This window comes from Manis pentadactyla, chromosome 12 (assembly GCF_030020395.1).
Source record: "Manis pentadactyla isolate mManPen7 chromosome 12, mManPen7.hap1, whole genome shotgun sequence".
NCBI lineage: Eukaryota > Metazoa > Chordata > Mammalia > Pholidota > Manidae > Manis > Manis pentadactyla.
In genome coordinates, this window is record NC_080030.1 from 10,634,094 (window position 1) to 10,706,182 (window position 72,089).

Here is a 72,089-nt window from a genome sequence, read left to right on the forward strand (position 1 = left end):
GACAGGGATGCCCGCTCTCCCCACTGTTATTCAACATAGTACTGGAGGTCCTAGCCACGGCAATCACACAAAACGAAGAAATACAAGGCATCCAGATTGGTAAAGAACAAGTCAAACCATCACTATTTGCAGATGACATGATATTGTGCATTAAGAAACCCTAAAGACTCCACTCCAAAACTACTAGAACTGATATCTGAATTCAGCGGAGTTGCAGGATACAAAATTAATACACAGACACCTGTTGCTTTCCTATACACTAATGATGAACTAGCAGAAACAGAAATCAGGAAAACAATTCCATTCACAATCGCATCAACAAGAATAAAATACCTAGGAATAAACCTAACCAAGGAACTGAAAGACCTACCATACCCTGAAAACTACAAGACACTCTTAACAGAAGGTAAAGAGGACACTAACAAACGGAAACTCATCCCATGCTCCTGGCTAAAAGGAATTAATATTATCAAAATGGCCATCCTGCCTAAAGCAATCTACAGATTCGATGCAATCCCCATCAAAATACCAACAGCATTCTTCAACGAACCAGACACATGTTTATGAGATAAAAAGTACAGCATTTCGTCAGGAATAAGAGTGAAGCGTGGATCTCCTACCTTGCGGTGCTGAGCATCCGGGGTCCGTGGCACTGACGGAGTTAGAGGCACACATCGAGCGAGTAAAGGAAGTAAAGAGCACCCTTGCCTCACCCAGAGGCTGGGGCGGCCCGGAGAAGCAGGCTGGAAGTCAGGCAGACAGAAAGAGAGACACTCCTCATGGATACCCAGTCGGGCTCTCGGGGTCTGATTCCAGACACGCGGGCCTTTGGGAAGCCGCTGAAGCGCATCCTCAGCCTAGACTCTCGCAGGTGCCCACGGCCTTCCTCAGTCCCTGGTGTCCAAGGAGATGCCTCTGAAGGGGAATCCTGGCCTCCACTCAGGTGACTTTCCCGGCTCCCAAGGGAGACGGGGGATCCACTGAGGGAGACGCAGGGGAACCTGGCGCTCGAGACTTTGAGATCGGCAGCCGGGCTAGTCCCATTTAAGTGGCTGACGAGCGCCCGATGTTGTGTGCCATAGACGGCTTCCTTCTATAAGGACAGTGAAGGAAAAGGCAGGCTCGGATGCCTATACTCACCTCCGAAGTTATCCCGGACGAGCCCCCAAAAACGACGCGGCTTCTCACACCACAAGGGTATGAAACTAGAAATAAATTACGCAAATAAAATGAAAAAGCCTACCACCGCGTGGCGGATTAACAACATGCTCCTCAACAACCAACGATTCAATGACCAAATAAAAGCAGAGATCAAGCAAGCAATATATGGAGACAAATGACTACAATAAAAATTGAACAAGGCAAAATTTGTGGGACACAGACACGGCGGTGCTAAGAGGGAAGTATATCGCAATACAGGCCTCCCTCAGGAGAGAAGAACAATCCCATATGAACAGTCTAAGCTGAAAACTATCACAACAAGAGAAAGAAGAACAAATGCGGCGCACAGTCAGCAGGAGGAGGAACACAATACAGATTGGAGCAGAAATAAATAAAACCGAGAAGAATGAAACAATACAAAGAATCGATGAAAGCAGGAGCTGATTCTTCGAGAAAACAAACAAAATGGATAAACCCCTAGCCAGACTAATCAAGAGAAAAAGAGAGCCTGCACACACAAACAGAATCAGAAATGAGAAAGGAAAAATCACTACGGAAACACAAAGAATTAGGAGAGAATGCCATGAAAAATTATATGCCAACACACTGGATAACCTACAAGAAATGGACAACTTTCTAGAAAAATGCAACCCTCCAAGGCTAACCGAGAAAGAACAGAAAATCTGAACAGACCAATTACTAGGAACAAAATTGAACTGGTAATCAAAAAACTACCTAAGAACAAAACACCTGAACCAGATGGCTGCACCGCTGACTTTAATCAAACATGTACCGAAGACCTAATAGTCATCCCCCTTAAACTTTTCCAAAAAGTAGAAGAAGAAGGAATACTTCCAAACTCATTCTACGAGGCCAGCATCACCTTAATACCAAAACCAGGCAAAGACACCACAAAAAAAGAAAGTTACAGACCAATATCGCTGACAAACATACATGCATAAATACTCAACAATCCACTTCTAGGAATTTACCCAAAGAATGCAGCAGCCCGGTTTGAAAAAGACAGATGCACCTCTATGTTTATCGCAGCACTATTTACAACAGCCAAGAAATGGAAGCAACCTAAGTGTCCATCAGTAGATGAATGGCTAAAGAACATGTGGTACATATACACAATGGAATATGATCCAGCCATGAGAAGAAAAGAAATCCTGCCATTTGCAACAACATGCATGGAGCTAGAGGGTATTATGCTCAGTGAAATAAGCCAGTCGGAGAGAGACAAGCACCAAATGATTTCACTCACATGTGAAGTATGAGAACAAAGAAAAACTGAAGGCACAAAACAGCAGCACAATCACAGAACCCAAGAATGGACTAACAGTTACCAAAGGAAAATGGACTAGGGAGGATGGGTGGGAAGGGAGGGATAAGGGGGTAAAAGAAAGGGGGCATTACGATTAGCATGGATAATGTGGGGGGGGGACGACATGGGAAGGGCTGGGCAACACAGAGAAGACAAGTAGTGATATTCTACAACATCTTTCAATGCTGATGGACAGTGACTGTAATGTGGTTTGCAGGGGGGACTTGGTGAAGGGGGGAGGGTAGTAAACATAATGTTCTTCATGTAATCGCAGATTAATGATAACAATTAAAAATGAATAAATAAATGAAGGAAGGAAGGAAGAGCATCAGAGTTAATACCATTACCTTTGTGGTAAGATACAGCTAAATTTAACATAGTGCTCCACTTACTGTTATAAGGCCACAGATTAACTGTTGAATAGCCTTAGTTTCTTCACTTCTAATATAGGGAAGGATAACTGAGCCAACCTCATAGTATACAATTTAACATGATTAGCACAATTCCCACTGCACAGCAAATACACAACAAGCATTATTAGCATGTATCTATCATAAGTTCTTCCTATCAAACATGAACTCATGAAGGTAAGTTTTCAATGGAGGTTATAGGACCAACCTTAGATAGACTGGTGAAGACCAGACTCTTACTCAATGCCCCAGAGATGTTACTTTTGCAAAGGCAACGTGCTACAAAGAATTTTCTTCCTTCTCTTTATTTTTCCAGTCAGCTCACACAATACACTTCTTGTTACTGAGAGCCATCAGCAGATTAGCTCACTGGAATTAAAAAGATCCATCTTCTGGAAACAATGCTTAAGAACAGGCACAGAGAAGCGTGAGTAATTCTGCATTTTCAAACACTGTCCTCAAGTTAATTTAACCTGAGCTGTTTGTGAACCACCTAGAAAGTCTAGAATCAGTACGTACAGGCTGAAATCAATGGACCAGAGAGAAGAGGAGACAAACTCCAATTGGCCACTTCACTGAGACCAGGGGAGCCTTGTGAAAAAAAAAACCAGGTGAACACACATTTTATATGCTCCAGATGCTAACAGTTCAGATTTGCAATGGCAATTTTTAGTTTTCCTGTGTTCTTTAGAGGAAAATTCTATCTTTATGCATACATATATGTGTGTGTGTGTGTGTGTGCGTGCGTGTGTGTGCTGCATGTATAGTGTGGAAAACACTTTGTATATTGAAAAGACTAAAAATAAAAGTAGTTCTGAGCAAAAAAAAAAAAATACTGAACAACATATCAGCACACCAAATTCAAAAATACATAAAAAAGATCATCCATCACGATCAAGTAGACTTATTCCAGGGATGCAAGGATGGCACAGTATTAGAAAATCCATGATCATCATCCACCAACTCAGCAAAATGGAGGAAAAAAACCACATGATCACGTCCACAGATGCTGAAAAAACAGTTGAAAAAATTCAACATCCATACATGATAAAAACTCTCAACAAAATGGGTATACAGGGCAAGTACCTCAACATAATAAAGGCCATATATGACAAGCCCACAGGCAACATCATACTTAACAGCGAGAAGCTGAAAGGTTTTCCTCTGACATCGGGAACGAGACAGGGATGCCCGCTCTCCCCACTGTTATTCAACATAGTACTGGAGGTCCTAGCCACGGCAATCACACAAAACGAAGAAATACAAGGCATCCAGATTGGTAAAGAACAAGTCAAACCATCACTATTTGCAGATGACATGATATTGTGCATTAAGAAACCCTAAAGACTCCACTCCAAAACTACTAGAACTGATATCTGAATTCAGCGGAGTTGCAGGATACAAAATTAATACACAGACACCTGTTGCTTTCCTATACACTAATGATGAACTAGCAGAAACAGAAATCAGGAAAACAATTCCATTCACAATCGCATCAACAAGAATAAAATACCTAGGAATAAACCTAACCAAGGAACTGAAAGACCTACCATACCCTGAAAACTACAAGACACTCTTAACAGAAGGTAAAGAGGACACTAACAAACGGAAACTCATCCCATGCTCCTGGCTAAAAGGAATTAATATTATCAAAATGGCCATCCTGCCTAAAGCAATCTACAGATTCGATGCAATCCCCATCAAAATACCAACAGCATTCTTCAACGAACCAGACACATGTTTATGAGATAAAAAGTACAGCATTTCGTCAGGAATAAGAGTGAAGCGTGGATCTCCTACCTTGCGGTGCTGAGCATCCGGGGTCCGTGGCACTGACGGAGTTAGAGGCACACATCGAGCGAGTAAAGGAAGTAAAGAGCACCCTTGCCTCACCCAGAGGCTGGGGCGGCCCGGAGAAGCAGGCTGGAAGTCAGGCAGACAGAAAGAGAGACACTCCTCATGGATACCCAGTCGGGCTCTCGGGGTCTGATTCCAGACACGCGGGCCTTTGGGAAGCCGCTGAAGCGCATCCTCAGCCTAGACTCTCGCAGGTGCCCACGGCCTTCCTCAGTCCCTGGCGTCCAAGGAGATGCCTCTGAAGGGGAATCCTGGCCTCCACTCAGGTGACTTTCCCGGCTCCCAAGGGAGACGGGGGATCCACTGAGGGAGACGCAGGGGAACCTGGCGCTCGAGACTTTGAGATCGGCAGCCGGGCTAGTCCCATTTAAGTGGCTGACGAGCGCCCGATGTTGTGTGCCATAGACGGCTTCCTTCTATAAGGACAGTGAAGGAAAAGGCAGGCTCGGATGCCTATACTCACCTCCGAAGTTATCCCGGACGAGCCCCCAAAAACGACACGGCTTCTCACACCACAAGGGTATGAAACTAGAAATAAATTACGCAAATAAAATGAAAAAGCCTACCACCGCGTGGCGGATTAACAACATGCTCCTCAACAACCAACGATTCAATGACCAAATAAAAGCAGAGATCAAGCAAGCAATATATGGAGACAAATGACTACAATAAAAATTGAACAAGGCAAAATCTGTGGGACACAGACACGGCGGTGCTAAGAGGGAAGTATATCGCAATACAGGCCTCCCTCAGGAGAGAAGAACAATCCCATATGAACAGTCTAAGCTGAAAACTATCACAACAAGAGAAAGAAGAACAAATGCGGCGCACAGTCAGCAGGAGGAGGAACACAATACAGATTGGAGCAGAAATAAATAAAACCGAGAAGAATGAAACAATACAAAGAATCGATGAAAGCAGGAGCTGATTCTTCGAGAAAACAAACAAAATGGATAAACCCCTAGCCAGACTAATCAAGAGAAAAAGAGAGCCTGCACACACAAACAGAATCAGAAATGAGAAAGGAAAAATCACTACGGAAACACAAAGAATTAGGAGAGAATGCCATGAAAAATTATATGCCAACACACTGGATAACCTACAAGAAATGGACAACTTTCTAGAAAAATGCAACCCTCCAAGGCTAACCGAGAAAGAACAGAAAATCTGAACAGACCAATTACTAGGAACAAAATTGAACTGGTAATCAAAAAACTACCTAAGAACAAAACACCTGAACCAGATGGCTGCACCGCTGACTTTAATCAAACATGTACCGAAGACCTAATAGTCATCCCCCTTAAACTTTTCCAAAAAGTAGAAGAAGAAGTAATACTTCCAAACTCATTCTACGAGGCCAGCATCACCTTAATACCAAAACCAGGCAAAGACACCACAAAAAAAGAAAGTTACAGACCAATATCGCTGACAAACATACATGCATAAATACTCAACAATCCACTTCTAGGAATTTACCCAAAGAATGCAGCAGCCCGGTTTGAAAAAGACAGATGCACCTCTATGTTTATCGCAGCACTATTTACAACAGCCAAGAAATGGAAGCAACCTAAGTGTCCATCAGTAGATGAATGGCTAAAGAACATGTGGTACATATACACAATGGAATATGATCCAGCCATGAGAAGAAAAGAAATCCTGCCATTTGCAACAACATGCATGGAGCTAGAGGGTATTATGCTCAGTGAAATAAGCCAGTCGGAGAGAGACAAGCACCAAATGATTTCACTCACATGTGAAGTATGAGAACAAAGAAAAACTGAAGGCACAAAACAGCAGCACAATCACAGAACCCAAGAATGGACTAACAGTTACCAAAGGAAAATGGACTAGGGAGGATGGGTGGGAAGGGAGGGATAAGGGGGTAAAAGAAAGGGGGCATTACGATTAGCATGGATAATGTGGGGGGGGGGACGACATGGGAAGGGCTGGGCAACACAGAGAAGACAAGTAGTGATATTCTACAACATCTTTCAATGCTGATGGACAGTGACTGTAATGTGGTTTGCAGGGGGGACTTGGTGAAGGGGGGAGGGTAGTAAACATAATGTTCTTCATGTAATCGCAGATTAATGATAACAATTAAAAATGAATAAATAAATGAAGGAAGGAAGGAAGAGCATCAGAGTTAATACCATTACCTTTGTGGTAAGATACAGCTAAATTTAACATAGTGCTCCACTTACTGTTATAAGGCCACAGATTAACTGTTGAATAGCCTTAGTTTCTTCACTTCTAATATAGGGAAGGATAACTGAGCCAACCTCATAGTATACAATTTAACATGATTAGCACAATTCCCACTGCACAGCAAATACACAACAAGCATTATTAGCATGTATCTATCATAAGTTCTTCCTATCAAACATGAACTCATGAAGGTACGTTTTCAATGGAGGTTATAGGACCAACCTTAGATAGACTGGTGAAGACCAGACTCTTACTCAATGCCCCAGAGATGTTACTTTTGCAAAGGCAACGTGCTACAAAGAATTTTCTTCCTTCTCTTTATTTTTCCAGTCAGCTCACACAATACACTTCTTGTTACTGAGAGCCATCAGCAGATTAGCTCACTGGAATTAAAAAGATCCATCTTCTGGAAACAATGCTTAAGAACAGGCACAGAGAAGCGTGAGTAATTCTGCATTTTCAAACACTGTCCTCAAGTTAATTTAACCTGAGCTGTTTGTGAACCACCTAGAAAGTCTAGAATCAGTACGTACAGGCTGAAATCAATGGACCAGAGAGAAGAGGAGACAAACTCCAATTGGCCACTTCACTGAGACCAGGGGAGCCTTGTGAAAAAAAAAACCAGGTGAACACACATTTTATATGCTCCAGATGCTAACAGTTCAGATTTGCAATGGCAATTTTTAGTTTTCCTGTGTTCTTTAGAGGAAAATTCTATCTTTATGCATACATATATGTGTGTGTGTGTGTGTGTGCGTGCGTGTGTGTGCTGCATGTATAGTGTGGAAAACACTTTGTATATTGAAAAGACTAAAAATAAAAGTAGTTCTGAGCAAAAAAAAAAAAATACTGAACAACATATTAGCACACCAAATTCAAAAATACATAAAAAAGATCATCCATCACGATCAAGTAGACTTATTCCAGGGATGCAAGGATGGCACAGTATTAGAAAATCCATGATCATCATCCACCAACTCAGCAAAATGGAGGAAAAAAACCACATGATCACGTCCACAGATGCTGAAAAAACAGTTGAAAAAATTCAACATCCATACATGATAAAAACTCTCAACAAAATGGGTATACAGGGCAAGTACCTCAACATAATAAAGGCCATATATGACAAGCCCACAGGCAACATCATACTTAACAGCGAGAAGCTGAAAGGTTTTCCTCTGACATCGGGAACGAGACAGGGATGCCCGCTCTCCCCACTGTTATTCAACATAGTACTGGAGGTCCTAGCCACGGCAATCACACAAAACGAAGAAATACAAGGCATCCAGATTGGTAAAGAACAAGTCAAACCATCACTATTTGCAGATGACATGATATTGTGCATTAAGAAACCCTAAAGACTCCACTCCAAAACTACTAGAACTGATATCTGAATTCAGCGGAGTTGCAGGATACAAAATTAATACACAGACACCTGTTGCTTTCCTATACACTAATGATGAACTAGCAGAAACAGAAATCAGGAAAACAATTCCATTCACAATCGCATCAACAAGAATAAAATACCTAGGAATAAACCTAACCAAGGAACTGAAAGACCTACCATACCCTGAAAACTACAAGACACTCTTAACAGAAGGTAAAGAGGACACTAACAAACGGAAACTCATCCCATGCTCCTGGCTAAAAGGAATTAATATTATCAAAATGGCCATCCTGCCTAAAGCAATCTACAGATTCGATGCAATCCCCATCAAAATACCAACAGCATTCTTCAACGAACCAGACACATGTTTATGAGATAAAAAGTACAGCATTTCGTCAGGAATAAGAGTGAAGCGTGGATCTCCTACCTTGCGGTGCTGAGCATCCGGGGTCCGTGGCACTGACGGAGTTAGAGGCACACATCGAGCGAGTAAAGGAAGTAAAGAGCACCCTTGCCTCACCCAGAGGCTGGGGCGGCCCGGAGAAGCAGGCTGGAAGTCAGGCAGACAGAAAGAGAGACACTCCTCATGGATACCCAGTCGGGCTCTCGGGGTCTGATTCCAGACACGCGGGCCTTTGGGAAGCCGCTGAAGCGCATCCTCAGCCTAGACTCTCGCAGGTGCCCACGGCCTTCCTCAGTCCCTGGCGTCCAAGGAGATGCCTCTGAAGGGGAATCCTGGCCTCCACTCAGGTGACTTTCCCGGCTCCCAAGGGAGACGGGGGATCCACTGAGGGAGACGCAGGGGAACCTGGCGCTCGAGACTTTGAGATCGGCAGCCGGGCTAGTCCCATTTAAGTGGCTGACGAGCGCCCGATGTTGTGTGCCATAGACGGCTTCCTTCTATAAGGACAGTGAAGGAAAAGGCAGGCTCGGATGCCTATACTCACCTCCGAAGTTATCCCGGACGAGCCCCCAAAAACGACGCGGCTTCTCACACCACAAGGGTATGAAACTAGAAATAAATTACGCAAATAAAATGAAAAAGCCTACCACCGCGTGGCGGATTAACAACATGCTCCTCAACAACCAACGATTCAATGACCAAATAAAAGCAGAGATCAAGCAAGCAATATATGGAGACAAATGACTACAATAAAAATTGAACAAGGCAAAATCTGTGGGACACAGACACGGCGGTGCTAAGAGGGAAGTATATCGCAATACAGGCCTCCCTCAGGAGAGAAGAACAATCCCATATGAACAGTCTAAGCTGAAAACTATCACAACAAGAGAAAGAAGAACAAATGCGGCGCACAGTCAGCAGGAGGAGGAACACAATACAGATTGGAGCAGAAATAAATAAAACCGAGAAGAATGAAACAATACAAAGAATCGATGAAAGCAGGAGCTGATTCTTCGAGAAAACAAACAAAATGGATAAACCCCTAGCCAGACTAATCAAGAGAAAAAGAGAGCCTGCACACACAAACAGAATCAGAAATGAGAAAGGAAAAATCACTACGGAAACACAAAGAATTAGGAGAGAATGCCATGAAAAATTATATGCCAACACACTGGATAACCTACAAGAAATGGACAACTTTCTAGAAAAATGCAACCCTCCAAGGCTAACCGAGAAAGAACAGAAAATCTGAACAGACCAATTACTAGGAACAAAATTGAACTGGTAATCAAAAAACTACCTAAGAACAAAACACCTGAACCAGATGGCTGCACCGCTGACTTTAATCAAACATGTACCGAAGACCTAATAGTCATCCTCCTTAAACTTTTCCAAAAAGTAGAAGAAGAAGGAATACTTCCAAACTCATTCTACGAGGCCAGCATCACCTTAATACCAAAACCAGGCAAAGACACCACAAAAAAAGAAAGTTACAGACCAATATCGCTGACAAACATACATGCATAAATACTCAACAATCCACTTCTAGGAATTTACCCAAAGAATGCAGCAGCCCGGTTTGAAAAAGACAGATGCACCTCTATGTTTATCGCAGCACTATTTACAACAGCCAAGAAATGGAAGCAACCTAAGTGTCCATCAGTAGATGAATGGCTAAAGAACATGTGGTACATATACACAATGGAATATGATCCAGCCATGAGAAGAAAAGAAATCCTGCCATTTGCAACAACATGCATGGAGCTAGAGGGTATTATGCTCAGTGAAATAAGCCAGTCGGAGAGAGACAAGCACCAAATGATTTCACTCACATGTGGAGTATGAGAACAAAGAAAAACTGAAGGCACAAAACAGCAGCACAATCACAGAACCCAAGAATGGACTAACAGTTACCAAAGGAAAATGGACTAGGGAGGATGGGTGGGAAGGGAGGGATAAGGGGGTAAAAGAAAGGGGGCATTACGATTAGCATGGATAATGTGGGGGGGGGACGACATGGGAAGGGCTGGGCAACACAGAGAAGACAAGTAGTGATATTCTACAACATCTTTCAATGCTGATGGACAGTGACTGTAATGTGGTTTGCAGGGGGGACTTGGTGAAGGGGGGAGGGTAGTAAACATAATGTTCTTCATGTAATCGCAGATTAATGATAACAATTAAAAATGAATAAATAAATGAAGGAAGGAAGGAAGAGCATCAGAGTTAATACCATTACCTTTGTGGTAAGATACAGCTAAATTTAACATAGTGCTCCACTTACTGTTATAAGGCCACAGATTAACTGTTGAATAGCCTTAGTTTCTTCACTTCTAATATAGGGAAGGATAACTGAGCCAACCTCATAGTATACAATTTAACATGATTAGCACAATTCCCACTGCACAGCAAATACACAACAAGCATTATTAGCATGTATCTATCATAAGTTCTTCCTATCAAACATGAACTCATGAAGGTACGTTTTCAATGGAGGTTATAGGACCAACCTTAGATAGACTGGTGAAGACCAGACTCTTACTCAATGCCCCAGAGATGTTACTTTTGCAAAGGCAACGTGCTACAAAGAATTTTCTTCCTTCTCTTTATTTTTCCAGTCAGCTCACACAATACACTTCTTGTTACTGAGAGCCATCAGCAGATTAGCTCACTGGAATTAAAAAGATCCATCTTCTGGAAACAATGCTTAAGAACAGGCACAGAGAAGCGTGAGTAATTCTGCATTTTCAAACACTGTCCTCAAGTTAATTTAACCTGAGCTGTTTGTGAACCACCTAGAAAGTCTAGAATCAGTACGTACAGGCTGAAATCAATGGACCAGAGAGAAGAGGAGACAAACTCCAATTGGCCACTTCACTGAGACCAGGGGAGCCTTGTGAAAAAAAAAACCAGGTGAACACACATTTTATATGCTCCAGATGCTAACAGTTCAGATTTGCAATGGCAATTTTTAGTTTTCCTGTGTTCTTTAGAGGAAAATTCTATCTTTATGCATACATATATGTATGTGTGTGTGTGTGTGTGTGCGTGCGTGTGTGTGCTGCATGTATAGTGTGGAAAACACTTTGTATATTGAAAAGACAAAAAATAAAAGTAGTTCTGAGCAAAAAAAAAAAATACTGAACAACATATCAGCACACCAAATTCAAAAATACATAAAAAAGATCATCCATCACGATCAAGTAGACTTATTCCAGGGATGCAAGGATGGCACAGTATTAGAAAATCCATGATCATCATCCACCAACTCAGCAAAAAGGAGGAAAAAAACCACATGATCACGTCCACAGATGCTGAAAAAACAGTTGAAAAAATTCAACATCCATACATGATAAAAACTCTCAACAAAATGGGTATACAGGGCAAGTACCTCAACATAATAAAGGCCATATATGACAAGCCCACAGGCAACATCATACTTAACAGCGAGAAGCTGAAAGGTTTTCCTCTGACATCGGGAACGAGACAGGGATGCCCGCTCTCCCCACTGTTATTCAACATAGTACTGGAGGTCCTAGCCACGGCAATCACACAAAACGAAGAAATACAAGGCATCCAGATTGGTAAAGAACAAGTCAAACCATCACTATTTGCAGATGACATGATATTGTGCATTAAGAAACCCTAAAGACTCCACTCCAAAACTACTAGAACTGATATCTGAATTCAGCGGAGTTGCAGGATACAAAATTAATACACAGACACCTGTTGCTTTCCTATACACTAATGATGAACTAGCAGAAACAGAAATCAGGAAAACAATTCCATTCACAATCGCATCAACAAGAATAAAATACCTAGGAATAAACCTAACCAAGGAACTGAAAGACCTACCATACCCTGAAAACTACAAGACACTCTTAACAGAAGGTAAAGAGGACACTAACAAACAGAAACTCATCCCATGCTCCTGGCTAAAAGGAATTAATATTATCAAAATGGCCATCCTGCCTAAAGCAATCTACAGATTCGATGCAATCCCCATCAAAATACCAACAGCATTCTTCAACGAACCAGACACATGTTTATGAGATAAAAAGTACAGCATTTCGTCAGGAATAAGAGTGAAGCGTGGATCTCCTACCTTGCGGTGCTGAGCATCCGGGGTCCGTGGCACTGACGGAGTTAGAGGCACACATCGAGCGAGTAAAGGAAGTAAAGAGCACCCTTGCCTCACCCAGAGGCTGGGGCGGCCCGGAGAAGCAGGCTGGAAGTCAGGCAGACAGAAAGAGAGACACTCCTCATGGATACCCAGTCGGGCTCTCGGGGTCTGATTCCAGACACGCGGGCCTTTGGGAAGCCGCTGAAGCGCATCCTCAGCCTAGACTCTCGCAGGTGCCCACGGCCTTCCTCAGTCCCTGGCGTCCAAGGAGATGCCTCTGAAGGGGAATCCTGGCCTCCACTCAGGTGACTTTCCCGGCTCCCAAGGGAGACGGGGGATCCACTGAGGGAGACGCAGGGGAACCTGGCGCTCGAGACTTTGAGATCGGCAGCCGGGCTAGTCCCATTTAAGTGGCTGACGAGCGCCCGATGTTGTGTGCCAGAGACGGCTTCCTTCTATAAGGACAGTGAAGGAAAAGGCAGGCTCGGATGCCTATACTCACCTCCGAAGTTATCCCGGACGAGCCCCCAAAAACGACGCGGCTTCTCACACCACAAGGGTATGAAACTAGAAATAAATTACGCAAATAAAATGAAAAAGCCTACCACCGCGTGGCGGATTAACAACATGCTCCTCAACAACCAACGATTCAATGACCAAATAAAAGCAGAGATCAAGCAAGCAATATATGGAGACAAATGACTACAATAAAAATTGAACAAGGCAAAATCTGTGGGACACAGACACGGCGGTGCTAAGAGGGAAGTATATCGCAATACAGGCCTCCCTCAGGAGAGAAGAACAATCCCATATGAAGAGTCTAAGCTGAAAACTATCACAACAAGAGAAAGAAGAACAAATGCGGCGCACAGTCAGCAGGAGGAGGAACACAATACAGATTGGAGCAGAAATAAATAAAACCGAGAAGAATGAAACAATACAAAGAATCGATGAAAGCAGGAGCTGATTCTTCGAGAAAACAAACAAAATGGATAAACCCCTAGCCAGACTAATCAAGAGAAAAAGAGAGCCTGCACACACAAACAGAATCAGAAATGAGAAAGGAAAAATCACTACGGAAACACAAAGAATTAGGAGAGAATACCATGAAAAATTATATGCCAACACACTGGATAACCTACAAGAAATGGACAACTTTCTAGAAAAATGCAACCCTCCAAGGCTAACCGAGAAAGAACAGAAAATCTGAACAGACCAATTACTAGGAACAAAATTGAACTGGTAATCAAAAAACTACCTAAGAACAAAACACCTGAACCAGATGGCTGCACCGCTGACTTTAATCAAACATGTACCGAAGACCTAATAGTCATCCCCCTTAAACTTTTCCAAAAAGTGGAAGAAGAAGGAATACTTCCAAACTCATTCTACGAGGCCAGCATCACCTTAATACCAAAACCAGGCAAAGACACCACAAAAAAAGAAAGTTACAGACCAATATCGCTGACAAACATACATGCATAAATACTCAACAATCCACTTCTAGGAATTTACCCAAAGAATGCAGCAGCCCGGTTTGAAAAAGACAGATGCACCTCTATGTTTATCGCAGCACTATTTACAACAGCCAAGAAATGGAAGCAACCTAAGTGTCCATCAGTAGATGAATGGCTAAAGAACATGTGGTACATATACACAATGGAATATGATCCAGCCATGAGAAGAAAAGAAATCCTGCCATTTGCAACAACATGCATGGAGCTAGAGGGTATTATGCTCAGTGAAATAAGCCAGTCGGAGAGAGACAAGCACCAAATGATTTCACTCACATGTGGAGTATGAGAACAAAGAAAAACTGAAGGCACAAAACAGCAGCACAATCACAGAACCCAAGAATGGACTAACAGTTACCAAAGGAAAATGGACTAGGGAGGATGGGTGGGAAGGGAGGGATAAGGGGGTAAAAGAAAGGGGGCATTACGATTAGCATGTATAATGTGGGGGGGGGGGACGACATGGGAAGGGCTGGGCAACACAGAGAAGACAAGTAGTGATATTCTACAACATCTTTCAATGCTGATGGACAGTGACTGTAATGTGGTTTGCAGGGGGGACTTGGTGAAGGGGGGAGGGTAGTAAACATAATGTTCTTCATGTAATCGCAGATTAATGATAACAATTAAAAATGAATAAATAAATGAAGGAAGGAAGGAAGAGCATCAGAGTTAATACCATTACCTTTGTGGTAAGATACAGCTAAATTTAACATAGTGCTCCACTTACTGTTATAAGGCCACAGATTAACTGTTGAATAGCCTTAGTTTCTTCACTTCTAATATAGGGAAGGATAACTGAGCCAACCTCATAGTATACAATTTAACATGATTAGCACAATTCCCACTGCACAGCAAATACACAACAAGCATTATTAGCATGTATCTATCATAAGTTCTTCCTATCAAACATGAACTCATGAAGGTAAGTTTTCAATGGAGGTTATAGGACCAACCTTAGATAGACTGGTGAAGACCAGACTCTTACTCAATGCCCCAGAGATGTTACTTTTGCAAAGGCAACGTGCTACAAAGAATTTTCTTCCTTCTCTTTATTTTTCCAGTCAGCTCACACAATACACTTCTTGTTACTGAGAGCCATCAGCAGATTAGCTCACTGGAATTAAAAAGATCCATCTTCTGGAAACAATGCTTAAGAACAGGCACAGAGAAGCGTGAGTAATTCTGCATTTTCAAACACTGTCCTCAAGTTAATTTAACCTGAGCTGTTTGTGAACCACCTAGAAAGTCTAGAATCAGTACGTACAGGCTGAAATCAATGGACCAGAGAGAAGAGGAGACAAACTCCAATTGGCCACTTCACTGAGACCAGGGGAGCCTTGTGAAAAAAAAAACCAGGTGAACACACATTTTATATGCTCCAGATGCTAACAGTTCAGATTTGCAATGGCAATTTTTAGTTTTCCTGTGTTCTTTAGAGGAAAATTCTATCTTTATGCATACATATATGTGTGTGTGTGTGTGTGTGTGCGTGCGTGTGTGTGCTGCATGTATAGTGTGGAAAACACTTTGTATATTGAAAAGACTAAAAATAAAAGTAGTTCTGAGCAAAAAAAAAAAATACTGAACAACATATCAGCACACCAAATTCAAAAATACATAAAAAAGATCATCCATCACGATCAAGTAGACTTATTCCAGGGATGCAAGGATGGCACAGTATTAGAAAATCCATGATCATCATCCACCAACTCAGCAAAATGGAGGAAAAAAACCACATGATCACGTCCACAGATGCTGAAAAAACAGTTGAAAAAATTCAACATCCATACATGATAAAAACTCTCAACAAAATGGGTATACAGGGCAAGTACCTCAACATAATAAAGGCCATATATGACAAGCCCACAGGCAACATCATACTTAACAGCGAGAAGCTGAAAGGTTTTCCTCTGACATCGGGAACGAGACAGGGATGCCCGCTCTCCCCACTGTTATTCAACATAGTACTGGAGGTCCTAGCCACGGCAATCACACAAAACGAAGAAATACAAGGCATCCAGATTGGTAAAGAACAAGTCAAACCATCACTATTTGCAGATGACATGATATTGTGCATTAAGAAACCCTAAAGACTCCACTCCAAAACTACTAGAACTGATATCTGAATTCAGCGGAGTTGCAGGATACAAAATTAATACACAGACACCTGTTGCTTTCCTATACACTAATGATGAACTAGCAGAAACAGAAATCAGGAAAACAATTCCATTCACAATCGCATCAACAAGAATAAAATACCTAGGAATAAACCTAACCAAGGAACTGAAAGACCTACCATACCCTGAAAACTACAAGACACTCTTAACAGAAGGTAAAGAGGACACTAACAAACGGAAACTCATCCCATGCTCCTGGCTAAAAGGAATTAATATTATCAAAATGGCCATCCTGCCTAAAGCAATCTACAGATTCGATGCAATCCCCATCAAAATACCAACAGCATTCTTCAACGAACCAGACACATGTTTATGAGATAAAAAGTACAGCATTTCGTCAGGAATAAGAGTGAAGCGTGGATCTCCTACCTTGCGGTGCTGAGCATCCGGGGTCCGTGGCACTGACGGAGTTAGAGGCACACATCGAGCGAGTAAAGGAAGTAAAGAGCACCCTTGCCTCACCCAGAGGCTGGGGCGGCCCGGAGAAGCAGGCTGGAAGTCAGGCAGACAGAAAGAGAGACACTCCTCATGGATACCCAGTCGGGCTCTCGGGGTCTGATTCCAGACACGCGGGCCTTTGGGAAGCCGCTGAAGCGCATCCTCAGCCTAGACTCTCGCAGGTGCCCACGGCCTTCCTCAGTCCCTGGCGTCCAAGGAGATGCCTCTGAAGGGGAATCCTGGCCTCCACTCAGGTGACTTTCCCGGCTCCCAAGGGAGACGGGGGATCCACTGAGGGAGACGCAGGGGAACCTGGCGCTCGAGACTTTGAGATCGGCAGCCGGGCTAGTCCCATTTAAGTGGCTGACGAGCGCCCGATGTTGTGTGCCAGAGACGGCTTCCTTCTATAAGGACAGTGAAGGAAAAGGCAGGCTCGGATGCCTATACTCACCTCCGAAGTTATCCCGGACGAGCCCCCAAAAACGACGCGGCTTCTCACACCACAAGGGTATGAAACTAGAAATAAATTACGCAAATAAAATGAAAAAGCCTACCACCGCGTGGCGGATTAACAACATGCTCCTCAACAACCAACGATTCAATGACCAAATAAAAGCAGAGATCAAGCAAGCAATATATGGAGACAAATGACTACAATAAAAATTGAACAAGGCAAAATCTGTGGGACACAGACACGGCGGTGCTAAGAGGGAAGTATATCGCAATACAGGCCTCCCTCAGGAGAGAAGAACAATCCCATATGAACAGTCTAAGCTGAAAACTATCACAACAAGAGAAAGAAGAACAAATGCGGCGCACAGTCAGCAGGAGGAGGAACACAATACAGATTGGAGCAGAAATAAATAAAACCGAGAAGAATGAAACAATACAAAGAATCGATGAAAGCAGGAGCTGATTCTTCGAGAAAACAAACAAAATGGATAAACCCCTAGCCAGACTAATCAAGAGAAAAAGAGAGCCTGCACACACAAACAGAATCAGAAATGAGAAAGGAAAAATCACTACGGAAACACAAAGAATTAGGAGAGAATGCCATGAAAAATTATATGCCAACACACTGGATAACCTACAAGAAATGGACAACTTTCTAGAAAAATGCAACCCTCCAAGGCTAACCGAGAAAGAACAGAAAATCTGAACAGACCAATTACTAGGAACAAAATTGAACTGGTAATCAAAAAACTACCTAAGAACAAAACACCTGAACCAGATGGCTGCACCGCTGACTTTAATCAAACATGTACCGAAGACCTAATAGTCATCCTCCTTAAACTTTTCCAAAAAGTAGAAGAAGAAGGAATACTTCCAAACTCATTCTACGAGGCCAGCATCACCTTAATACCAAAACCAGGCAAAGACACCACAAAAAAAGAAAGTTACAGACCAATATCGCTGACAAACATACATGCATAAATACTCAACAATCCACTTCTAGGAATTTACCCAAAGAATGCAGCAGCCCGGTTTGAAAAAGACAGATGCACCTCTATGTTTATCGCAGCACTATTTACAACAGCCAAGAAATGGAAGCAACCTAAGTGTCCATCAGTAGATGAATGGCTAAAGAACATGTGGTACATATACACAATGGAATATGATCCAGCCATGAGAAGAAAAGAAATCCTGCCATTTGCAACAACATGCATGGAGCTAGAGGGTATTATGCTCAGTGAAATAAGCCAGTCGGAGAGAGACAAGCACCAAATGATTTCACTCACATGTGGAGTATGAGAACAAAGAAAAACTGAAGGCACAAAACAGCAGCACAATCACAGAACCCAAGAATGGACTAACAGTTACCAAAGGAAAATGGACTAGGGAGGATGGGTGGGAAGGGAGGGATAAGGGGGTAAAAGAAAGGGGGCATTACGATTAGCATGGATAATGTGGGGGGGGGATGACATGGGAAGGGCTGGGCAACACAGAGAAGACAAGTAGTGATATTCTACAACATCTTTCAATGCTGATGGACAGTGACTGTAATGTGGTTTGCAGGGGGGACTTGGTGAAGGGGGGAGGGTAGTAAACATAATGTTCTTCATGTAATCGCAGATTAATGATAACAATTAAAAATGAATAAATAAATGAAGGAAGGAAGGAAGAGCATCAGAGTTAATACCATTACCTTTGTGGTAAGATACAGCTAAATTTAACATAGTGCTCCACTTACTGTTATAAGGCCACAGATTAACTGTTGAATAGCCTTAGTTTCTTCACTTCTAATATAGGGAAGGATAACTGAGCCAACCTCATAGTATACAATTTAACATGATTAGCACAATTCCCACTGCACAGCAAATACACAACAAGCATTATTAGCATGTATCTATCATAAGTTCTTCCTATCAAACATGAACTCATGAAGGTAAGTTTTCAATGGAGGTTATAGGACCAACCTTAGATAGACTGGTGAAGACCAGACTCTTACTCAATGCCCCAGAGATGTTACTTTTGCAAAGGCAACGTGCTACAAAGAATTTTCTTCCTTCTCTTTATTTTTCCAGTCAGCTCACACAATACACTTCTTGTTACTGAGAGCCATCAGCAGATTAGCTCACTGGAATTAAAAAGATCCATCTTCTGGAAACAATGCTTAAGAACAGGCACAGAGAAGCGTGAGTAATTCTGCATTTTCAAACACTGTCCTCAAGTTAATTTAACCTGAGCTGTTTGTGAACCACCTAGAAAGTCTAGAATCAGTACGTACAGGCTGAAATCAATGGACCAGAGAGAAGAGGAGACAAACTCCAATTGGCCACTTCACTGAGACCAGGGGAGCCTTGTGAAAAAAAAAACCAGGTGAACACACATTTTATATGCTCCAGATGCTAACAGTTCAGATTTGCAATGGCAATTTTTAGTTTTCCTGTGTTCTTTAGAGGAAAATTCTATCTTTATGCATACATATATGTATGTGTGTGTGTGTGTGTGTGCGTGCGTGTGTGTGCTGCATGTATAGTGTGGAAAACACTTTGTATATTGAAAAGACTAAAAATAAAAGTAGTTCTGAGCAAAAAAAAAAAAAATACTGAACAACATATCAGCACACCAAATTCAAAAATACATAAAAAAGATCATCCATCACGATCAAGTAGACTTATTCCAGGGATGCAAGGATGGCACAGTATTAGAAAATCCATGATCATCATCCACCAACTCAGCAAAAAGGAGGAAAAAAACCACATGATCACGTCCACAGATGCTGAAAAAACAGTTGAAAAAATTCAACATCCATACATGATAAAAACTCTCAACAAAATGGGTATACAGGGCAAGTACCTCAACATAATAAAGGCCATATATGACAAGCCCACAGGCAACATCATACTTAACAGCGAGAAGCTGAAAGGTTTTCCTCTGACATCGGGAACGAGACAGGGATGCCCGCTCTCCCCACTGTTATTCAACATAGTACTGGAGGTCCTAGCCACGGCAATCACACAAAACGAAGAAATACAAGGCATCCAGATTGGTAAAGAACAAGTCAAACCATCACTATTTGCAGATGACATGATATTGTGCATTAAGAAACCCTAAAGACTCCACTCCAAAACTACTAGAACTGATATCTGAATTCAGCGGAGTTGCAGGATACAAAATTAATACACAGACACCTGTTGCTTTCCTATACACTAATGATGAACTAGCAGAAACAGAAATCAGGAAAACAATTCCATTCACAATCGCATCAACAAGAATAAAATACCTAGGAATAAACCTAACCAAGGAACTGAAAGACCTACCATACCCTGAAAACTACAAGACACTCTTAACAGAAGGTAAAGAGGACACTAACAAACGGAAACTCATCCCATGCTCCTGGCTAAAAGGAATTAATATTATCAAAATGGCCATCCTGCCTAAAGCAATCTACAGATTCGATGCAATCCCCATCAAAATACCAACAGCATTCTTCAACGAACCAGACACATGTTTATGAGATAAAAAGTACAGCATTTCGTCAGGAATAAGAGTGAAGCGTGGATCTCCTACCTTGCGGTGCTGAGCATCCGGGGTCCGTGGCACTGACGGAGTTAGAGGCACACATCGAGCGAGTAAAGGAAGTAAAGAGCACCCTTGCCTCACCCAGAGGCTGGGGCGGCCCGGAGAAGCAGGCTGGAAGTCAGGCAGACAGAAAGAGAGACACTCCTCATGGATACCCAGTCGGGCTCTCGGGGTCTGATTCCAGACACGCGGGCCTTTGGGAAGCCGCTGAAGCGCATCCTCAGCCTAGACTCTCGCAGGTGCCCACGGCCTTCCTCAGTCCCTGGCGTCCAAGGAGATGCCTCTGAAGGGGAATCCTGGCCTCCACTCAGGTGACTTTCCCGGCTCCCAAGGGAGACGGGGGATCCACTGAGGGAGACGCAGGGGAACCTGGCGCTCGAGACTTTGAGATCGGCAGCCGGGCTAGTCCCATTTAAGTGGCTGACGAGCGCCCGATGTTGTGTGCCATAGACGGCTTCCTTCTATAAGGACAGTGAAGGAAAAGGCAGGCTCGGATGCCTATACTCACCTCCGAAGTTATCCCGGACGAGCCCCCAAAAACGACGCGGCTTCTCACACCACAAGGGTATGAAACTAGAAATAAATTACGCAAATAAAATGAAAAAGCCTACCACCGCGTGGCGGATTAACAACATGCTCCTCAACAACCAACGATTCAATGACCAAATAAAAGCAGAGATCAAGCAAGCAATATATGGAGACAAATGACTACAATAAAAATTGAACAAGGCAAAATCTGTGGGACACAGACACGGCGGTGCTAAGAGGGAAGTATATCGCAATACAGGCCTCCCTCAGGAGAGAAGAACAATCCCATATGAACAGTCTAAGCTGAAAACTATCACAACAAGAGAAAGAAGAACAAATGCGGCGCACAGTCAGCAGGAGGAGGAACACAATACAGATTGGAGCAGAAATAAATAAAACCGAGAAGAATGAAACAATACAAAGAATCGATGAAAGCAGGAGCTGATTCTTCGAGAAAACAAACAAAATGGATAAACCCCTAGCCAGACTAATCAAGAGAAAAAGAGAGCCTGCACACACAAACAGAATCAGAAATGAGAAAGGAAAAATCACTACGGAAACACAAAGAATTAGGAGAGAATGCCATGAAAAATTATATGCCAACACACTGGATAACCTACAAGAAATGGACAACTTTCTAGAAAAATGCAACCCTCCAAGGCTAACCGAGAAAGAACAGAAAATCTGAACAGACCAATTACTAGGAACAAAATTGAACTGGTAATCAAAAAACTACCTAAGAACAAAACACCTGAACCAGATGGCTGCACCGCTGACTTTAATCAAACATGTACCGAAGACCTAATAGTCATCCTCCTTAAACTTTTCCAAAAAGTGGAAGAAGAAGGAATACTTCCAAACTCATTCTACGAGGCCAGCATCACCTTAATACCAAAACCAGGCAAAGACACCACAAAAAAAGAAAGTTACAGACCAATATCGCTGACAAACATACATGCATAAATACTCAACAATCCACTTCTAGGAATTTACCCAAAGAATGCAGCAGCCCGGTTTGAAAAAGACAGATGCACCTCTATGTTTATCGCAGCACTATTTACAACAGCCAAGAAATGGAAGCAACCTAAGTGTCCATCAGTAGATGAATGGCTAAAGAACATGTGGTACATATACACAATGGAATATGATCCAGCCATGAGAAGAAAAGAAATCCTGCCATTTGCAACAACATGCATGGAGCTAGAGGGTATTATGCTCAGTGAAATAAGCCAGTCGGAGAGAGACAAGCACCAAATGATTTCACTCACATGTGGAGTATGAGAACAAAGAAAAACTGAAGGCACAAAACAGCAGCACAATCACAGAACCCAAGAATGGACTAACAGTTACCAAAGGAAAATGGACTAGGGAGGATGGGTGGGAAGGGAGGGATAAGGGGGTAAAAGAAAGGGGGCATTACGATTAGCATGGATAATGTGGGGGGGGGACGACATGGGAAGGGCTGGGCAACACAGAGAAGACAAGTAGTGATATTCTACAACATCTTTCAATGCTGATGGACAGTGACTGTAATGTGGTTTGCAGGGGGGACTTGGTGAAGGGGGGAGGGTAGTAAACATAATGTTCTTCATGTAATCGCAGATTAATGATAACAATTAAAAATGAATAAATAAATGAAGGAAGGAAGGAAGAGCATCAGAGTTAATACCATTACCTTTGTGGTAAGATACAGCTAAATTTAACATAGTGCTCCACTTACTGTTATAAGGCCACAGATTAACTGTTGAATAGCCTTAGTTTCTTCACTTCTAATATAGGGAAGGATAACTGAGCCAACCTCATAGTATACAATTTAACATGATTAGCACAATTCCCACTGCACAGCAAATACACAACAAGCATTATTAGCATGTATCTATCATAAGTTCTTCCTATCAAACATGAACTCATGAAGGTAAGTTTTCAATGGAGGTTATAGGACCAACCTTAGATAGACTGGTGAAGACCAGACTCTTACTCAATGCCCCAGAGATGTTACTTTTGCAAAGGCAACGTGCTACAAAGAATTTTCTTCCTTCTCTTTATTTTTCCAGTCAGCTCACACAATACACTTCTTGTTACTGAGAGCCATCAGCAGATTAGCTCACTGGAATTAAAAAGATCCATCTTCTGGAAACAATGCTTAAGAACAGGCACAGAGAAGCGTGAGTAATTCTGCATTTTCAAACACTGTCCTCAAGTTAATTTAACCTGAGCTGTTTGTGAACCACCTAGAAAGTCTAGAATCAGTACGTACAGGCTGAAATCAATGGACCAGAGAGAAGAGGAGACAAACTCCAATTGGCCACTTCACTGAGACCAGGGGAGCCTTGTGAAAAAAAAAACCAGGTGAACACACATTTTATATGCTCCAGATGCTAACAGTTCAGATTTGCAATGGCAATTTTTAGTTTTCCTGTGTTCTTTAGAGGAAAATTCTATCTTTATGCATACATATATGTATGTGTGTGTGTGTGTGTGTGTGCGTGCGTGTGTGTGCTGCATGTATAGTGTGGAAAACACTTTGTATATTGAAAAGACAAAAAATAAAAGTAGTTCTGAGCAAAAAAAAAAAATACTGAACAACATATCAGCACACCAAATTCAAAAATACATAAAAAAGATCATCCATCACGATCAAGTAGACTTATTCCAGGGATGCAAGGATGGCACAGTATTAGAAAATCCATGATCATCATCCACCAACTCAGCAAAAAGGAGGAAAAAAACCACATGATCACGTCCACAGATGCTGAAAAAACAGTTGAAAAAATTCAACATCCATACATGATAAAAACTCTCAACAAAATGGGTATACAGGGCAAGTACCTCAACATAATAAAGGCCATATATGACAAGCCCACAGGCAACATCATACTTAACAGCGAGAAGCTGAAAGGTTTTCCTCTGACATCGGGAACGAGACAGGGATGCCCGCTCTCCCCACTGTTATTCAACATAGTACTGGAGGTCCTAGCCACGGCAATCACACAAAACGAAGAAATACAAGGCATCCAGATTGGTAAAGAACAAGTCAAACCATCACTATTTGCAGATGACATGATATTGTGCATTAAGAAACCCTAAAGACTCCACTCCAAAACTACTAGAACTGATATCTGAATTCAGCGGAGTTGCAAGATACAAAATTAATACACAGACACCTGTTGCTTTCCTATACACTAATGATGAACTAGCAGAAACAGAAATCAGGAAAACAATTCCATTCACAATCGCATCAACAAGAATAAAATACCTAGGAATAAACCTAACCAAGGAACTGAAAGACCTACCATACCCTGAAAACTACAAGACACTCTTAACAGAAGGTAAAGAGGACACTAACAAACGGAAACTCATCCCATGCTCCTGGCTAAAAGGAATTAATATTATCAAAATGGCCATCCTGCCTAAAGCAATCTACAGATTCGATGCAATCCCCATCAAAATACCAACAGCATTCTTCAACGAACCAGACACATGTTTATGAGATAAAAAGTACAGCATTTCGTCAGGAATAAGAGTGAAGCGTGGATCTCCTACCTTGCGGTGCTGAGCATCCGGGGTCCGTGGCACTGACGGAGTTAGAGGCACACATCGAGCGAGTAAAGGAAGTAAAGAGCACCCTTGCCTCACCCAGAGGCTGGGGCGGCCCGGAGAAGCAGGCTGGAAGTCAGGCAGACAGAAAGAGAGACACTCCTCATGGATACCCAGTCGGGCTCTCGGGGTCTGATTCCAGACACGCGGGCCTTTGGGAAGCCGCTGAAGCGCATCCTCAGCCTAGACTCTCGCAGGTGCCCACGGCCTTCCTCAGTCCCTGGCGTCCAAGGAGATGCCTCTGAAGGGGAATCCTGGCCTCCACTCAGGTGACTTTCCCGGCTCCCAAGGGAGACGGGGGATCCACTGAGGGAGACGCAGGGGAACCTGGCGCTCGAGACTTTGAGATCGGCAGCCGGGCTAGTCCCATTTAAGTGGCTGACGAGCGCCCGATGTTGTGTGCCAGAGACGGCTTCCTTCTATAAGGACAGTGAAGGAAAAGGCAGGCTCGGATGCCTATACTCACCTCCGAAGTTATCCCGGACGAGCCCCCAAAAACGACGCGGCTTCTCACACCACAAGGGTATGAAACTAGAAATAAATTACGCAAATAAAATGAAAAAGCCTACCACCGCGTGGCGGATTAACAACATGCTCCTCAACAACCAACGATTCAATGACCAAATAAAAGCAGAGATCAAGCAAGCAATATATGGAGACAAATGACTACAATAAAAATTGAACAAGGCAAAATCTGTGGGACACAGACACGGCGGTGCTAAGAGGGAAGTATATCGCAATACAGGCCTCCCTCAGGAGAGAAGAACAATCCCATATGAACAGTCTAAGCTGAAAACTATCACAACAAGAGAAAGAAGAACAAATGCGGCGCACAGTCAGCAGGAGGAGGAACACAATACAGATTGGAGCAGAAATAAATAAAACCGAGAAGAATGAAACAATACAAAGAATCGATGAAAGCAGGAGCTGATTCTTCGAGAAAACAAACAAAATGGATAAACCCCTAGCCAGACTAATCAAGAGAAAAAGAGAGCCTGCACACACAAACAGAATCAGAAATGAGAAAGGAAAAATCACTACGGAAACACAAAGAATTAGGAGAGAATGCCATGAAAAATTATATGCCAACACACTGGATAACCTACAAGAAATGGACAACTTTCTAGAAAAATGCAACCCTCCAAGGCTAACCGAGAAAGAACAGAAAATCTGAACAGACCAATTACTAGGAACAAAATTGAACTGGTAATCAAAAAACTACCTAAGAACAAAACACCTGAACCAGATGGCTGCACCGCTGACTTTAATCAAACATGTACCGAAGACCTAATAGTCATCCCCCTTAAACTTTTCCAAAAAGTAGAAGAAGAAGGAATACTTCCAAACTCATTCTACGAGGCCAGCATCACCTTAATACCAAAACCAGGCAAAGACACCACAAAAAAAGAAAGTTACAGACCAATATCGCTGACAAACATACATGCATAAATACTCAACAATCCACTTCTAGGAATTTACCCAAAGAATGCAGCAGCCCGGTTTGAAAAAGACAGATGCACCTCTATGTTTATCGCAGCACTATTTACAACAGCCAAGAAATGGAAGCAACCTAAGTGTCCATCAGTAGATGAATGGCTAAAGAACATGTGGTACATATACACAATGGAATATGATCCAGCCATGAGAAGAAAAGAAATCCTGCCATTTGCAACAACATGCATGGAGCTAGAGGGTATTATGCTCAGTGAAATAAGCCAGTCGGAGAGAGACAAGCACCAAATGATTTCACTCACATGTGAAGTATGAGAACAAAGAAAAACTGAAGGCACAAAACAGCAGCACAATCACAGAACCCAAGAATGGACTAACAGTTACCAAAGGAAAATGGACTAGGGAGGATGGGTGGGAAGGGAGGGATAAGGGGGTAAAAGAAAGGGGGCATTACGATTAGCATGGATAATGTGGGGGGGGGACGACATGGGAAGGGCTGGGCAACACAGAGAAGACAAGTAGTGATATTCTACAACATCTTTCAATGCTGATGGACAGTGACTGTAATGTGGTTTGCAGGGGGGACTTGGTGAAGGGGGGAGGGTAGTAAACATAATGTTCTTCATGTAATCGCAGATTAATGATAACAATTAAAAATGAATAAATAAATGAAGGAAGGAAGGAAGAGCATCAGAGTTAATACCATTACCTTTGTGGTAAGATACAGCTAAATTTAACATAGTGCTCCACTTACTGTTATAAGGCCACAGATTAACTGTTGAATAGCCTTAGTTTCTTCACTTCTAATATAGGGAAGGATAACTGAGCCAACCTCATAGTATACAATTTAACATGATTAGCACAATTCCCACTGCACAGCAAATACACAACAAGCATTATTAGCATGTATCTATCATAAGTTCTTCCTATCAAACATGAACTCATGAAGGTACGTTTTCAATGGAGGTTATAGGACCAACCTTAGATAGACTGGTGAAGACCAGACTCTTACTCAATGCCCCAGAGATGTTACTTTTGCAAAGGCAACGTGCTACAAAGAATTTTCTTCCTTCTCTTTATTTTTCCAGTCAGCTCACACAATACACTTCTTGTTACTGAGAGCCATCAGCAGATTAGCTCACTGGAATTAAAAAGATCCATCTTCTGGAAACAATGCTTAAGAACAGGCACAGAGAAGCGTGAGTAATTCTGCATTTTCAAACACTGTCCTCAAGTTAATTTAACCTGAGCTGTTTGTGAACCACCTAGAAAGTCTAGAATCAGTACGTACAGGCTGAAATCAATGGACCAGAGAGAAGAGGAGACAAACTCCAATTGGCCACTTCACTGAGACCAGGGGAGCCTTGTGAAAAAAAAAACCAGGTGAACACACATTTTATATGCTCCAGATGCTAACAGTTCAGATTTGCAATGGCAATTTTTAGTTTTCCTGTGTTCTTTAGAGGAAAATTCTATCTTTATGCATACATATATGTGTGTGTGTGTGTGTGTGCGTGCGTGTGTGTGCTGCATGTATAGTGTGGAAAACACTTTGTATATTGAAAAGACTAAAAATAAAAGTAGTTCTGAGCAAAAAAAAAAAAATACTGAACAACATATCAGCACACCAAATTCAAAAATACATAAAAAAGATCATCCATCACGATCAAGTAGACTTATTCCAGGGATGCAAGGATGGCACAGTATTAGAAAATCCATGATCATCATCCACCAACTCAGCAAAATGGAGGAAAAAAACCACATGATCACGTCCACAGATGCTGAAAAAACAGTTGAAAAAATTCAACATCCATACATGATAAAAACTCTCAACAAAATGGGTATACAGGGCAAGTACCTCAACATAATAAAGGCCATATATGACAAGCCCACAGGCAACATCATACTTAACAGCGAGAAGCTGAAAGGTTTTCCTCTGACATCGGGAACGAGACAGGGATGCCCGCTCTCCCCACTGTTATTCAACATAGTACTGGAGGTCCTAGCCACGGCAATCACACAAAACGAAGAAATACAAGGCATCCAGATTGGTAAAGAACAAGTCAAACCATCACTATTTGCAGATGACATGATATTGTGCATTAAGAAACCCTAAAGACTCCACTCCAAAACTACTAGAACTGATATCTGAATTCAGCGGAGTTGCAGGATACAAAATTAATACACAGACACCTGTTGCTTTCCTATACACTAATGATGAACTAGCAGAAACAGAAATCAGGAAAACAATTCCATTCACAATCGCATCAACAAGAATAAAATACCTAGGAATAAACCTAACCAAGGAACTGAAAGACCTACCATACCCTGAAAACTACAAGACACTCTTAACAGAAGGTAAAGAGGACACTAACAAACGGAAACTCATCCCATGCTCCTGGCTAAAAGGAATTAATATTATCAAAATGGCCATCCTGCCTAAAGCAATCTACAGATTCGATGCAATCCCCATCAAAATACCAACAGCATTCTTCAACGAACCAGACACATGTTTATGAGATAAAAAGTACAGCATTTCGTCAGGAATAAGAGTGAAGCGTGGATCTCCTACCTTGCGGTGCTGAGCATCCGGGGTCCGTGGCACTGACGGAGTTAGAGGCACACATCGAGCGAGTAAAGGAAGTAAAGAGCACCCTTGCCTCACCCAGAGGCTGGGGCGGCCCGGAGAAGCAGGCTGGAAGTCAGGCAGACAGAAAGAGAGACACTCCTCATGGATACCCAGTCGGGCTCTCGGGGTCTGATTCCAGACACGCGGGCCTTTGGGAAGCCGCTGAAGCGCATCCTCAGCCTAGACTCTCGCAGGTGCCCACGGCCTTCCTCAGTCCCTGGCGTCCAAGGAGATGCCTCTGAAGGGGAATCCTGGCCTCCACTCAGGTGACTTTCCCGGCTCCCAAGGGAGACGGGGGATCCACTGAGGGAGACGCAGGGGAACCTGGCGCTCGAGACTTTGAGATCGGCAGCCGGGCTAGTCCCATTTAAGTGGCTGACGAGCGCCCGATGTTGTGTGCCATAGACGGCTTCCTTCTATAAGGACAGTGAAGGAAAAGGCAGGCTCGGATGCCTATACTCACCTCCGAAGTTATCCCGGACGAGCCCCCAAAAACGACGCGGCTTCTCACACCACAAGGGTATGAAACTAGAAATAAATTACGCAAATAAAATGAAAAAGCCTACCACCGCGTGGCGGATTAACAACATGCTCCTCAACAACCAACGATTCAATGACCAAATAAAAGCAGAGATCAAGCAAGCAATATATGGAGACAAATGACTACAATAAAAATTGAACAAGGCAAAATCTGTGGGACACAGACACGGCGGTGCTAAGAGGGAAGTATATCGCAATACAGGCCTCCCTCAGGAGAGAAGAACAATCCCATATGAACAGTCTAAGCTGAAAACTATCACAACAAGAGAAAGAAGAACAAATGCGGCGCACAGTCAGCAGGAGGAGGAACACAATACAGATTGGAGCAGAAATAAATAAAACCGAGAAGAATGAAACAATACAAAGAATCGATGAAAGCAGGAGCTGATTCTTCGAGAAAACAAACAAAATGGATAAACCCCTAGCCAGACTAATCAAGAGAAAAAGAGAGCCTGCACACACAAACAGAATCAGAAATGAGAAAGGAAAAATCACTACGGAAACACAAAGAATTAGGAGAGAATGCCATGAAAAATTATATGCCAACACACTGGATAACCTACAAGAAATGGACAACTTTCTAGAAAAATGCAACCCTCCAAGGCTAACCGAGAAAGAACAGAAAATCTGAACAGACCAATTACTAGGAACAAAATTGAACTGGTAATCAAAAAACTACCTAAGAACAAAACACCTGAACCAGATGGCTGCACCGCTGACTTTAATCAAACATGTACCGAAGACCTAATAGTCATCCTCCTTAAACTTTTCCAAAAAGTAGAAGAAGAAGGAATACTTCCAAACTCATTGTACGAGGCCAGCATCACCTTAATAGCAAAACCAGGCAAAGACACCACAAAAAAAGAAAGTTACAGACCAATATCGCTGACAAACATACATGCATAAATACTCAACAATCCACTTCTAGGAATTTACCCAAAGAATGCAGCAGCCCGGTTTGAAAAAGACAGATGCACCTCTATGTTTATCGCAGCACTATTTACAACAGCCAAGAAATGGAAGCAACCTAAGTGTCCATCAGTAGATGAATGGCTAAAGAACATGTGGTACATATACACAATGGAATATGATCCAGCCATGAGAAGAAAAGAAATCCTGCCATTTGCAACAACATGCATGGAGCTAGAGGGTATTATGCTCAGTGAAATAAGCCAGTCGGAGAGAGACAAGCACCAAATGATTTCACTCACATGTGGAGTATGAGAACAAAGAAAAACTGAAGGCACAAAACAGCAGCACAATCACAGAACCCAAGAATGGACTAACAGTTACCAAAGGAAAATGGACTAGGGAGGATGGGTGGGAAGGGAGGGATAAGGGGGTAAAAGAAAGGGGGCATTACGATTAGCATGTATAATGTGGGGGGGGGACGACATGGGAAGGGCTGGGCAACACAGAGAAGACAAGTAGTGATATTCTACAACATCTTTCAATGCTGATGGACAGTGACTGTAATGTGGTTTGCAGGGGGGACTTGGTGAAGGGGGGAGGGTAGTAAACATAATGTTCTTCATGTAATCGCAGATTAATGATAACAATTAAAAATGAATAAATAAATGAAGGAAGGAAGGAAGAGCATCAGAGTTAATACCATTACCTTTGTGGTAAGATACAGCTAAATTTAACATAGTGCTCCACTTACTGTTATAAGGCCACAGATTAACTGTTGAATAGCCTTAGTTTCTTCACTTCTAATATAGGGAAGGATAACTGAGCCAACCTCATAGTATACAATTTAACATGATTAGCACAATTCCCACTGCACAGCAAATACACAACAAGCATTATTAGCATGTATCTATCATAAGTTCTTCCTATCAAACATGAACTCATGAAGGTAAGTTTTCAATGGAGGTTATAGGACCAACCTTAGATAGACTGGTGAAGACCAGACTCTTACTCAATGCCCCAGAGATGTTACTTTTGCAAAGGCAACGTGCTACAAAGAATTTTCTTCCTTCTCTTTATTTTTCCAGTCAGCTCACACAATACACTTCTTGTTACTGAGAGCCATCAGCAGATTAGCTCACTGGAATTAAAAAGATCCATCTTCTGGAAACAATGCTTAAGAACAGGCACAGAGAAGCGTGAGTAATTCTGCATTTTCAAACACTGTCCTCAAGTTAATTTAACCTGAGCTGTTTGTGAACCACCTAGAAAGTCTAGAATCAGTACGTACAGGCTGAAATCAATGGACCAGAGAGAAGAGGAGACAAACTCCAATTGGCCACTTCACTGAGACCAGGGGAGCCTTGTGAAAAAAAAAACCAGGTGAACACACATTTTATATGCTCCAGATGCTAACAGTTCAGATTTGCAATGGCAATTTTTAGTTTTCCTGTGTTCTTTAGAGGAAAATTCTATCTTTATGCATACATATATGTATGTGTGTGTGTGTGTGTGTGCGTGCGTGTGTGTGCTGCATGTATAGTGTGGAAAACACTTTGTATATTGAAAAGACAAAAAATAAAAGTAGTTCTGAGCAAAAAAAAAAAAATACTGAACAACATATCAGCACACCAAATTCAAAAATACATAAAAAAGATCATCCATCACGATCAAGTAGACTTATTCCAGGGATGCAAGGATGGCACAGTATTAGAAAATCCATGATCATCATCCACCAACTCAGCAAAATGGAGGAAAAAAACCACATGATCACGTCCACAGATGCTGAAAAAACAGTTGAAAAAATTCAACATCCATACATGATAAAAACTCTCAACAAAATGGGTATACAGGGCAAGTACCTCAACATAATAAAGGCCATATATGACAAGCCCACAGGCAACATCATACTTAACAGCGAGAAGCTGAAAGGTTTTCCTCTGACATCGGGAACGAGACAGGGATGCCCGCTCTCCCCACTGTTATTCAACATAGTACTGGAGGTCCTAGCCACGGCAATCACACAAAACGAAGAAATACAAGGCATCCAGATTGGTAAAGAACAAGTCAAACCATCACTATTTGCAGATGACATGATATTGTGCATTAAGAAACCCTAAAGACTCCACTCCAAAACTACTAGAACTGATATCTGAATTCAGCGGAGTTGCAGGATACAAAATTAATACACAGACACCTGTTGCTTTCCTATACACTAATGATGAACTAGCAGAAACAGAAATCAGGAAAACAATTCCATTCACAATCGCATCAACAAGAATAAAATACCTAGGAATAAACCTAACCAAGGAACTGAAAGACCTACCATACCCTGAAAACTACAAGACACTCTTAACAGAAGGTAAAGAGGACACTAACAAACGGAAACTCATCCCATGCTCCTGGCTAAAAGGAATTAATATTATCAAAATGGCCATCCTGCCTAAAGCAATCTACAGATTCGATGCAATCCCCATCAAAATACCAACAGCATTCTTCAACGAACCAGACACATGTTTATGAGATAAAAAGTACAGCATTTCGTCAGGAATAAGAGTGAAGCGTGGATCTCCTACCTTGCGGTGCTGAGCATCCGGGGTCCGTGGCACTGACGGAGTTAGAGGCACACATCGAGCGAGTAAAGGAAGTAAAGAGCACCCTTGCCTCACCCAGAGGCTGGGGCGGCCCGGAGAAGCAGGCTGGAAGTCAGGCAGACAGAAAGAGAGACACTCCTCATGGATACCCAGTCGGGCTCTCGGGGTCTGATTCCAGACACGCGGGCCTTTGGGAAGCCGCTGAAGCGCATCCTCAGCCTAGACTCTCGCAGGTGCCCACGGCCTTCCTCAGTCCCTGGCGTCCAAGGAGATGCCTCTGAAGGGGAATCCTGGCCTCCACTCAGGTGACTTTCCCGGCTCCCAAGGGAGACGGGGGATCCACTGAGGGAGACGCAGGGGAACCTGGCGCTCGAGACTTTGAGATCGGCAGCCGGGCTAGTCCCATTTAAGTGGCTGACGAGCGCCCGATGTTGTGTGCCATAGACGGCTTCCTTCTATAAGGACAGTGAAGGAAAAGGCAGGCTCGGATGCCTATACTCACCTCCGAAGTTATCCCGGACGAGCCCCCAAAAACGACGCGGCTTCTCACACCACAAGGGTATGAAACTAGAAATAAATTACGCAAATAAAATGAAAAAGCCTACCACCGCGTGGCGGATTAACAACATGCTCCTCAACAACCAACGATTCAATGACCAAATAAAAGCAGAGATCAAGCAAGCAATATATGGAGACAAATGACTACAATAAAAATTGAACAAGGCAAAATCTGTGGGACACAGACACGGCGGTGCTAAGAGGGAAGTATATCGCAATACAGGCCTCCCTCAGGAGAGAAGAACAATCCCATATGAACAGTCTAAGCTGAAAACTATCACAACAAGAGAAAGAAGAACAAATGCGGCGCACAGTCAGCAGGAGGAGGAACACAATACAGATTGGAGCAGAAATAAATAAAACCGAGAAGAATGAAACAATACAAAGAATCGATGAAAGCAGGAGCTGATTCTTCGAGAAAACAAACAAAATGGATAAACCCCTAGCCAGACTAATCAAGAGAAAAAGAGAGCCTGCACACACAAACAGAATCAGAAATGAGAAAGGAAAAATCACTACGGAAACACAAAGAATTAGGAGAGAATGCCATGAAAAATTATATGCCAACACACTGGATAACCTACAAGAAATGGACAACTTTCTAGAAAAATGCAACCCTCCAAGGCTAACCGAGAAAGAACAGAAAATCTGAACAGACCAATTACTAGGAACAAAATTGAACTGGTAATCAAAAAACTACCTAAGAACAAAACACCTGAACCAGATGGCTGCACCGCTGACTTTAATCAAACATGTACCGAAGACCTAATAGTCATCCTCCTTAAACTTTTCCAAAAAGTAGAAGAAGAAGGAATACTTCCAAACTCATTCTACGAGGCCAGCATCACCTTAATACCAAAACCAGGCAAAGACACCACAAAAAAAGAAAGTTACAGACCAATATCGCTGACAAACATACATGCATAAATACTCAACAATCCACTTCTAGGAATTTACCCAAAGAATGCAGCAGCCCGGTTTGAAAAAGACAGATGCACCTCTATGTTTATCGCAGCACTATTTACAACAGCCAAGAAATGGAAGCAACCTAAGTGTCCATCAGTAGATGAATGGCTAAAGAACATGTGGTACATATACACAATGGAATATGATCCAGCCATGAGAAGAAAAGAAATCCTGCCATTTGCAACAACATGCATGGAGCTAGAGGGTATTATGCTCAGTGAAATAAGCCAGTCGGAGAGAGACAAGCACCAAATGATTTCACTCACATGTGGAGTATGAGAACAAAGAAAAACTGAAGGCACAAAACAGCAGCACAATCACAGAACCCAAGAATGGACTAACAGTTACCAAAGGAAAATGGACTAGGGAGGATGGGTGGGAAGGGAGGGATAAGGGGGTAAAAGAAAGGGGGCATTACGATTAGCATGGATAATGTGGGGGGGGGACGACATGGGAAGGGCTGGGCAACACAAAGAAGACAAGTAGTGATATTCTACAACATCTTTCAATGCTGATGGACAGTGACTGTAATGTGGTTTGCAGGGGGGACTTGGTGAAGGGGGGAGGGTAGTAAACATAATGTTCTTCATGTAATCGCAGATTAATGATAACAATTAAAAATGAATAAATAAATGAAGGAAGGAAGGAAGAGCATCAGAGTTAATACCATTACCTTTGTGGTAAGATACAGCTAAATTTAACATAGTGCTCCACTTACTGTTATAAGGCCACAGATTAACTGTTGAATAGCCTTAGTTTCTTCACTTCTAATATAGGGAAGGATAACTGAGCCAACCTCATAGTATACAATTTAACATGATTAGCACAATTCCCACTGCACAGCAAATACACAACAAGCATTATTAGCATGTATCTATCATAAGTTCTTCCTATCAAACATGAACTCATGAAGGTAAGTTTTCAATGGAGGTTATAGGACCAACCTTAGATAGACTGGTGAAGACCAGACTCTTACTCAATGCCCCAGAGATGTTACTTTTGCAAAGGCAACGTGCTACAAAGAATTTTCTTCCTTCTCTTTATTTTTCCAGTCAGCTCACACAATACACTTCTTGTTACTGAGAGCCATCAGCAGATTAGCTCACTGGAATTAAAAAGATCCATCTTCTGGAAACAATGCTTAAGAACAGGCACAGAGAAGCGTGAGTAATTCTGCATTTTCAAACACTGTCCTCAAGTTAATTTAACCTGAGCTGTTTGTGAACCACCTAGAAAGTCTAGAATCAGTACGTACAGGCTGAAATCAATGGACCAGAGAGAAGAGGAGACAAACTCCAATTGGCCACTTCACTGAGACCAGGGGAGCCTTGTGAAAAAAAAAACCAGGTGAACACACATTTTATATGCTCCAGATGCTAACAGTTCAGATTTGCAATGGCAATTTTTAGTTTTCCTGTGTTCTTTAGAGGAAAATTCTATCTTTATGCATACATATATGTATGTGTGTGTGTGTGTGTGTGTGCGTGTGTGTGCTGCATGTATAGTGTGGAAAACACTTTGTATATTGAAAAGACAAAAAATAAAAGTAGTTCTGAGCAAAAAAAAAAAAATACTGAACAACATATCAGCACACCAAATTCAAAAATACATAAAAAAGATCATCCATCACGATCAAGTAGACTTATTCCAGGGATGCAAGGATGGCACAGTATTAGAAAATCCATGATCATCATCCACCAACTCAGCAAAAAGGAGGAAAAAAACCACATGATCACGTCCACAGATGCTGAAAAAACAGTTGAAAAAATTCAACATCCATACATGATAAAAACTCTCAACAAAATGGGTATACAGGGCAAGTACCTCAACATAATAAAGGCCATATATGACAAGCCCACAGGCAACATCATACTTAACAGCGAGAAGCTGAAAGGTTTTCCTCTGACATCGGGAACGAGACAGGGATGCCCGCTCTCCCCACTGTTATTCAACATAGTACTGGAGGTCCTAGCCACGGCAATCACACAAAACGAAGAAATACAAGGCATCCAGATTGGTAAAGAACAAGTCAAACCATCACTATTTGCAGATGACATGATATTGTGCATTAAGAAACCCTAAAGACTCCACTCCAAAACTACTAGAACTGATATCTGAATTCAGCGGAGTTGCAGGATACAAAATTAATACACAGACACCTGTTGCTTTCCTATACACTAATGATGAACTAGCAGAAACAGAAATCAGGAAAACAATTCCATTCACAATCGCATCAACAAGAATAAAATACCTAGGAATAAACCTAACCAAGGAACTGAAAGACCTACCATACCCTGAAAACTACAAGACACTCTTAACAGAAGGTAAAGAGGACACTAACAAACAGAAACTCATCCCATGCTCCTGGCTAAAAGGAATTAATATTATCAAAATGGCCATCCTGCCTAAAGCAATCTACAGATTCGATGCAATCCCCATCAAAATACCAACAGCATTCTTCAACGAACCAGACACATGTTTATGAGATAAAAAGTACAGCATTTTGTCAGGAATAAGAGTGAAGCGTGGATCTCCTACCTTGCGGTGCTGAGCATCCGGGGTCCGTGGCACTGACGGAGTTAGAGGCACACATCGAGCGAGTAAAGGAAGTAAAGAGCACCCTTGCCTCACCCAGAGGCTGGGGCGGCCCGGAGAAGCAGGCTGGAAGTCAGGCAGACAGAAAGAGAGACACTCCTCATGGATACCCAGTCGGGCTCTCGGGGTCTGATTCCAGACACGCGGGCCTTTGGGAAGCCGCTGAAGCGCATCCTCAGCCTAGACTCTCGCAGGTGCCCACGGCCTTCCTCAGTCCCTGGCGTCCAAGGAGATGCCTCTGAAGGGGAATCCTGGCCTCCACTCAGGTGACTTTCCCGGCTCCCAAGGGAGACGGGGGATCCACTGAGGGAGACGCAGGGGAACCTGGCGCTCGAGACTTTGAGATCGGCAGCCGGGCTAGTCCCATTTAAGTGGCTGACGAGCGCCCGATGTTGTGTGCCAGAGACGGCTTCCTTCTATAAGGACAGTGAAGGAAAAGGCAGGCTCGGATGCCTATACTCACCTCCGAAGTTATCCCGGACGAGCCCCCAAAAACGACGCGGCTTCTCACACCACAAGGGTATGAAACTAGAAATAAATTACGCAAATAAAATGAAAAAGCCTACCACCGCGTGGCGGATTAACAACATGCTCCTCAACAACCAACGATTCAATGACCAAATAAAAGCAGAGATCAAGCAAGCAATATATGGAGACAAATGACTACAATAAAAATTGAACAAGGCAAAATCTGTGGGACACAGACACGGCGGTGCTAAGAGGGAAGTATATCGCAATACAGGCCTCCCTCAGGAGAGAAGAACAATCCCATATGAACAGTCTAAGCTGAAAACTATCACAACAAGAGAAAGAAGAACAAATGCGGCGCACAGTCAGCAGGAGGAGGAACACAATACAGATTGGAGCAGAAATAAATAAAACCGAGAAGAATGAAACAATACAAAGAATCGATGAAAGCAGGAGCTGATTCTTCGAGAAAACAAACAAAATGGATAAACCCCTAGCCAGACTAATCAAGAGAAAAAGAGAGCCTGCACACACAAACAGAATCAGAAATGAGAAAGGAAAAATCACTACGGAAACACAAAGAATTAGGAGAGAATGCCATGAAAAATTATATGCCAACACACTGGATAACCTACAAGAAATGGACAACTTTCTAGAAAAATGCAACCCTCCAAGGCTAACCGAGAAAGAACAGAAAATCTGAACAGACCAATTACTAGGAACAAAATTGAACTGGTAATCAAAAAACTACCTAAGAACAAAACACCTGAACCAGATGGCTGCACCGCTGACTTTAATCAAACATGTACCGAAGACCTAATAGTCATCCCCCTTAAACTTTTCCAAAAAGTGGAAGAAGAAGGAATACTTCCAAACTCATTCTATGAGGCCAGCATCACCTTAATACCAAAACCAGGCAAAGACACCACAAAAAAAGAAAGTTACAGACCAATATCGCTGACAAACATACATGCATAAATACTCAACAATCCACTTCTAGGAATTTACCCAAAGAATGCAGCAGCCCGGTTTGAAAAAGACAGATGCACCTCTATGTTTATCGCAGCACTATTTACAACAGCCAAGAAATGGAAGCAACCTAAGTGTCCATCAGTAGATGAATGGCTAAAGAACATGTGGTACATATACACAATGGAATATGATCCAGCCATGAGAAGAAAAGAAATCCTGCCATTTGCAACAACATGCATGGAGCTAGAGGGTATTATGCTCAGTGAAATAAGCCAGTCGGAGAGAGACAAGCACCAAATGATTTCACTCACATGTGGAGTATGAGAACAAAGAAAAACTGAAGGCACAAAACAGCAGCACAATCACAGAACCCAAGAATGGACTAACAGTTACCAAAGGAAAATGGACTAGGGAGGATGGGTGGGAAGGGAGGGATAAGGGGGTAAAAGAAAGGGGGCATTACGATTAGCATGGATAATGTGGGGGGGGGGACGACATGGGAAGGGCTGGGCAACACAGAGAAGACAAGTAGTGATATTCTACAACATCTTTCAATGCTGATGGACAGTGACTGTAATGTGGTTTGCAGGGGGGACTTGGTGAAGGGGGGAGGGTAGTAAACATAATGTTCTTCATGTAATCGCAGATTAATGATAACAATTAAAAATGAATAAATAAATGAAGGAAGGAAGGAAGAGCATCAGAGTTAATACCATTACCTTTGTGGTAAGATACAGCTAAATTTAACATAGTGCTCCACTTACTGTTATAAGGCCACAGATTAACTGTTGAATAGCCTTAGTTTCTTCACTTCTAATATAGGGAAGGATAACTGAGCCAACCTCATAGTATACAATTTAACATGATTAGCACAATTCCCACTGCACAGCAAATACACAACAAGCATTATTAGCATGTATCTATCATAAGTTCTTCCTATCAAACATGAACTCATGAAGGTAAGTTTTCAATGGAGGTTATAGGACCAACCTTAGATAGACTGGTGAAGACCAGACTCTTACTCAATGCCCCAGAGATGTTACTTTTGCAAAGGCAACGTGCTACAAAGAATTTTCTTCCTTCTCTTTATTTTTCCAGTCAGCTCACACAATACACTTCTTGTTACTGAGAGTCATCAGCAGATTAGCTCACTGGAATTAAAAAGATCCATCTTCTGGAAACAATGCTTAAGAACAGGCACAGAGAAGCGTGAGTAATTCTGCATTTTCAAACACTGTCCTCAAGTTAATTTAACCTGAGCTGTTTGTGAACCACCTAGAAAGTCTAGAATCAGTACGTACAGGCTGAAATCAATGGACCAGAGAGAAGAGGAGACAAACTCCAATTGGCCACTTCACTGAGACCAGGGGAGCCTTGTGAAAAAAAAAACCAGGTGAACACACATTTTATATGCTCCAGATGCTAACAGTTCAGATTTGCAATGGCAATTTTTAGTTTTCCTGTGTTCTTTAGAGGAAAATTCTATCTTTATGCATACATATATGTGTGTGTGTGTGTGTGTGCGTGCGTGTGTGTGCTGCATGTATAGTGTGGAAAACACTTTGTATATTGAAAAGACTAAAAATAAAAGTAGTTCTGAGCAAAAAAAAAAAAATACTGAACAACATATCAGCACACCAAATTCAAAAATACATAAAAAAGATCATCCATCACGATCAAGTAGACTTATTCCAGGGATGCAAGGATGGCACAGTATTAGAAAATCCATGATCATCATCCACCAACTCAGCAAAATGGAGGAAAAAAACCACATGATCACGTCCACAGATGCTGAAAAAACAGTTGAAAAAATTCAACATCCATACATGATAAAAACTCTCAACAAAATGGGTATACAGGGCAAGTACCTCAACATAATAAAGGCCATATATGACAAGCCCACAGGCAACATCATACTTAACAGCGAGAAGCTGAAAGGTTTTCCTCTGACATCGGGAACGAGACAGGGATGCCCGCTCTCCCCACTGTTATTCAACATAGTACTGGAGGTCCTAGCCACGGCAATCACACAAAACGAAGAAATACAAGGCATCCAGATTGGTAAAGAACAAGTCAAACCATCACTATTTGCAGATGACATGATATTGTGCATTAAGAAACCCTAAAGACTCCACTCCAAAACTACTAGAACTGATATCTGAATTCAGCGGAGTTGCAGGATACAAAATTAATACACAGACACCTGTTGCTTTCCTATACACTAATGATGAACTAGCAGAAACAGAAATCAGGAAAACAATTCCATTCACAATCGCATCAACAAGAATAAAATACCTAGGAATAAACCTAACCAAGGAACTGAAAGACCTACCATACCCTGAAAACTACAAGACACTCTTAACAGAAGGTAAAGAGGACACTAACAAACGGAAACTCATCCCATGCTCCTGGCTAAAAGGAATTAATATTATCAAAATGGCCATCCTGCCTAAAGCAATCTACAGATTCGATGCAATCCCCATCAAAATACCAACAGCATTCTTCAACGAACCAGACACATGTTTATGAGATAAAAAGTACAGCATTTCGTCAGGAATAAGAGTGAAGCGTGGATCTCCTACCTTGCGGTGCTGAGCATCCGGGGTCCGTGGCACTGACGGAGTTAGAGGCACACATCGAGCGAGTAAAGGAAGTAAAGAGCACCCTTGCCTCACCCAGAGGCTGGGGCGGCCCGGAGAAGCAGGCTGGAAGTCAGGCAGACAGAAAGAGAGACACTCCTCATGGATACCCAGTCGGGCTCTCGGGGTCTGATTCCAGACACGCGGGCCTTTGGGAAGCCGCTGAAGCGCATCCTCAGCCTAGACTCTCGCAGGTGCCCACGGCCTTCCTCAGTCCCTGGCGTCCAAGGAGATGCCTCTGAAGGGGAATCCTGGCCTCCACTCAGGTGACTTTCCCGGCTCCCAAGGGAGACGGGGGATCCACTGAGGGAGACGCAGGGGAACCTGGCGCTCGAGACTTTGAGATCGGCAGCCGGGCTAGTCCCATTTAAGTGGCTGACGAGCGCCCGATGTTGTGTGCCAGAGACGGCTTCCTTCTATAAGGACAGTGAAGGAAAAGGCAGGCTCGGATGCCTATACTCACCTCCGAAGTTATCCCGGACGAGCCCCCAAAAACGACGCGGCTTCTCACACCACAAGGGTATGAAACTAGAAATAAATTACGCAAATAAAATGAAAAAGCCTACCACCGCGTGGCGGATTAACAACATGCTCCTCAACAACCAACGATTCAATGACCAAATAAAAGCAGAGATCAAGCAAGCAATATATGGAGACAAATGACTACAATAAAAATTGAACAAGGCAAAATCTGTGGGACACAGACACGGCGGTGCTAAGAGGGAAGTATATCGCAATACAGGCCTCCCTCAGGAGAGAAGAACAATCCCATATGAACAGTCTAAGCTGAAAACTATCACAACAAGAGAAAGAAGAACAAATGCGGCGCACAGTCAGCAGGAGGAGGAACACAATACAGATTGGAGCAGAAATAAATAAAACCGAGAAGAATGAAACAATACAAAGAATCGATGAAAGCAGGAGCTGATTCTTCGAGAAAACAAACAAAATGGATAAACCCCTAGCCAGACTAATCAAGAGAAAAAGAGAGCCTGCACACACAAACAGAATCAGAAATGAGAAAGGAAAAATCACTACGGAAACACAAAGAATTAGGAGAGAATGCCATGAAAAATTATATGCCAACACACTGGATAACCTACAAGAAATGGACAACTTTCTAGAAAAATGCAACCCTCCAAGGCTAACCGAGAAAGAACAGAAAATCTGAACAGACCAATTACTAGGAACAAAATTGAACTGGTAATCAAAAAACTACCTAAGAACAAAACACCTGAACCAGATGGCTGCACCGCTGACTTTAATCAAACATGTACCGAAGACCTAATAGTCATCCCCCTTAAACTTTTCCAAAAAGTAGAAGAAGAAGGAATACTTCCAAACTCATTCTACGAGGCCAGCATCACCTTAATACCAAAACCAGGCAAAGACACCACAAAAAAAGAAAGTTACAGACCAATATCGCTGACAAACATACATGCATAAATACTCAACAATCCACTTCTAGGAATTTACCCAAAGAATGCAGCAGCCCGGTTTGAAAAAGACAGATGCACCTCTATGTTTATCGCAGCACTATTTACAACAGCCAAGAAATGGAAGCAACCTAAGTGTCCATCAGTAGATGAATGGCTAAAGAACATGTGGTACATATACACAATGGAATATGATCCAGCCATGAGAAGAAAAGAAATCCTGCCATTTGCAACAACATGCATGGAGCTAGAGGGTATTATGCTCAGTGAAATAAGCCAGTCGGAGAGAGACAAGCACCAAATGATTTCACTCACATGTGGAGTATGAGAACAAAGAAAAACTGAAGGCACAAAACAGCAGCACAATCACAGAACCCAAGAATGGACTAACAGTTACCAAAGGAAAATGGACTAGGGAGGATGGGTGGGAAGGGAGGGATAAGGGGGTAAAAGAAAGGGGGCATTACGATTAGCATGGATAATGTGGGGGGGGATGACATGGGAAGGGCTGGGCAACACAGAGAAGACAAGTAGTGATATTCTACAACATCTTTCAATGCTGATGGACAGTGACTGTAATGTGGTTTGCAGGGGGGACTTGGTGAAGGGGGGAGGGTAGTAAACATAATGTTCTTCATGTAATCGCAGATTAATGATAACAATTAAAAATGAATAAATAAATGAAGGAAGGAAGGAAGAGCATCAGAGTTAATACCATTACCTTTGTGGTAAGATACAGCTAAATTTAACATAGTGCTCCACTTACTGTTATAAGGCCACAGATTAACTGTTGAATAGCCTTAGTTTCTTCACTTCTAATATAGGGAAGGATAACTGAGCCAACCTCATAGTATACAATTTAACATGATTAGCACAATTCCCACTGCACAGCAAATACACAACAAGCATTATTAGCATGTATCTATCATAAGTTCTTCCTATCAAACATGAACTCATGAAGGTAAGTTTTCAATGGAGGTTATAGGACCAACCTTAGATAGACTGGTGAAGACCAGACTCTTACTCAATGCCCCAGAGATGTTACTTTTGCAAAGGCAACGTGCTACAAAGAATTTTCTTCCTTCTCTTTATTTTTCCAGTCAGCTCACACAATACACTTCTTGTTACTGAGAGCCATCAGCAGATTAGCTCACTGGAATTAAAAAGATCCATCTTCTGGAAACAATGCTTAAGAACAGGCACAGAGAAGCGTGAGTAATTCTGCATTTTCAAACACTGTCCTCAAGTTAATTTAACCTGAGCTGTTTGTGAACCACCTAGAAAGTCTAGAATCAGTACGTACAGGCTGAAATCAATGGACCAGAGAGAAGAGGAGACAAACTCCAATTGGCCACTTCACTGAGACCAGGGGAGCCTTGTGAAAAAAAAAACCAGGTGAACACACATTTTATATGCTCCAGATGCTAACAGTTCAGATTTGCAATGGCAATTTTTAGTTTTCCTGTGTTCTTTAGAGGAAAATTCTATCTTTATGCATACATATATGTATGTGTGTGTGTGTGTGTGTGCGTGCGTGTGTGTGCTGCATGTATAGTGTGGAAAACACTTTGTATATTGAAAAGACTAAAAATAAAAGTAGTTCTGAGCAAAAAAAAAAAAATACTGAACAACATATCAGCACACCAAATTCAAAAATACATAAAAAAGATCATCCATCACGATCAAGTAGACTTATTCCAGGGATGCAAGGATGGCACAGTATTAGAAAATCCATGATCATCATCCACCAACTCAGCAAAAAGGAGGAAAAAAACCACATGATCACGTCCACAGATGCTGAAAAAACAGTTGAAAAAATTCAACATCCATACATGATAAAAACTCTCAACAAAATGGGTATACAGGGCAAGTACCTCAACATAATAAAGGCCATATATGACAAGCCCACAGGCAACATCATACTTAACAGCGAGAAGCTGAAAGGTTTTCCTCTGACATCGGGAACGAGACAGGGATGCCCGCTCTCCCCACTGTTATTCAACATAGTACTGGAGGTCCTAGCCACGGCAATCACACAAAACGAAGAAATACAAGGCATCCAGATTGGTAAAGAACAAGTCAAACCATCACTATTTGCAGATGACATGATATTGTGCATTAAGAAACCCTAAAGACTCCACTCCAAAACTACTAGAACTGATATCTGAATTCAGCGGAGTTGCAGGATACAAAATTAATACACAGACACCTGTTGCTTTCCTATACACTAATGATGAACTAGCAGAAACAGAAATCAGGAAAACAATTCCATTCACAATCGCATCAACAAGAATAAAATACCTAGGAATAAACCTAACCAAGGAACTGAAAGACCTACCATACCCTGAAAACTACAAGACACTCTTAACAGAAGGTAAAGAGGACACTAACAAACGGAAACTCATCCCATGCTCCTGGCTAAAAGGAATTAATATTATCAAAATGGCCATCCTGCCTAAAGCAATCTACAGATTCGATGCAATCCCCATCAAAATACCAACAGCATTCTTCAACGAACCAGACACATGTTTATGAGATAAAAAGTACAGCATTTCGTCAGGAATAAGAGTGAAGCGTGGATCTCCTACCTTGCGGTGCTGAGCATCCGGGGTCCGTGGCACTGACGGAGTTAGAGGCACACATCGAGCGAGTAAAGGAAGTAAAGAGCACCCTTGCCTCACCCAGAGGCTGGGGCGGCCCGGAGAAGCAGGCTGGAAGTCAGGCAGACAGAAAGAGAGACACTCCTCATGGATACCCAGTCGGGCTCTCGGGGTCTGATTCCAGACACGCGGGCCTTTGGGAAGCCGCTGAAGCGCATCCTCAGCCTAGACTCTCGCAGGTGCCCACGGCCTTCCTCAGTCCCTGGCGTCCAAGGAGATGCCTCTGAAGGGGAATCCTGGCCTCCACTCAGGTGACTTTCCCGGCTCCCAAGGGAGACGGGGGATCCACTGAGGGAGACGCAGGGGAACCTGGCGCTCGAGACTTTGAGATCGGCAGCCGGGCTAGTCCCATTTAAGTGGCTGACGAGCGCCCGATGTTGTGTGCCATAGACGGCTTCCTTCTATAAGGACAGTGAAGGAAAAGGCAGGCTCGGATGCCTATACTCACCTCCGAAGTTATCCCGGACGAGCCCCCAAAAACGACGCGGCTTCTCACACCACAAGGGTATGAAACTAGAAATAAATTACACAAATAAAATGAAAAAGCCTACCACCGCGTGGCGGATTAACAACATGCTCCTCAACAACCAACGATTCAATGACCAAATAAAAGCAGAGATCAAGCAAGCAATATATGGAGACAAATGACTACAATAAAAATTGAACAAGGCAAAATCTGTGGGACACAGACACGGCGGTGCTAAGAGGGAAGTATATCGCAATACAGGCCTCCCTCAGGAGAGAAGAACAATCCCATATGAACAGTCTAAGCTGAAAACTATCACAACAAGAGAAAGAAGAACAAATGCGGCGCACAGTCAGCAGGAGGAGGAACACAATACAGATTGGAGCAGAAATAAATAAAACCGAGAAGAATGAAACAATACAAAGAATCGATGAAAGCAGGAGCTGATTCTTCGAGAAAACAAACAAAATGGATAAACCCCTAGCCAGACTAATCAAGAGAAAAAGAGAGCCTGCACACACAAACAGAATCAGAAATGAGAAAGGAAAAATCACTACGGAAACACAAAGAATTAGGAGAGAATGCCATGAAAAATTATATGCCAACACACTGGATAACCTACAAGAAATGGACAACTTTCTAGAAAAATGCAACCCTCCAAGGCTAACCGAGAAAGAACAGAAAATCTGAACAGACCAATTACTAGGAACAAAATTGAACTGGTAATCAAAAAACTACCTAAGAACAAAACACCTGAACCAGATGGCTGCACCGCTGACTTTAATCAAACATGTACCGAAGACCTAATAGTCATCCCCCTTAAACTTTTCCAAAAAGTAGAAGAAGAAGGAATACTTCCAAACTCATTCTACGAGGCCAGCATCACCTTAATACCAAAACCAGGCAAAGACACCACAAAAAAAGAAAGTTACAGACCAATATCGCTGACAAACATACATGCATAAATACTCAACAATCCACTTCTAGGAATTTACCCAAAGAATGCAGCAGCCCGGTTTGAAAAAGACAGATGCACCTCTATGTTTATCGCAGCACTATTTACAACAGCCAAGAAATGGAAGCAACCTAAGTGTCCATCAGTAGATGAATGGCTAAAGAACATGTGGTACATATACACAATGGAATATGATCCAGCCATGAGAAGAAAAGAAATCCTGCCATTTGCAACAACATGCATGGAGCTAGAGGGTATTATGCTCAGTGAAATAAGCCAGTCGGAGAGAGACAAGCACCAAATGATTTCACTCACATGTGAAGTATGAGAACAAAGAAAAACTGAAGGCACAAAACAGCAGCACAATCACAGAACCCAAGAATGGACTAACAGTTACCAAAGGAAAATGGACTAGGGAGGATGGGTGGGAAGGGAGGGATAAGGGGGTAAAAGAAAGGGGGCATTACGATTAGCATGTATAATGTGGGGGGGGGACGACATGGGAAGGGCTGGGCAACACAGAGAAGACAAGTAGTGATATTCTACAACATCTTTCAATGCTGATGGACAGTGACTGTAATGTGGTTTGCAGGGGGGACTTGGTGAAGGGGGGAGGGTAGTAAACATAATGTTCTTCATGTAATCGCAGATTAATGATAACAATTAAAAATGAATAAATAAATGAAGGAAGGAAGGAAGAGCATCAGAGTTAATACCATTACCTTTGTGGTAAGATACAGCTAAATTTAACATAGTGCTCCACTTACTGTTATAAGGCCACAGATTAACTGTTGAATAGCCTTAGTTTCTTCACTTCTAATATAGGGAAGGATAACTGAGCCAACCTCATAGTATACAATTTAACATGATTAGCACAATTCCCACTGCACAGCAAATACACAACAAGCATTATTAGCATGTATCTATCATAAGTTCTTCCTATCAAACATGAACTCATGAAGGTACGTTTTCAATGGAGGTTATAGGACCAACCTTAGATAGACTGGTGAAGACCAGACTCTTACTCAATGCCCCAGAGATGTTACTTTTGCAAAGGCAACGTGCTACAAAGAATTTTCTTCCTTCTCTTTATTTTTCCAGTCAGCTCACACAATACACTTCTTGTTACTGAGAGCCATCAGCAGATTAGCTCACTGGAATTAAAAAGATCCATCTTCTGGAAACAATGCTTAAGAACAGGCACAGAGAAGCGTGAGTAATTCTGCATTTTCAAACACTGTCCTCAAGTTAATTTAACCTGAGCTGTTTGTGAACCACCTAGAAAGTCTAGAATCAGTACGTACAGGCTGAAATCAATGGACCAGAGAGAAGAGGAGACAAACTCCAATTGGCCACTTCACTGAGACCAGGGGAGCCTTGTGAAAAAAAAAACCAGGTGAACACACATTTTATATGCTCCAGATGCTAACAGTTCAGATTTGCAATGGCAATTTTTAGTTTTCCTGTGTTCTTTAGAGGAAAATTCTATCTTTATGCATACATATATGTGTGTGTGTGTGTGTGTGTGTGTGTGCGTGTGTGTGCTGCATGTATAGTGTGGAAAACACTTTGTATATTGAAAAGACTAAAAATAAAAGTAGTTCTGAGCAAAAAAAAAAAAATACTGAACAACATATCAGCACACCAAATTCAAAAATACATAAAAAAGATCATCCATCACGATCAAGTAGACTTATTCCAGGGATGCAAGGATGGCACAGTATTAGAAAATCCATGATCATCATCCACCAACTCAGCAAAAAGGAGGAAAAAAACCACATGATCACGTCCACAGATGCTGAAAAAACAGTTGAAAAAATTCAACATCCATACATGATAAAAACTCTCAACAAAATGGGTATACAGGGCAAGTACCTCAACATAATAAAGGCCATATATGACAAGCCCACAGGCAACATCATACTTAACAGCGAGAAGCTGAAAGGTTTTCCTCTGACATCGGGAACGAGACAGGGATGCCCGCTCTCCCCACTGTTATTCAACATAGTACTGGAGGTCCTAGCCACGGCAATCACACAAAACGAAGAAATACAAGGCATCCAGATTGGTAAAGAACAAGTCAAACCATCACTATTTGCAGATGACATGATATTGTGCATTAAGAAACCCTAAAGACTCCACTCCAAAACTACTAGAACTGATATCTGAATTCAGCGGAGTTGCAGGATACAAAATTAATACACAGACACCTGTTGCTTTCCTATACACTAATGATGAACTAGCAGAAACAGAAATCAGGAAAACAATTCCATTCACAATCGCATCAACAAGAATAAAATACCTAGGAATAAACCTAACCAAGGAACTGAAAGACCTACCATACCCTGAAAACTACAAGACACTCTTAACAGAAGGTAAAGAGGACACTAACAAACAGAAACTCATCCCATGCTCCTGGCTAAAAGGAATTAATATTATCAAAATGGCCATCCTGCCTAAAGCAATCTACAGATTCGATGCAATCCCCATCAAAATACCAACAGCATTCTTCAACGAACCAGACACATGTTTATGAGATAAAAAGTACAGCATTTCGTCAGGAATAAGAGTGAAGCGTGGATCTCCTACCTTGCGGTGCTGAGCATCCGGGGTCCGTGGCACTGACGGAGTTAGAGGCACACATCGAGCGAGTAAAGGAAGTAAAGAGCACCCTTGCCTCACCCAGAGGCTGGGGCGGCCCGGAGAAGCAGGCTGGAAGTCAGGCAGACAGAAAGAGAGACACTCCTCATGGATACCCAGTCGGGCTCTCGGGGTCTGATTCCAGACACGCGGGCCTTTGGGAAGCCGCTGAAGCGCATCCTCAGCCTAGACTCTCGCAGGTGCCCACGGCCTTCCTCAGTCCCTGGCGTCCAAGGAGATGCCTCTGAAGGGGAATCCTGGCCTCCACTCAGGTGACTTTCCCGGCTCCCAAGGGAGACGGGGGATCCACTGAGGGAGACGCAGGGGAACCTGGCGCTCGAGACTTTGAGATCGGCAGCCGGGCTAGTCCCATTTAAGTGGCTGACGAGCGCCCGATGTTGTGTGCCATAGACGGCTTCCTTCTATAAGGACAGTGAAGGAAAAGGCAGGCTCGGATGCCTATACTCACCTCCGAAGTTATCCCGGACGAGCCCCCAAAAACGACGCGGCTTCTCACACCACAAGGGTATGAAACTAGAAATAAATTACGCAAATAAAATGAAAAAGCCTACCACCGCGTGGCGGATTAACAACATGCTCCTCAACAACCAACGATTCAATGACCAAATAAAAGCAGAGATCAAGCAAGCAATATATGGAGACAAATGACTACAATAAAAATTGAACAAGGCAAAATCTGTGGGACACAGACACGGCGGTGCTAAGAGGGAAGTATATCGCAATACAGGCCTCCCTCAGGAGAGAAGAACAATCCCATATGAACAGTCTAAGCTGAAAACTATCACAACAAGAGAAAGAAGAACAAATGCGGCGCACAGTCAGCAGGAGGAGGAACACAATACAGATTGGAGCAGAAATAAATAAAACCGAGAAGAATGAAACAATACAAAGAATCGATGAAAGCAGGAGCTGATTCTTCGAGAAAACAAACAAAATGGATAAACCCCTAGCCAGACTAATCAAGAGAAAAAGAGAGCCTGCACACACAAACAGAATCAGAAATGAGAAAGGAAAAATCACTACGGAAACACAAAGAATTAGGAGAGAATGCCATGAAAAATTATATGCCAACACACTGGATAACCTACAAGAAATGGACAACTTTCTAGAAAAATGCAACCCTCCAAGGCTAACCGAGAAAGAACAGAAAATCTGAACAGACCAATTACTAGGAACAAAATTGAACTGGTAATCAAAAAACTACCTAAGAACAAAACACCTGAACCAGATGGCTGCACCGCTGACTTTAATCAAACATGTACCGAAGACCTAATAGTCATCCTCCTTAAACTTTTCCAAAAAGTGGAAGAAGAAGGAATACTTCCAAACTCATTCTACGAGGCCAGCATCACCTTAATACCAAAACCAGGCAAAGACACCACAAAAAAAGAAAGTTACAGACCAATATCGCTGACAAACATACATGCATAAATACTCAACAATCCACTTCTAGGAATTTACCCAAAGAATGCAGCAGCCCGGTTTGAAAAAGACAGATGCACCTCTATGTTTATCGCAGCACTATTTACAACAGCCAAGAAATGGAAGCAACCTAAGTGTCCATCAGTAGATGAATGGCTAAAGAACATGTGGTACATATACACAATGGAATATGATCCAGCCATGAGAAGAAAAGAAATCCTGCCATTTGCAACAACATGCATGGAGCTAGAGGGTATTATGCTCAGTGAAATAAGCCAGTCGGAGAGAGACAAGCACCAAATGATTTCACTCACATGTGGAGTATGAGAACAAAGAAAAACTGAAGGCACAAAACAGCAGCACAATCACAGAACCCAAGAATGGACTAACAGTTACCAAAGGAAAATGGACTAGGGAGGATGGGTGGGAAGGGAGGGATAAGGGGGTAAAAGAAAGGGGGCATTACGATTAGCATGGATAATGTGGGGGGGGGGACGACATGGGAAGGGCTGGGCAACACAGAGAAGACAAGTAGTGATATTCTACAACATCTTTCAATGCTGATGGACAGTGACTGTAATGTGGTTTGCAGGGGGGACTTGGTGAAGGGGGGAGGGTAGTAAACATAATGTTCTTCATGTAATCGCAGATTAATGATAACAATTAAAAATGAATAAATAAATGAAGGAAGGAAGGAAGAGCATCAGAGTTAATACCATTACCTTTGTGGTAAGATACAGCTAAATTTAACATAGTGCTCCACTTACTGTTATAAGGCCACAGATTAACTGTTGAATAGCCTTAGTTTCTTCACTTCTAATATAGGGAAGGATAACTGAGCCAACCTCATAGTATACAATTTAACATGATTAGCACAATTCCCACTGCACAGCAAATACACAACAAGCATTATTAGCATGTATCTATCATAAGTTCTTCCTATCAAACATGAACTCATGAAGGTAAGTTTTCAATGGAGGTTATAGGACCAACCTTAGATAGACTGGTGAAGACCAGACTCTTACTCAATGCCCCAGAGATGTTACTTTTGCAAAGGCAACGTGCTACAAAGAATTTTCTTCCTTCTCTTTATTTTTCCAGTCAGCTCACACAATACACTTCTTGTTACTGAGAGCCATCAGCAGATTAGCTCACTGGAATTAAAAAGATCCATCTTCTGGAAACAATGCTTAAGAACAGGCACAGAGAAGCGTGAGTAATTCTGCATTTTCAAACACTGTCCTCAAGTTAATTTAACCTGAGCTGTTTGTGAACCACCTAGAAAGTCTAGAATCAGTACGTACAGGCTGAAATCAATGGACCAGAGAGAAGAGGAGACAAACTCCAATTGGCCACTTCACTGAGACCAGGGGAGCCTTGTGAAAAAAAAAACCAGGTGAACACACATTTTATATGCTCCAGATGCTAACAGTTCAGATTTGCAATGGCAATTTTTAGTTTTCCTGTGTTCTTTAGAGGAAAATTCTATCTTTATGCATACATATATGTATGTGTGTGTGTGTGTGTGTGCGTGCGTGTGTGTGCTGCATGTATAGTGTGGAAAACACTTTGTATATTGAAAAGACTAAAAATAAAAGTAGTTCTGAGCAAAAAAAAAAAAATACTGAACAACATATCAGCACACCAAATTCAAAAATACATAAAAAAGATCATCCATCACGATCAAGTAGACTTATTCCAGGGATGCAAGGATGGCACAGTATTAGAAAATCCATGATCATCATCCACCAACTCAGCAAAAAGGAGGAAAAAAACCACATGATCACGTCCACAGATGCTGAAAAAACAGTTGAAAAAATTCAACATCCATACATGATAAAAACTCTCAACAAAATGGGTATACAGGGCAAGTACCTCAACATAATAAAGGCCATATATGACAAGCCCACAGGCAACATCATACTTAACAGCGAGAAGCTGAAAGGTTTTCCTCTGACATCGGGAACGAGACAGGGATGCCCGCTCTCCCCACTGTTATTCAACATAGTACTGGAGGTCCTAGCCACGGCAATCACACAAAACGAAGAAATACAAGGCATCCAGATTGGTAAAGAACAAGTCAAACCATCACTATTTGCAGATGACATGATATTGTGCATTAAGAAACCCTAAAGACTCCACTCCAAAACTACTAGAACTGATATCTGAATTCAGCGGAGTTGCAGGATACAAAATTAATACACAGACACCTGTTGCTTTCCTATACACTAATGATGAACTAGCAGAAACAGAAATCAGGAAAACAATTCCATTCACAATCGCATCAACAAGAATAAAATACCTAGGAATAAACCTAACCAAGGAACTGAAAGACCTACCATACCCTGAAAACTACAAGACACTCTTAACAGAAGGTAAAGAGGACACTAACAAACGGAAACTCATCCCATGCTCCTGGCTAAAAGGAATTAATATTATCAAAATGGCCATCCTGCCTAAAGCAATCTACAGATTCGATGCAATCCCCATCAAAATACCAACAGCATTCTTCAACGAACCAGACACATGTTTATGAGATAAAAAGTACAGCATTTCGTCAGGAATAAGAGTGAAGCGTGGATCTCCTACCTTGCGGTGCTGAGCATCCGGGGTCCGTGGCACTGACGGAGTTAGAGGCACACATCGAGCGAGTAAAGGAAGTAAAGAGCACCCTTGCCTCACCCAGAGGCTGGGGCGGCCCGGAGAAGCAGGCTGGAAGTCAGGCAGACAGAAAGAGAGACACTCCTCATGGATACCCAGTCGGGCTCTCGGGGTCTGATTCCAGACACGCGGGCCTTTGGGAAGCCGCTGAAGCGCATCCTCAGCCTAGACTCTCGCAGGTGCCCACGGCCTTCCTCAGTCCCTGGCGTCCAAGGAGATGCCTCTGAAGGGGAATCCTGGCCTCCACTCAGGTGACTTTCCCGGCTCCCAAGGGAGACGGGGGATCCACTGAGGGAGACGCAGGGGAACCTGGCGCTCGAGACTTTGAGATCGGCAGCCGGGCTAGTCCCATTTAAGTGGCTGACGAGCGCCCGATGTTGTGTGCCAGAGACGGCTTCCTTCTATAAGGACAGTGAAGGAAAAGGCAGGCTCGGATGCCTATACTCACCTCCGAAGTTATCCCGGACGAGCCCCCAAAAACGACGCGGCTTCTCACACCACAAGGGTATGAAACTAGAAATAAATTACGCAAATAAAATGAAAAAGCCTACCACCGCGTGGCGGATTAACAACATGCTCCTCAACAACCAACGATTCAATGACCAAATAAAAGCAGAGATCAAGCAAGCAATATATGGAGACAAATGACTACAATAAAAATTGAACAAGGCAAAATCTGTGGGACACAGACACGGCGGTGCTAAGAGGGAAGTATATCGCAATACAGGCCTCCCTCAGGAGAGAAGAACAATCCCATATGAACAGTCTAAGCTGAAAACTATCACAACAAGAGAAAGAAGAACAAATGCGGCGCACAGTCAGCAGGAGGAGGAACACAATACAGATTGGAGCAGAAATAAATAAAACCGAGAAGAATGAAACAATACAAAGAATCGATGAAAGCAGGAGCTGATTCTTCGAGAAAACAAACAAAATGGATAAACCCCTAGCCAGACTAATCAAGAGAAAAAGAGAGCCTGCACACACAAACAGAATCAGAAATGAGAAAGGAAAAATCACTACGGAAACACAAAGAATTAGGAGAGAATGCCATGAAAAATTATATGCCAACACACTGGATAACCTACAAGAAATGGACAACTTTCTAGAAAAATGCAACCCTCCAAGGCTAACCGAGAAAGAACAGAAAATCTGAACAGACCAATTACTAGGAACAAAATTGAACTGGTAATCAAAAAACTACCTAAGAACAAAACACCTGAACCAGATGGCTGCACCGCTGACTTTAATCAAACATGTACCGAAGACCTAATAGTCATCCCCCTTAAACTTTTCCAAAAAGTAGAAGAAGAAGGAATACTTCCAAACTCATTCTACGAGGCCAGCATCACCTTAATACCAAAACCAGGCAAAGACACCACAAAAAAAGAAAGTTACAGACCAATATCGCTGACAAACATACATGCATAAATACTCAACAATCCACTTCTAGGAATTTACCCAAAGAATGCAGCAGCCCGGTTTGAAAAAGACAGATGCACCTCTATGTTTATCGCAGCACTATTTACAACAGCCAAGAAATGGAAGCAACCTAAGTGTCCATCAGTAGATGAATGGCTAAAGAACATGTGGTACATATACACAATGGAATATGATCCAGCCATGAGAAGAAAAGAAATCCTGCCATTTGCAACAACATGCATGGAGCTAGAGGGTATTATGCTCAGTGAAATAAGCCAGTCGGAGAGAGACAAGCACCAAATGATTTCACTCACATGTGAAGTATGAGAACAAAGAAAAACTGAAGGCACAAAACAGCAGCACAATCACAGAACCCAAGAATGGACTAACAGTTACCAAAGGAAAATGGACTAGGGAGGATGGGTGGGAAGGGAGGGATAAGGGGGTAAAAGAAAGGGGGCATTACGATTAGCATGTATAATGTGGGGGGGGGACGACATGGGAAGGGCTGGGCAACACAGAGAAGACAAGTAGTGATATTCTACAACATCTTTCAATGCTGATGGACAGTGACTGTAATGTGGTTTGCAGGGGGGACTTGGTGAAGGGGGGAGGGTAGTAAACATAATGTTCTTCATGTAATCGCAGATTAATGATAACAATTAAAAATGAATAAATAAATGAAGGAAGGAAGGAAGAGCATCAGAGTTAATACCATTACCTTTGTGGTAAGATACAGCTAAATTTAACATAGTGCTCCACTTACTGTTATAAGGCCACAGATTAACTGTTGAATAGCCTTAGTTTCTTCACTTCTAATATAGGGAAGGATAACTGAGCCAACCTCATAGTATACAATTTAACATGATTAGCACAATTCCCACTGCACAGCAAATACACAACAAGCATTATTAGCATGTATCTATCATAAGTTCTTCCTATCAAACATGAACTCATGAAGGTACGTTTTCAATGGAGGTTATAGGACCAACCTTAGATAGACTGGTGAAGACCAGACTCTTACTCAATGCCCCAGAGATGTTACTTTTGCAAAGGCAACGTGCTACAAAGAATTTTCTTCCTTCTCTTTATTTTTCCAGTCAGCTCACACAATACACTTCTTGTTACTGAGAGCCATCAGCAGATTAGCTCACTGGAATTAAAAAGATCCATCTTCTGGAAACAATGCTTAAGAACAGGCACAGAGAAGCGTGAGTAATTCTGCATTTTCAAACACTGTCCTCAAGTTAATTTAACCTGAGCTGTTTGTGAACCACCTAGAAAGTCTAGAATCAGTACGTACAGGCTGAAATCAATGGACCAGAGAGAAGAGGAGACAAACTCCAATTGGCCACTTCACTGAGACCAGGGGAGCCTTGTGAAAAAAAAAACCAGGTGAACACACATTTTATATGCTCCAGATGCTAACAGTTCAGATTTGCAATGGCAATTTTTAGTTTTCCTGTGTTCTTTAGAGGAAAATTCTATCTTTATGCATACATATATGTGTGTGTGTGTGTGTGTGCGTGCGTGTGTGTGCTGCATGTATAGTGTGGAAAACACTTTGTATATTGAAAAGACTAAAAATAAAAGTAGTTCTGAGCAAAAAAAAAAAAATACTGAACAACATATCAGCACACCAAATTCAAAAATACATAAAAAAGATCATCCATCACGATCAAGTAGACTTATTCCAGGGATGCAAGGATGGCACAGTATTAGAAAATCCATGATCATCATCCACCAACTCAGCAAAATGGAGGAAAAAAACCACATGATCACGTCCACAGATGCTGAAAAAACAGTTGAAAAAATTCAACATCCATACATGATAAAAACTCTCAACAAAATGGGTATACAGGGCAAGTACCTCAACATAATAAAGGCCATATATGACAAGCCCACAGGCAACATCATACTTAACAGCGAGAAGCTGAAAGGTTTTCCTCTGACATCGGGAACGAGACAGGGATGCCCGCTCTCCCCACTGTTATTCAACATAGTACTGGAGGTCCTAGCCACGGCAATCACACAAAACGAAGAAATACAAGGCATCCAGATTGGTAAAGAACAAGTCAAACCATCACTATTTGCAGATGACATGATATTGTGCATTAAGAAACCCTAAAGACTCCACTCCAAAACTACTAGAACTGATATCTGAATTCAGCGGAGTTGCAGGATACAAAATTAATACACAGACACCTGTTGCTTTCCTATACACTAATGATGAACTAGCAGAAACAGAAATCAGGAAAACAATTCCATTCACAATCGCATCAACAAGAATAAAATACCTAGGAATAAACCTAACCAAGGAACTGAAAGACCTACCATACCCTGAAAACTACAAGACACTCTTAACAGAAGGTAAAGAGGACACTAACAAACGGAAACTCATCCCATGCTCCTGGCTAAAAGGAATTAATATTATCAAAATGGCCATCCTGCCTAAAGCAATCTACAGATTCGATGCAATCCCCATCAAAATACCAACAGCATTCTTCAACGAACCAGACACATGTTTATGAGATAAAAAGTACAGCATTTCGTCAGGAATAAGAGTGAAGCGTGGATCTCCTACCTTGCGGTGCTGAGCATCCGGGGTCCGTGGCACTGACGGAGTTAGAGGCACACATCGAGCGAGTAAAGGAAGTAAAGAGCACCCTTGCCTCACCCAGAGGCTGGGGCGGCCCGGAGAAGCAGGCTGGAAGTCAGGCAGACAGAAAGAGAGACACTCCTCATGGATACCCAGTCGGGCTCTCGGGGTCTGATTCCAGACACGCGGGCCTTTGGGAAGCCGCTGAAGCGCATCCTCAGCCTAGACTCTCGCAGGTGCCCACGGCCTTCCTCAGTCCCTGGCGTCCAAGGAGATGCCTCTGAAGGGGAATCCTGGCCTCCACTCAGGTGACTTTCCCGGCTCCCAAGGGAGACGGGGGATCCACTGAGGGAGACGCAGGGGAACCTGGCGCTCGAGACTTTGAGATCGGCAGCCGGGCTAGTCCCATTTAAGTGGCTGACGAGCGCCCGATGTTGTGTGCCATAGACGGCTTCCTTCTATAAGGACAGTGAAGGAAAAGGCAGGCTCGGATGCCTATACTCACCTCCGAAGTTATCCCGGACGAGCCCCCAAAAACGACGCGGCTTCTCACACCACAAGGGTATGAAACTAGAAATAAATTACGCAAATAAAATGAAAAAGCCTACCACCGCGTGGCGGATTAACAACATGCTCCTCAACAACCAACGATTCAATGACCAAATAAAAGCAGAGATCAAGCAAGCAATATATGGAGACAAATGACTACAATAAAAATTGAACAAGGCAAAATCTGTGGGACACAGACACGGCGGTGCTAAGAGGGAAGTATATCGCAATACAGGCCTCCCTCAGGAGAGAAGAACAATCCCATATGAACAGTCTAAGCTGAAAACTATCACAACAAGAGAAAGAAGAACAAATGCGGCGCACAGTCAGCAGGAGGAGGAACACAATACAGATTGGAGCAGAAATAAATAAAACCGAGAAGAATGAAACAATACAAAGAATCGATGAAAGCAGGAGCTGATTCTTCGAGAAAACAAACAAAATGGATAAACCCCTAGCCAGACTAATCAAGAGAAAAAGAGAGCCTGCACACACAAACAGAATCAGAAATGAGAAAGGAAAAATCACTACGGAAACACAAAGAATTAGGAGAGAATGCCATGAAAAATTATATGCCAACACACTGGATAACCTACAAGAAATGGACAACTTTCTAGAAAAATGCAACCCTCCAAGGCTAACCGAGAAAGAACAGAAAATCTGAACAGACCAATTACTAGGAACAAAATTGAACTGGTAATCAAAAAACTACCTAAGAACAAAACACCTGAACCAGATGGCTGCACCGCTGACTTTAATCAAACATGTACCGAAGACCTAATAGTCATCCTCCTTAAACTTTTCCAAAAAGTAGAAGAAGAAGGAATACTTCCAAACTCATTCTACGAGGCCAGCATCACCTTAATACCAAAACCAGGCAAAGACACCACAAAAAAAGAAAGTTACAGACCAATATCGCTGACAAACATACATGCATAAATACTCAACAATCCACTTCTAGGAATTTACCCAAAGAATGCAGCAGCCCGGTTTGAAAAAGACAGATGCACCTCTATGTTTATCGCAGCACTATTTACAACAGCCAAGAAATGGAAGCAACCTAAGTGTCCATCAGTAGATGAATGGCTAAAGAACATGTGGTACATATACACAATGGAATATGATCCAGCCATGAGAAGAAAAGAAATCCTGCCATTTGCAACAACATGCATGGAGCTAGAGGGTATTATGCTCAGTGAAATAAGCCAGTCGGAGAGAGACAAGCACCAAATGATTTCACTCACATGTGGAGTATGAGAACAAAGAAAAACTGAAGGCACAAAACAGCAGCACAATCACAGAACCCAAGAATGGACTAACAGTTACCAAAGGAAAATGGACTAGGGAGGATGGGTGGGAAGGGAGGGATAAGGGGGTAAAAGAAAGGGGGCATTACGATTAGCATGGATAATGTGGGGGGGGGACGACATGGGAAGGGCTGGGCAACACAGAGAAGACAAGTAGTGATATTCTACAACATCTTTCAATGCTGATGGACAGTGACTGTAATGTGGTTTGCAGGGGGGACTTGGTGAAGGGGGGAGGGTAGTAAACATAATGTTCTTCATGTAATCGCAGATTAATGATAACAATTAAAAATGAATAAATAAATGAAGGAAGGAAGGAAGAGCATCAGAGTTAATACCATTACCTTTGTGGTAAGATACAGCTAAATTTAACATAGTGCTCCACTTACTGTTATAAGGCCACAGATTAACTGTTGAATAGCCTTAGTTTCTTCACTTCTAATATAGGGAAGGATAACTGAGCCAACCTCATAGTATACAATTTAACATGATTAGCACAATTCCCACTGCACAGCAAATACACAACAAGCATTATTAGCATGTATCTATCATAAGTTCTTCCTATCAAACATGAACTCATGAAGGTAAGTTTTCAATGGAGGTTATAGGACCAACCTTAGATAGACTGGTGAAGACCAGACTCTTACTCAATGCCCCAGAGATGTTACTTTTGCAAAGGCAACGTGCTACAAAGAATTTTCTTCCTTCTCTTTATTTTTCCAGTCAGCTCACACAATACACTTCTTGTTACTGAGAGCCATCAGCAGATTAGCTCACTGGAATTAAAAAGATCCATCTTCTGGAAACAATGCTTAAGAACAGGCACAGAGAAGCGTGAGTAATTCTGCATTTTCAAACACTGTCCTCAAGTTAATTTAACCTGAGCTGTTTGTGAACCACCTAGAAAGTCTAGAATCAGTACGTACAGGCTGAAATCAATGGACCAGAGAGAAGAGGAGACAAACTCCAATTGGCCACTTCACTGAGACCAGGGGAGCCTTGTGAAAAAAAAAACCAGGTGAACACACATTTTATATGCTCCAGATGCTAACAGTTCAGATTTGCAATGGCAATTTTTAGTTTTCCTGTGTTCTTTAGAGGAAAATTCTATCTTTATGCATACATATATGTATGTGTGTGTGTGTGTGTGTGCGTGCGTGTGTGTGCTGCATGTATAGTGTGGAAAACACTTTGTATATTGAAAAGACAAAAAATAAAAGTAGTTCTGAGCAAAAAAAAAAAAATACTGAACAACATATCAGCACACCAAATTCAAAAATACATAAAAAAGATCATCCATCACGATCAAGTAGACTTATTCCAGGGATGCAAGGATGGCACAGTATTAGAAAATCCATGATCATCATCCACCAACTCAGCAAAAAGGAGGAAAAAAACCACATGATCACGTCCACAGATGCTGAAAAAACAGTTGAAAAAATTCAACATCCATACATGATAAAAACTCTCAACAAAATGGGTATACAGGGCAAGTACCTCAACATAATAAAGGCCATATATGACAAGCCCACAGGCAACATCATACTTAACAGCGAGAAGCTGAAAGGTTTTCCTCTGACATCGGGAACGAGACAGGGATGCCCGCTCTCCCCACTGTTATTCAACATAGTACTGGAGGTCCTAGCCACGGCAATCACACAAAACGAAGAAATACAAGGCATCCAGATTGGTAAAGAACAAGTCAAACCATCACTATTTGCAGATGACATGATATTGTGCATTAAGAAACCCTAAAGACTCCACTCCAAAACTACTAGAACTGATATCTGAATTCAGCGGAGTTGCAGGATACAAAATTAATACACAGACACCTGTTGCTTTCCTATACACTAATGATGAACTAGCAGAAACAGAAATCAGGAAAACAATTCCATTCACAATCGCATCAACAAGAATAAAATACCTAGGAATAAACCTAACCAAGGAACTGAAAGACCTACCATACCCTGAAAACTACAAGACACTCTTAACAGAAGGTAAAGAGGACACTAACAAACAGAAACTCATCCCATGCTCCTGGCTAAAAGGAATTAATATTATCAAAATGGCCATCCTGCCTAAAGCAATCTACAGATTCGATGCAATCCCCATCAAAATACCAACAGCATTCTTCAACGAACCAGACACATGTTTATGAGATAAAAAGTACAGCATTTCGTCAGGAATAAGAGTGAAGCGTGGATCTCCTACCTTGCGGTGCTGAGCATCCGGGGTCCGTGGCACTGACGGAGTTAGAGGCACACATCGAGCGAGTAAAGGAAGTAAAGAGCACCCTTGCCTCACCCAGAGGCTGGGGCGGCCCGGAGAAGCAGGCTGGAAGTCAGGCAGACAGAAAGAGAGACACTCCTCATGGATACCTAGTCGGGCTCTCGGGGTCTGATTCCAGACACGCGGGCCTTTGGGAAGCCGCTGAAGCGCATCCTCAGCCTAGACTCTCGCAGGTGCCCACGGCCTTCCTCAGTCCCTGGCGTCCAAGGAGATGCCTCTGAAGGGGAATCCTGGCCTCCACTCAGGTGACTTTCCCGGCTCCCAAGGGAGACGGGGGATCCACTGAGGGAGACGCAGGGGAACCTGGCGCTCGAGACTTTGAGATCGGCAGCCGGGCTAGTCCCATTTAAGTGGCTGACGAGCGCCCGATGTTGTGTGCCATAGACGGCTTCCTTCTATAAGGACAGTGAAGGAAAAGGCAGGCTCGGATGCCTATACTCACCTCCGAAGTTATCCCGGACGAGCCCCCAAAAACGACGCGGCTTCTCACACCACAAGGGTATGAAACTAGAAATAAATTACGCAAATAAAATGAAAAAGCCTACCACCGCGTGGCGGATTAACAACATGCTCCTCAACAACCAACGATTCAATGACCAAATAAAAGCAGAGATCAAGCAAGCAATATATGGAGACAAATGACTACAATAAAAATTGAACAAGGCAAAATCTGTGGGACACAGACACGGCGGTGCTAAGAGGGAAGTATATCGCAATACAGGCCTCCCTCAGGAGAGAAGAACAATCCCATATGAACAGTCTAAGCTGAAAACTATCACAACAAGAGAAAGAAGAACAAATGCGGCGCACAGTCAGCAGGAGGAGGAACACAATACAGATTGGAGCAGAAATAAATAAAACCGAGAAGAATGAAACAATACAAAGAATCGATGAAAGCAGGAGCTGATTCTTCGAGAAAACAAACAAAATGGATAAACCCCTAGCCAGACTAATCAAGAGAAAAAGAGAGCCTGCACACACAAACAGAATCAGAAATGAGAAAGGAAAAATCACTACGGAAACACAAAGAATTAGGAGAGAATGCCATGAAAAATTATATGCCAACACACTGGATAACCTACAAGAAATGGACAACTTTCTAGAAAAATGCAACCCTCCAAGGCTAACCGAGAAAGAACAGAAAATCTGAACAGACCAATTACTAGGAACAAAATTGAACTGGTAATCAAAAAACTACCTAAGAACAAAACACCTGAACCAGATGGCTGCACCGCTGACTTTAATCAAACATGTACCGAAGACCTAATAGTCATCCTCCTTAAACTTTTCCAAAAAGTGGAAGAAGAAGGAATACTTCCAAACTCATTCTACGAGGCCAGCATCACCTTAATACCAAAACCAGGCAAAGACACCACAAAAAAAGAAAGTTACAGACCAATATCGCTGACAAACATACATGCATAAATACTCAACAATCCACTTCTAGGAATTTACCCAAAGAATGCAGCAGCCCGGTTTGAAAAAGACAGATGCACCTCTATGTTTATCGCAGCACTATTTACAACAGCCAAGAAATGGAAGCAACCTAAGTGTCCATCAGTAGATGAATGGCTAAAGAACATGTGGTACATATACACAATGGAATATGATCCAGCCATGAGAAGAAAAGAAATCCTGCCATTTGCAACAACATGCATGGAGCTAGAGGGTATTATGCTCAGTGAAATAAGCCAGTCGGAGAGAGACAAGCACCAAATGATTTCACTCACATGTGGAGTATGAGAACAAAGAAAAACTGAAGGCACAAAACAGCAGCACAATCACAGAACCCAAGAATGGACTAACAGTTACCAAAGGAAAATGGACTAGGGAGGATGGGTGGGAAGGGAGGGATAAGGGGGTAAAAGAAAGGGGGCATTACGATTAGCATGGATAATGTGGGGGGGGGACGACATGGGAAGGGCTGGGCAACACAGAGAAGACAAGTAGTGATATTCTACAACATCTTTCAATGCTGATGGACAGTGACTGTAATGTGGTTTGCAGGGGGGACTTGGTGAAGGGGGGAGGGTAGTAAACATAATGTTCTTCATGTAATCGCAGATTAATGATAACAATTAAAAATGAATAAATAAATGAAGGAAGGAAGGAAGAGCATCAGAGTTAATACCATTACCTTTGTGGTAAGATACAGCTAAATTTAACATAGTGCTCCACTTACTGTTATAAGGCCACAGATTAACTGTTGAATAGCCTTAGTTTCTTCACTTCTAAAATAGGGAAGGATAACTGAGCCAACCTCATAGTATACAATTTAACATGATTAGCACAATTCCCACTGCACAGCAAATACACAACAAGCATTATTAGCATGTATCTATCATAAGTTCTTCCTATCAAACATGAACTCATGAAGGTAAGTTTTCAATGGAGGTTATAGGACCAACCTTAGATAGACTGGTGAAGACCAGACTCTTACTCAATGCCCCAGAGATGTTACTTTTGCAAAGGCAACGTGCTACAAAGAATTTTCTTCCTTCTCTTTATTTTTCCAGTCAGCTCACACAATACACTTCTTGTTACTGAGAGCCATCAGCAGATTAGCTCACTGGAATTAAAAAGATCCATTTTCTGGAAACAATGCTTAAGAACAGGCACAGAGAAGCGTGAGTAATTCTGCATTTTCAAACACTGTCCTCAAGTTAATTTAACCTGAGCTGTTTGTGAACCACCTAGAAAGTCTAGAATCAGTACGTACAGGCTGAAATCAATGGACCAGAGAGAAGAGGAGACAAACTCCAATTGGCCACTTCACTGAGACCAGGGGAGCCTTGTGAAAAAAAAAACCCAGGTGAACACACATTTTATATGCTCCAGATGCTAACAGTTCAGATTTGCAATGGCAATTTTTAGTTTTCCTGTGTTCTTTAGAGGAAAATTCTATCTTTATGCATACATATATGTGTGTGTGTGTGTGTGTGCGTGCGTGTGTGTGCTGCATGTATAGTGTGGAAAACACTTTGTATATTGAAAAGACAAAAAATAAAAGTAGTTCTGAGCAAAAAAAAAAAATACTGAACAACATATCAGCACACCAAATTCAAAAATACATAAAAAAGATCATCCATCACGATCAAGTAGACTTATTCCAGGGATGCAAGGATGGCACAGTATTAGAAAATCCATGATCATCATCCACCAACTCAGCAAAAAGGAGGAAAAAAAACACATGATCACGTCCACAGATGCTGAAAAAACAGTTGAAAAAATTCAACATCCATACATGATAAAAACTCTCAACAAAATGGGTATACAGGGCAAGTACCTCAACATAATAAAGGCCATATATGACAAGCCCACAGGCAACATCATACTTAACAGCGAGAAGCTGAAAGGTTTTCCTCTGACATCGGGAACGAGACAGGGATGCCCGCTCTCCCCACTGTTATTCAACATAGTACTGGAGGTCCTAGCCACGGCAATCACACAAAACGAAGAAATACAAGGCATCCAGATTGGTAAAGAACAAGTCAAACCATCACTATTTGCAGATGACATGATATTGTGCATTAAGAAACCCTAAAGACTCCACTCCAAAACTACTAGAACTGATATCTGAATTCAGCGGAGTTGCAGGATACAAAATTAATACACAGACACCTGTTGCTTTCCTATACACTAATGATGAACTAGCAGAAACAGAAATCAGGAAAACAATTCCATTCACAATCGCATCAACAAGAATAAAATACCTAGGAATAAACCTAACCAAGGAACTGAAAGACCTACCATACCCTGAAAACTACAAGACACTCTTAACAGAAGGTAAAGAGGACACTAACAAACGGAAACTCATCCCATGCTCCTGGCTAAAAGGAATTAATATTATCAAAATGGCCATCCTGCCTAAAGCAATCTACAGATTCGATGCAATCCCCATCAAAATACCAACAGCATTCTTCAACGAACCAGACACATGTTTATGAGATAAAAAGTACAGCATTTCGTCAGGAATAAGAGTGAAGCGTGGATCTCCTACCTTGCGGTGCTGAGCATCCGGGGTCCGTGGCACTGACGGAGTTAGAGGCACACATCGAGCGAGTAAAGGAAGTAGAGAGCACCCTTGCCTCACCCAGAGGCTGGGGCGGCCTGGAGAAGCAGGCTGGAAGTCAGGCAGACAGAAAGAGAGACACTCCTCATGGATACCCAGTCGGGCTCTCGGGGTCTGATTCCAGACACGCGGGCCTTTGGGAAGCCGCTGAAGCGCATCCTCAGCCTAGACTCTCGCAGGTGCCCACGGCCTTCCTCAGTCCCTGGCGTCCAAGGAGATGCCTCTGAAGGGGAATCCTGGCCTCCACTCAGGTGACTTTCCCGGCTCCCAAGGGAGACGGGGGATCCACTGAGGGAGACGCAGGGGAACCTGGCGCTCGAGACTTTGAGATCGGCAGCCGGGCTAGTCCCATTTAAGTGGCTGACGAGCGCCCGATGTTGTGTGCCATAGACGGCTTCCTTCTATAAGGACAGTGAAGGAAAAGGCAGGCTCGGATGCCTATACTCACCTCCGAAGTTATCCCGGACGAGCCCCCAAAAACGACGCGGCTTCTCACACCACAAGGGTATGAAACTAGAAATAAATTACGCAAATAAAATGAAAAAGCCTACCACCGCGTGGCGGATTAACAACATGCTCCTCAACAACCAACGATTCAATGACCAAATAAAAGCAGAGATCAAGCAAGCAATATATGGAGACAAATGACTACAATAAAAATTGAACAAGGCAAAATCTGTGGGACACAGACACGGCGGTGCTAAGAGGGAAGTATATCGCAATACAGGCCTCCCTCAGGAGAGAAGAACAATCCCATATGAACAGTCTAAGCTGAAAACTATCACAACAAGAGAAAGAAGAACAAATGCGGCCCACAGTCAGCAGGAGGAGGAACACAATACAGATTGGAGCAGAAATAAATAAAACCGAGAAGAATGAAACAATACAAAGAATCGATGAAAGCAGGAGCTGATTCTTCGAGAAAACAAACAAAATGGATAAACCCCTAGCCAGACTAATCAAGAGAAAAAGAGAGCCTGCACACACAAACAGAATCAGAAATGAGAAAGGAAAAATCACTACGGAAACACAAAGAATTAGGAGAGAATACCATGAAAAATTATATGCCAACACACTGGATAACCTACAAGAAATGGACAACTTTCTAGAAAAATGCAACCCTCCAAGGCTAACCGAGAAAGAACAGAAAATCTGAACAGACCAATTACTAGGAACAAAATTGAACTGGTAATGAAAAAACTACCTAAGAACAAAACACCTGAACCAGATGGCTGCACCGCTGACTTTAATCAAACATGTACCGAAGACCTAATAGTCATCCTCCTTAAACTTTTCCAAAAAGTAGAAGAAGAAGGAATACTTCCAAACTCATTCTACGAGGCCAGCATCACCTTAATACCAAAACCAGGCAAAGACACCACAAAAAAAGAAAGTTACAGACCAATATCGCTGACAAACATACATGCATAAATACTCAACAATCCACTTCTAGGAATTTACCCAAAGAATGCAGCAGCCCGGTTTGAAAAAGACAGATGCACCTCTATGTTTATCGCAGCACTATTTACAACAGCCAAGAAATGGAAGCAACCTAAGTGTCCATCAGTAGATGAATGGCTAAAGAACATGTGGTACATATACACAATGGAATATGATCCAGCCATGAGAAGAAAAGAAATCCTGCCATTTGCAACAACATGCATGGAGCTAGAGGGTATTATGCTCAGTGAAATAAGCCAGTCGGAGAGAGACAAGCACCAAATGATTTCACTCACATGTGGAGTATGAGAACAAAGAAAAACTGAAGGCACAAAACAGCAGCACAATCACAGAACCCAAGAATGGACTAACAGTTACCAAAGGAAAATGGACTAGGGAGGATGGGTGGGAAGGGAGGGATAAGGGGGTAAAAGAAAGGGGGCATTACGATCAGCATGTATAATGTGTGGGGGGGGACGACATGGGAAGGGCTGGGCAACACAGAGAAGACAAGTAGTGATATTCTACAACATCTTTCAATGCTGATGGACAGTGACTGTAATGTGGTTTGCAGGGGGGACTTGGTGAAGGGGGGAGGGTAGTAAACATAATGTTCTTCATGTAATCGCAGATTAATGATAACAATTAAAAATGAATAAATAAATGAAGGAAGGAAGGAAGAGCATCAGAGTTAATACCATTACCTTTGTGGTAAGATACAGCTAAATTTAACATAGTGCTCCACTTACTGTTATAAGGCCACAGATTAACTGTTGAATAGCCTTAGTTTCTTCACTTCTAAAATAGGGAAGGATAACTGAGCCAACCTCATAGTATACAATTTAACATGATTAGCACAATTCCCACTGCACAGCAAATACACAACAAGCATTATTAGCATGTATCTATCATAAGTTCTTCCTATCAAACATGAACTCATGAAGGTAAGTTTTCAATGGAGGTTACAGGACCAACCTTAGATAGACTGGTGAAGACCAGACTCTTACTCAATGCCCCAGAGATGTTACTTTTGCAAAGGCAACGTGCTACAAAGAATTTTCTTCCTTCTCTTTATTTTTCCAGTCAGCTCACACAATACACTTCTTGTTACTGAGAGCCATCAGCAGATTAGCTCACTGGAATTAAAAAGATCCATCTTCTGGAAACAATGCTTAAGAACAGGCACAGAGAAGCGTGAGTAATTCTGCATTTTCAAACACTGTCCTCAAGTTAATTTAACCTGAGCTGTTTGTGAACCACCTAGAAAGTCTAGAATCAGTACGTACAGGCTGAAATCAATGGACCAGAGAGAAGAGGAGACAAACTCCAATTGGCCACTTCACTGAGACCAGGGGAGCCTTGTGAAAAAAAAAACCCAGGTGAACACACATTTTATATGCTCCAGATGCTAACAGTTCAGATTTGCAATGGCAATTTTTAGTTTTCCTGTGTTCTTTAGAGAAAAATTCTATCTTTATGCATACATATATGTATGTGTGTGTGTGTGTGCGTGCGTGTGTGTGCTGCATGTATAGTGTGGAAAACACTTTGTATATTGAAAAGACAAAAAATAAAAGTAGTTCTGAGCAAAAAAAAAAAAATACTGAACAACATATCAGCACACCAAATTCAAAAATACATAAAAAAGATCATCCATCACGATCAAGTAGACTTATTCCAGGGATGCAAGGATGGCACAGTATTAGAAAATCCATGATCATCATCCACCAACTCAGCAAAATGGAGGAAAAAAACCACATGATCACGTCCACAGATGCTGAAAAAACAGTTGAAAAAATTCAACATCCATACATGATAAAAACTCTCAACAAAATGGGTATACAGGGCAAGTACCTCAACATAATAAAGGCCATATATGACAAGCCCACAGGCAACATCATACTTAACAGCGAGAAGCTGAAAGGTTTTCCTCTGACATCGGGAACGAGACAGGGATGCCCGCTCTCCCCACTGTTATTCAACATAGTACTGGAGGTCCTAGCCACGGCAATCACACAAAACGAAGAAATACAAGGCATCCAGATTGGTAAAGAACAAGTCAAACCATCACTATTTGCAGATGACATGATATTGTGCATTAAGAAACCCTAAAGACTCCACTCCAAAACTACTAGAACTGATATCTGAATTCAGCGGAGTTGCAGGATACAAAATTAATACACAGACACCTGTTGCTTTCCTATACACTAATGATGAACTAGCAGAAACAGAAATCAGGAAAACAATTCCATTCACAATCGCATCAACAAGAATAAAATACCTAGGAATAAACCTAACCAAGGAACTGAAAGACCTACCATACCCTGAAAACTACAAGACACTCTTAACAGAAGGTAAAGAGGACACTAACAAACGGAAACTCATCCCATGCTCCTGGCTAAAAGGAATTAATATTATCAAAATGGCCATCCTGCCTAAAGCAATCTACAGATTCGATGCAATCCCCATCAAAATACCAACAGCATTCTTCAACGAACCAGACACATGTTTATGAGATAAAAAGTACAGCATTTCGTCAGGAATAAGAGTGAAGCGTGGATCTCCTACCTTGCGGTGCTGAGCATCCGGGGTCCGTGGCACTGACGGAGTTAGAGGCACACATCGAGCGAGTAAAGGAAGTAAAGAGCACCCTTGCCTCACCCAGAGGCTGGGGCGGCCCGGAGAAGCAGGCTGGAAGTCAGGCAGACAGAAAGAGAGACACTCCTCATGGATACCCAGTCGGGCTCTCGGGGTCTGATTCCAGACACGCGGGCCTTTGGGAAGCCGCTGAAGCGCATCCTCAGCCTAGACTCTCGCAGGTGCCCACGGCCTTCCTCAGTCCCTGGCGTCCAAGGAGATGCCTCTGAAGGGGAATCCTGGCCTCCACTCAGGTGACTTTCCCGGCTCCCAAGGGAGACGGGGGATCCACTGAGGGAGACGCAGGGGAACCTGGCGCTCGAGACTTTGAGATCGGCAGCCGGGCTAGTCCCATTTAAGTGGCTGACGAGCGCCCGATGTTGTGTGCCATAGACGGCTTCCTTCTATAAGGACAGTGAAGGAAAAGGCAGGCTCGGATGCCTATACTCACCTCCGAAGTTATCCCGGACGAGCCCCCAAAAACGACGCGGCTTCTCACACCACAAGGGTATGAAACTAGAAATAAATTACGCAAATAAAATGAAAAAGCCTACCACCGCGTGGCGGATTAACAACATGCTCCTCAACAACCAACGATTCAATGACCAAATAAAAGCAGAGATCAAGCAAGCAATATATGGAGACAAATGACTACAATAAAAATTGAACAAGGCAAAATCTGTGGGACACAGACACGGCGGTGCTAAGAGGGAAGTATATCGCAATACAGGCCTCCCTCAGGAGAGAAGAACAATCCCATATGAACAGTCTAAGCTGAAAACTATCACAACAAGAGAAAGAAGAACAAATGCGGCGCACAGTCAGCAGGAGGAGGAACACAATACAGATTGGAGCAGAAATAAATAAAACCGAGAAGAATGAAACAATACAAAGAATCGATGAAAGCAGGAGCTGATTCTTCGAGAAAACAAACAAAATGGATAAACCCCTAGCCAGACTAATCAAGAGAAAAAGAGAGCCTGCACACACAAACAGAATCAGAAATGAGAAAGGAAAAATCACTACGGAAACACAAAGAATTAGGAGAGAATACCATGAAAAATTATATGCCAACACACTGGATAACCTACAAGAAATGGACAACTTTCTAGAAAAATGCAACCCTCCAAGGCTAACCGAGAAAGAACAGAAAATCTGAACAGACCAATTACTAGGAACAAAATTGAACTGGTAATGAAAAAACTACCTAAGAACAAAACACCTGAACCAGATGGCTGCACCGCTGACTTTAATCAAACATGTACCGAAGACCTAATAGTCATCCTCCTTAAACTTTTCCAAAAAGTAGAAGAAGAAGGAATACTTCCAAACTCATTCTACGAGGCCAGCATCACCTTAATACCAAAACCAGGCAAAGACACCACAAAAAAAGAAAGTTACAGACCAATATCGCTGACAAACATACATGCATAAATACTCAACAATCCACTTCTAGGAATTTACCCAAAGAATGCAGCAGCCCGGTTTGAAAAAGACAGATGCACCTCTATGTTTATCGCAGCACTATTTACAACAGCCAAGAAATGGAAGCAACCTAAGTGTCCATCAGTAGATGAATGGCTAAAGAACATGTGGTACATATACACAATGGAATATGATCCAGCCATGAGAAGAAAAGAAATCCTGCCATTTGCAACAACATGCATGGAGCTAGAGGGTATTATGCTCAGTGAAATAAGCCAGTCGGAGAGAGACAAGCACCAAATGATTTCACTCACATGTGGAGTATGAGAACAAAGAAAAACTGAAGGCACAAAACAGCAGCACAATCACAGAACCCAAGAATGGACTAACAGTTACCAAAGGAAAATGGACTAGGGAGGATGGGTGGGAAGGGAGGGATAAGGGGGTAAAAGAAAGGGGGCATTACGATCAGCATGTATAATGTGTGGGGGGGGACGACATGGGAAGGGCTGGGCAACACAGAGAAGACAAGTAGTGATATTCTACAACATCTTTCAATGCTGATGGACAGTGACTGTAATGTGGTTTGCAGGGGGGACTTGGTGAA